The following is a 71,201-nucleotide window of genomic DNA, read 5'->3' as shown; positions in this document are numbered from 1 at the left end:
TTGATTGTGAAGCACCCTAAATAGCATTAGTTTCACAAAAAGAGAAAGAGTTTTAAAGGGAAAATATTGTATCAACTATGCAAAATTATCATTTAATCACAAACTACCATATACAATAAGTTAGTGTGTTTTTTCCTTTAAGAAGGTTAATTATCTTAAAAATTATATCAACAATAATTTATGAATAGATGATAATGTAAATGATATCTCTTTCTAATTCATTCTCAATCATATTCTCGGTGAATCTGCCTTCAATTATCACCTACTAATTGAGTTAAGAAAAATGTTACTTTGACAATTGTATATCGAAAGATACCAATTTACAACTTTGATTTAATCAATACAATTTAAAAATTGTTTTATTTCAATAAAAAGTTATTTTTTTAGTTATAATTTGATCGGTGCAAAGTTGTCAACATATCAACACTCATATAACCGTTAAAGAGTCATCTGAATTAACATTTTTTTTTTCATTTAAAAAAGAAATAAACTCTTACTCTTGCATCAATTCAACTATTTTACTTTAATAGCTTTGATTAAATTCTCTTTGCTATCACTCATTCCTTGTGATCTGTAAATACTAATGTTGGTGACATAATGAAGCCTCCATTTGGAGCAGTTTGGAGGCAAGAAAACAAGGAAGTTGAGACTGATTTGCAAGTTGGAGCAGTGAGATTTCTAGTGCTACCAAAAATATACCATGCTTCCAATGCCATTATTGATGACTGATTGGCTTTCAAATCATTATTATGGACATTTGGTGCATTTCTGTGACTCCATCAGTTGTGACACCAATATAATTATTGGCCAATGAATGCAGTTTAAGAGGCACAAACCTCTTTGTTAATGCCTTTTTCTCTGTCAAAAAGAGGAAGAAATATCTATGCAAGTGCACATGCCACATGGTAAGTGGTGTAACATACTCCTAGTCCTTTTTCTCTATGCTAGTGCTGTAATTTAACAAGTTTAAAATTTCTATTCTGTTTCCATGCCATTGGTTTCTAAAATAATTAATCAGTCACTAATAATTAAGCAATCAAACCAATGACATGAAATTATAGCATCAGTGTTGCATCTCTTTCCCATGCTTAATCAACTGATATGCATGATATCATCAACCACATCACAAAAGGACATGAAAAAATACACTACTAATCATGGTTTATTAAGAGGAAAGGAAATTACACTGATACCCCAAAATGTTCTTTTAGATATATTACATAACATTTTCTGCAAGCATTCTCTGTACATTGTATTGGGTCACTTGATTGTGTGAAAAATATTATTATATAACACATCTCTATATTAAGAAAGCCATAACCAACATCTAAATGAAGTAGAGAATTATATTCAACTAGGAAAAGAAATAAAAACTACTGGTGTTAAGGTAATTTACTTTAAACCAGAAAGATTAAACAGTGTTAAGGTAATATGAATGGAATATTACCCTACAAGTTAAAGAAGATTTGTTTGAGTGTAAGAGTAGATGTACCCATAGTAGGACCATTCCGAATTGTCCCCCCAAAGAAAATGCCCCCATTTTGCAGACCAAATCTAGTGTAATATGTCATGGTGCCTTTTGTCCACCCTTCCATGTTTAATCTTCCTTACTTTTTCTTCCCCCACATGTCTTCTAGTTGAGGTAGGCACCAATCACTATTTACAAATGAGTACCAAGAAACGTATAAGAACATCTTCACTATAGAAATTTTAATTACAATTTGTCTGATAGTTATGTTAACAAAATAATTGATGTCACATGATTTCTTTCTTTCTGCAACTATTTATGCAACTATAAGGTTCAAACACACATCTTAAATAGTATGTCTGTGTCGAATATACATAGTAAACACCGATACTTATACAACACTTCACTTATATGTCTATGTCGTAACAGTATTCGTGTGAGTGTGATTACTGTATAAAATTGCAATTGTTCCCTTGATAAGAATTGATGACACCTATACTTGCTTAACTGGGGGAATTTTAGTTGCAGACGTTTTCTTATGATGCCAATAATACAAAGAAAAACAAACAAAAGCTTGTAAGTGGACGCAGCCACTAAAGGATATATGCATACTACAGCATGCTACAGTATGTGTCTACTGAAATGGAAATATCCCCACAAAAAAGCAAGAACGTATTGGAATCATTGAAAAATTACACACAACAAAGAATCAATGGTGTTCTTACTTTTCCTCTATCTTAACCAGTTTTCTACAATATGGTACAAGTTCACCACAAACACACTAATGGAGGTTTGGTTGCTTTCTTTTTCAAGAGTAAAGTTACTAAAGTTCAAGGTTTAGGTTCAACAAAAGAAAACAATTATTATTAGTTCTTATAAAGTAAACAATCATATTTAGACAGTAAAGTTTAATACATTGTTATTTCAGATTTAAAATAAGTATCCTTATAAGATGAAATTAGTTTATGAATACACTAATTTGTAAAAATAATTTTACATCTTAAAAATTTAATTTACTTTTCACATTAAATAGTTTTATCATATAAGCTTTTATAAAAAAAAATATCTCCAACAGTGTTATCATTTTTATTAAATATTCCAAAAATATTGTCAATAATTCAGCTTTATAAAATTAACTCATAAAAAATTAATTCAAGTGCAATCTATAAAATGTTCTTAGTTTCAGTGAATTTTTAAGAATTATTTAAAAAAAAATTAGAGTGAATTTTCAAAAATTATTTAAAAAGTCCAGTATTTAAGTTGTATGCTTCTATGAAATATTAGTTTATTCTATTAGCACTTCACTTCTTACCTTTAATTTTGAAAATTAATTAAAACTATTTATATTTTTTATATTAAATCATTAAGCAAACTTGTTCATTTTGTCAAACAAACTAATTGTTTAGTAATGAATTTAGTGTCATCAAACTAACTGGAAAATTGTTTTTAGCAAAAATATAATTGCCAAAATTCTAGAAGATTTATTTTCACTTAAAAAATTAACTATAATATCAAAAACAATTTTTTAGAGTTCTCTACAATTTTTTATATTTATGTGTAAATTACCAAAATGTTAATGACTATTATGATAAATTTGAGTTCTATTTTTAATTTAATTTAAAAAAAATGTTAAATTTTTTGTCCCTGCCATTTTCATTCTTAAAAAGTTTCAAATTGTTTCATCATGACATGGACAAAACACATGAATGGCCATGATGATGTTGTACATTGTCAACAAAATTTAAAATAAATTGGTCCTATATGTATAAAAATAATTCACAAGTTATGGCTTGAAATTATTTTTATCATAATGCATTTTTTAATGAAAAAATGTGTAAGAAAATTGTGAAAAAAAAACATTAGTTTTTCAAATAATAATAACTTAATATAATCAAAACTAATACAAGTAATGAAAATAAGTAACACACGAGAAAATAACTTTTTCCTTTTTATGTGTATATGTTGATCTTTATGATTCTATGTCTAATTATGATTAGTGAATAAAAATTTCATTTTGCTTCTTGTCATGTCACTATGAGTCTTATGATTTGATAACTGCTTGTGTTGTCAAATGTCAGGGTTTGTTTGGGGAGTTTTGAATTTTTATCATATGAAAAATCACATCATCAAAATCAAATCATCATAAATCTTTACACAGTTTTAAAAGTTAAAAAAATAAAAAATAATTATTATAATAATTAAAATAGAGGCTATTTTAAAAATTTTAAAAAAAAATTAGTTTATATTATTATTAAATAAATTCTAAATTTATATTTAATTAATTATTAATATTTTAACTACCAATTATTTAGATTATAAATTTAATAGTAAAAATATTGGTAGTTAATTAAATATTAATTTAAAAATCATTTAACAATAATAAAAAAATTATTTAAAAATTATTTTTTTTTAATTTTTAAAATGATATCTAATTTAGTCATTATATCAACTAATTTTTTTTTTAACATAATTTCTATTTTATAATTTTTTTAATAATTATCCATTTTAAAAATTAATAAAATTTTAATTTTAAAAAACATCTCGATAAATTAAAAAAATATATATATATATATATATATATAAATTATAATTTAAACTCTATATTTCATATTATAATAATTATTATTACAATAAAATAAAACAACAAACAGAAAAAAAAATAATTATAATTTACTTATCCCCCACGTTACAAATTTTGGAAAATGGAAAGATTTTATTTGTGAAGTGAATAGATGTTTGAGGTGACAACTCTTACACACTTGATTCTAAGAATTTGTACATCAAAAGTAAATACTAAAAAAATAGTAATTGGGTTGTTCATTGGACATGGTGGGATATGAGTTTAACTTCATATTTATTCCTTCTGAATTTTTAATTTATTTGAGTCCAATTCAACTCAGTTAAAACATATAAAAAGTTTACTTAATTGTGATTGTTGATAAAGCATGCAACTTTCAACACTATTGGGTAGAATTAAAGGAACATAGAACTAAGAAAATTAAAAATCATTTTAACATAAGTTTCATATTTAATATTCTTATTCTTATTATTAATATATACATGATTGTTATTAAATATGCCTTATCATTATAAATATGGTCAAATTAAGAAAACTCTAAAATATAATACAAATTTGTCTTCTTAGTAGTAAGTAAATGTAATTCTTAAAATCTAAATATGTTATGATAAACTTTATTAAGAAATTTAAGTTGCGATACCAGAATCACTAAAAAAATTATTATACAACAATCAAAATAAAAAATAAAAAATAATTACTCATTATATTAATTAAATTAAATATTATTTTAAAAATTAAAAAATTATTTATATTTATAAAACAATTTTTATTATTAATAAATATTTCTAAATAATTTCTAAATTATATTTAAATTAGCTGAGTTTTAGTTACTAATATTTTATATTTTAAATTAGTCTCAACTAGCCTTTTAATACTAATTTAAAATCTAAAATATTAATAGATAAAATTATTATAGTTAATGAATTAAATATCAATATAAAAATTATTTTATAATTTTTTATTAATAATAAAAATTACTTTAAATATCAATATTTTTAATCTCTAAATGATCTTAAATTTAATTTAATAATAACTAATTAAAATTGTTAATTTTTTTAATGAATTATTCACCCATGAGAGATTAATTAGCTAAATTAAAAATAAATAAATGATTCTTAACCTCAGAAGTGGTTGTGGAATCTGTAAAGTTAAAACTTGAGTATTGAGACAATAAATAAAGCCTTTAGAATAGAATTGAGAAAAGACCTGAAGAAGATAATATTCAGTATCATTTTTTCAGAAATAAAATAGTGAAGTAAATGAAGTGAGAGATTCTTCATCAATTCTTTTACATAAAACTCATCTTTGAATTTTGTTTCTCTTTTACTCCATTTTTAAGGAATGTGAGCTTTTTGTTTGGTTTTATCCTAAAGAAATAAAATGATTTTGAAATGAATAGGTTTAGGTTGGAATCACTTAGCTTATTTTTAGCATTTTTAATTTGTAGGCACTACAAAGATTCTTTTGCAGGAAGAGTATTGTTCATAGGCCTAGACTATGGAAGCTTTAGCTTTAACAAAAGGTGATTCCTTATCTTATTATCTCTTCACAAAAACTCGATATGAAGACCCTCTTTGGATCAGGGAGGGGATTTGTGAGGATTAGAGAGGATATGTGAGGTTGTTTGGATTGAGGGATGATAGAGAGGATTTGTAAGGACGATTTATTGTAAGTTTACAAATTTGTCTTTATTATTAAAAAAGATTTGAATAATGAATTATGATTCTTTTTGTGTGTAGGTTTAAATTAATTAAATTTTTTAATATATAACATTCATAATTACTTATATTTTATAATAAAAAATTAAAAAATATAATAGAAAATATTTTTGTGTTAAATTGAAATAAAATTATTAAATATATTAAAATTTATGAAAATAATATTTATTATTATATTCATTTATTATTTTATATAACTATATATATTTTGTTAATATTATTATTTTTTTATTTTCATTATTTATAATTGTATGTTGTTATTAATAGTCTAATTAAATATTTTTGAAATTATAAATAAATTTATGTAATATTTAATTTTGATATTGCAATAAAATGCATGTATAAGGGTATTTTAGTAAAATACAACCATCTACATAAATCCTCACAAATCTCTTCATTTTGTGAAGAATGGAAAAAATCAGTCACCCTCTCCCCCATCCACTCCCCCACCCTCGAAACCCTTGAAACAAACACAAAAAAACATCTCCTCCCTCCTCCGCCATGGAAACAAACACACACTAAAGGAAATGTCTTGTTTACACCAAATTCCACAAGTTTATATGATATTCTCAAGTTAATGTTTCTCCATTTACAATTAAGATGGTAAAATAATCAATAAAATCAACTTTCCATTACTTAAAAAATCATTGAATAAAAATTAATTTTAAATACAAAAAATAATTAATTTTATATTAACTAAATTATATATTATTTTATAAACTATAAAATTTATTGGTACCTAAATTAGTTTTTATTACTGATAAATAGTTTTTGGAGATCCCACATCGATTAGAGATGAGGACAATCTATTGTATATAAGTGAGTGCAAACCTCAATCTCATGAGCCGGTTTTATGGGGTTGAGTTAGACTTAAAGTCCACTTTGTAACAATAATTTCTAAATTAATATTTGAATAATTCAAAGAGTTTTAGCTATCAATTATTTAGATTTTAAAGTCAGTTGGTAAAATCTTGGTAACTAATTATATATCAACTTATAAATTATTTTTTATCCAAACTTTGTTTTTATTTAATATATTTTTTAGTCTTAATTCACATCATGTTGAATAAAAAAATCTTTATTTATTTCCTAAAAAAATTGAAAAAAAGTTATCCACCTTTCTCTAGATATTAAAATTCTTCTTATTTATGAATTAAAAAATTCTATGGATGAACTTATTCATCTAAAAAATTGATAATACTTTGTTTAAAATTAAGTTAAAGATGATAGTATAAATGGTAAAAAATATCCAGATGATTAATCTAAAGATCTTTTTAGTCAAGTCTAATAAAAAATATCTTAACAAAATCTAATTCTATTAAGATTGAAGTGAAGATATATTTAGATTAAGGTTGTGAAAATTTTCTCTACATGAAGACTTTAAATTATATTGAGAATTATGCATTTGAGATCAAATAGATAAATACTTGATTATTAATCAAGAGCAAGTTAATAATATTAATTATGATAATCTGAAAGAACAACAGCAAGAGTATGAAACAACCAAAAACATGCATTAGGATATTAATTATCTATGAAAGCACAACATTAACACTCTTAAAGATAAACAACTATGTAGAAAAAATCATAGTATTGAGGAATATTGATATGTTACTTTCTTCTACAACAAAGCAGAAAGGAATATTGAGGAAAACTTAGATCAAAGCCATAAAATTTTCTTTCTTCTATTACACATGAGCTAACCAATTAACAAAAGAATAGACAACATTACTGGTATGAAATGTTCTTATCTTTAGTTTATGTGGGATCTTCAACATACATTTATCACGTTGACATCCTCCAACTCATGCATGTAACTATATACTTATGGATGGTCTGATAGCAGTCCGATAAATGACTTGATAAGTCAACAAACTCTCTCTATAATAGGTTTTAAGTAGTTCTGATGTCATATTAAGAAGTAGATTTTAAACCTAATTCAACCTTATAAAACTGATTTATAAGATAAGATTTACGACCACTTATATACTGTGAAATGTCCTTATTTATATTCTATGTGAAATCTCAAAAAAAATAAAAATAAATCTCTTTGTAAATTCAAAATTAGTTTGTACATTTTTAAAAGCTTTCTAATAATAGCTTCTTCTAATCAAATTTTTATTTATGCATAAACAAGGTTTATTTTATTATTTTCTTCTCTTAAAATTACTTATAGGACAAAATTATCTAAGATGCTTATGATTACTTGAGATATGTTTATAAAATCATTCACAAAGTTAGACATAAATCCAACAAATATTCTCACATTTAGTTTCTTGAAAGTGAAAAATGGATGTAGAAACATGGAACCAAACACACTTATTACAAGACGTACAAAAAGTTTTTGCCTAATGGAACTTATTTTCAATCTCAAATTATCTTATTTACTAAACCAATATTCAAAAACAAAGTTACATGCTACACCTATTAAGGGTCTCTTTGAACAAATTTATCTGTGAACACATACAAAAGAGAAAAATTAAAAAAAAAATCTATCTATGCACAAATTAATAATAAAAAATTTAAAAACCTAGAAGTAAAATATTTCTATAAATAAATTTATTAACTAATTTTAATTTATAGAAAAACTCATTATTTTTATTTATAAAATACTTATAAAGAATTATCATAACTTTACAAACATTACAACAACAAAAACTACACTGAATAAAACACACAATACACAATAGTAGTTAACCACTATCATTCATTAGCCTTGGTATGCCAGAGAAGAGTTAATATATGAAAAAAGACCATTGAATGTCATGATGCAAGATAGATCACAAAAGCTTGAATAGAGAGGAATTTTCAACATGTAATAGAATAGGAAAAAGTTTTTTTAACACCATTAACAATGCAAAACATATATTTGACAAAAACTTATATTAATATAATAATATTTTGAATTAAAAAATCAAATAAAAATAAATAAAATATTAATTTATTGAAATGTGAAAAATATATTTTCACTGTTGACACTGTCAACAAATGAATTTCAGATTAAACCATCATGAGTTGTCATTTTGACAGAAGAGATTTGACTTCTCAAGTAGTTGTTAAAATGAAAAATTTCAGTATCTCCAGTGATACTGTGTAGGGTACTTCTCCACTAACATGAAACAAAACTACATGAAATAAATTCTCACAGTAGTCAAAGTAGGAAAATCTTTCTGATGTAACTTGACAATGTCACTACTACCGGCTAATATTTCTCACAAGATGATGGCATGCACAGATTCAAATGACATCACAAATTGCTACAACTAACCAATGCTATATATATAAACAGTTAACCAGATCACAAATACTAACAGAAATGGAGCATAAAGCAAAGCATTGGAAATAGAAGTTAAAGCATTGCTTGTTAACACAAGGAAAGTTTCTGCATGGATTTGTATTCATTCAAAAATTTGATATGAAACATAAAAGGAGAGATTGTCATTAAGAATGGACCTATATAACTATATAAGTATTCAAAGCCATCAAAAATGGTTGCCTAACATAGCAGACTCTATATTCTTGTTCCTGGGGCTCCAGTTATGTTGTGGAGCAAAGAATGTAGCACTGAACTAACATAATATGATATTCATCTGGCATCTCTTGACAGCCAGGAATCCCTTCCCTCTTTCTAACCCATAAAATTTAAGGGTGTGTGTTATACCCTATCCACATTAAGAAAAACCTCAAATGAAAATTCTGTTACAAAATTTTCCAATCAATCACATTTTGTACAAATGTACACAAGGGTAACAGATCGCCTTCAACCTGCTGCCTTGGCAGGTTTCTAAGTGCTAGTCTTGGTAGGTATCTTTTAGCCTCTTCCTTCACAATGCCATCTCAGTAGAGAAGTAAAACCAAAAAGAAAAAATTAATTATTTACAGGATCAAGTTAATCTCTAGCACCACCAAGACCAGAGCGACTTATGGCTTTTGTTGCTGTCCAAACAAGACGTACAAGCTCATCCACATCCTGGAAGCTGAAATCAACAACACTCCGAATAGAAGCTATACACTCCTTATTCCTTGCTTCTTCCATGATGGCATTAGCAGCCGCAAAAGTGCTCTGACATTTGCTAGAAGCCTCCATTGCAAAATGTATGTCCTTAGTCTGCAAAAATCACCAAAACTTAAGACATAATTTTCCATAAAAAAAATGTACTCAATAACTACTCAAGCAAGAGGAAGAGCCCTGGCGGAGCAGTTAACATCACGCCTTGGTGGCTTATTGGTCATGGCTGTGAACCCAGAAACAATGTGTACAATAACCCTTCCCCATATCTTTGCATAGAGAGGAACCTTCTGGCACCCGAGTTCTTTAGTTTTTAGTATTTTTAATAATTACACAAGCTAACTGCTTAGATTGTTGAAATTTTGCCACCACCTGTCCACCAAAATCTAAAACAGGCATTGCATTATAAGTTTCCAATAGTAAAGTAACAGTTGCCCGTATGACAACACAACATACTTATTACATAACAGAACGACTCCAATTATGCAATGGAAAAGTGTCTATGGATTGAAATCTGAGCTACTCTAGCATGGCAAAAACAGCAGACATCCATCCTGATTTTCTGTCAAACAGAACCACATTTCCAACTACTATTTCTTACCAACAAACTGTTAGATCCCCCAACAACAATCCTTGGTAATTCATCATTAACATACCGAGATAAATTTCCAAGTAGAATATAAGGTTTGTCAACAATTAAAACTTACAAAATCAAGAAGCCTGATTAAATTTGGACGAGTTCGAGCAGATATGACTTGGTTGATAGCAATATGACTATTGGTACCCCTAGGCAAAGTAGCCCTATCTGCTGCTGCCTGATTGTTAAGGTTATCAACATCGGATGCAGAAGATGAAGGAGATTCACCTAAACAATAGAGTAAAAAAGCAGTGCTACATCATTGACTGGGATCCCTTAATACATTCATGCATTCATCAAACAAGGCTGTCAGGCTATCTGGACTGGGTCCATGAATGGTTTTTATGTGTAACACATTTCATCATAGAGAAAAATAACACCAGATTTTGACTTTTTAGTTCTGGATAAAATTTGTTTGTCTTTAAGAATATAAAACAACTACTACATCCCTAGTTAGCTTTCAGCTTTTCATCATGTGTAGATGTATCATTCTCTAATTTTGTTTATTTTCCGGTGGAAGAAGTATGCAAGTATAATATTGCGAAATCAACTTACAACAATACCTGACAAGCCTGAAGACTTAAACAGTTGTATGAAAACTATGTTCCAATACCTTGAGAAGCCATGTGAAGAGTTGATTGTAACTCTTGTCGATCTCTGTTAGTACTGGAATTCTTACAGTAGACCACTCTCATGTATGCCACCTCCATGCATTTATATGCCAAAGCAGCAGCAGCCATTTCTTGGCGAGCTTCATATTCATGGGCACAGCATCTGAAAACATTTAAGGCATTGTATGATTAAAGGTCAATTGCATAGCATAAGAGAAAGACACTAGTGAAACAAACTTCTAAATGTTATATAATGGATCTTAACTTTTTATTATAATGACATTGATTAACTTCTATAAAAGCATTACAAATTACAATTAAAATGTTGTTACAAGCAACTTCAATTATTAAAAAAAGGTCTGTATTATATGTCAGGCCCGCTAATGAGTTATCTGAAAGCCAAAGCTAGGCTTATTTATGAACCAGCCAAAATTTTCAGCTCATTAAGCTGTTAATGAACCAAGGAAGTCAGGAGCCCCACGGGCTGACACTCACTTCAGCCTTATTTATAGCCAACCAAGTTGCATGTTATCAAATCACTTTCCCTCAAAAAGTACTTCCGATCAATAACTGAATTAAGACCAAAACCTAAGATCTCATAAAACAATAACAACTTTCCTTAGAGCTTCAGAATTTTCACTTACTTGAAAAGTTTGGCAGCAGTAGCAAAAATTTGCATTTGACTAATTTCCCCAAGTTTGCTACTCTCATTGTGACAATTTTCTAAAATGGATGCTCCATGCAGAAACTTCAACCCAGCTTGAAAGTATGTCTCATTGCTTTCAAAGTCAAACCCAGAGTTCTATAGAATAACAGTATTTATACAATCAGTTAGAAAAGGAGAGATGCTAGATCAAACCAAATACATTTAAGTAAAATCTTGAAATAATCAACTAACCTTATAATTATCTGCTCTATCTTTTAGTTTTGTGGCTTCTTCCAGGGTGTCAACAGTAGTTTGGTTAAAATTTTCTCTCATAGGACTTGACACAGTGGGTTGCTGATCAGGCACGGAATTTCCAGAACCACAATTAACTCCAGCATTATTACTAATATCAGCAAAACTTCTCATTGACTTGACCAAATCACCATTGTCAGAAACATTGACAGGATGCTCATTAGCCATGCCTCCCTTTTGATACTGAGGTACAGTTCTAGAACCCATACTCAATGCTTCCCTTTTTACTTCACCAGTTGCAGATGAGAGAACTTTCGATTTCCCAACTCTTGATTCTGTGATTACATGATTAGCTTTGTTTTCTTGCTCAAAATCATTAGTCGAGTTTTGGTGGGAGATAGTCTTTCTCTCATTGCTACATTGAACATCCATCTTTGGAACTGATTTCTCAAAGTCTCTTGGTTTTATCTCAGTTTGCTTTCCAGTTTCTTTTGGGCCATGTCTTAAAGCACTTTTCTGACTACTACTGTCAATTTCTCTTTTAGGCTTGGGTAAAGTATATTTAACAACATTTTTTGTCTCAGCATCAGATGCATGGTTACTGGGATCAACTGCTGAATCATACCTCCCTCCTTTTTTTGAATAACCAACAGCCTCTGAAACTGACATCTTCATGTTATCAGTACAAACATGAGAACCAAAATTTCTGCCTTTCTCCTTGCTGTTCAATGATGTAATCTTACCAGATTTCTGCCAAGAAAGTTCACTTTCCTGGTTTTCCTTCTTTACTTTCTCCTCGTTATGTACACCATTAGCACAATAGCCAGGTTGTTCAACATGAATACCACCTTCAAGCAAATGATTATTCTTTAGTTCAGAAGGTTTTTTAGCTTGGAGCCTGGATGTGTCTTTAGCATCCTCAACCTGGTACTCTACAGAAGATAATTTGTGGGATGTAGGATGTAAATCATGCAGAATTCTACCCTCCTTCAATTTTACTGACAGCTTTCTCTCCCTGCTATCCCCATTTCTCTTGGAACCTACCGTAGAGTGGCCACCTTTTGTAACATTGTCTTTCACTGAAGCGTCTCCTGCTGCAAAATTATTCTTATCCAAGTTTAAGGCCCTCAAAGGTGACGATGTAACAGATTCAACAGGTGAACTTCTTCCATCTTCAAGCTTGGTTTTAGCTTTATGAGAACCTGAGACTTTAGAAGAGCTTGAAGTTGCTGCCAATGAATGTGGTCTAGAGTCCAAATCCTTGCGCAATTGATCAATACCATCTGAAGCATGAAGAGATGCAACATTTTTCCTATGCTTCCTTAGTTGGTTGCCTTTATCACCAAGACTGACTTCTGTGCCAACAGCCATATGGGCCCCATTGCCTGCCACACAGACTTGCCTTATCCCACCCTTGCTTAATTTATTGTCACCTTCAGTTACGGACATCAAAATTCTGTATTTCTTTTCCTTGCTAAATTCTATTGCATTACCCTCTTCACCATACTGCTTTTCATCATCAAGCCGATCCTTCAATTTCCTTTTCTTCATTAAACCCGATGAGACCACCTGAACTCCCTCTTTCTTAACAGTGACTGGTAATCTATCAGATACATCCTCAGATAAACAATATTCATCATACTTCCTCATATCCTTCCCACCAGCTTTTGTTGACAAGCCATTTCTTGAATATAGAGACGCCTTCTCAAGGTCCATGTCATGATTTGATTGCATATTAGCAGAGAAAACATTTTCAGTTTTTGATTTCTTGGGAGTTCCCAATTTATATTGGTCAGCATTCACCTTACGTTTCAACTTATCATGCTTTCTATCACCTGCTCAAGTGTGAAAATAACATTGAAATTATTAATTAAGAATACCTGTAATTTCTTATTAACAAAAATAAATAACAACATATCAACTCTGAAATGAATGAGGTACCTCCATTTTCTTGCTTTTCAGTCTCTTTAGGCACATGTTTCTCTGCTATCATGTTGTCAGGCCTGGTAAGATGTTTAGAAGAGCTCATCATCTTCTTCACTGGGTTTAAATCAGCAGGACGCTGATTCAAGCCGTTCAAGCTTCTATTTTTTCCAGATACTTGAACATTGGCCTTCACTGAATTTGAGAACCGATGCATGTCATTATTAATTCCTGGCATTGTCTTCTCCTTAATAACAAGTTTCTTCCTTCCTCGGTCAGACATATCAGAACTAGACATATTTTGATTTAGGCCATATTGTAAAGAATTTGGAGACCTAACTCCAATTGCAGTTTTACTGCCATGGCTTTGCATGTTATTTTGAACCTGGGAAATTGGCATTTGATATAAGGCATAAAGTGCTTTTGTTGTCTCATCCTCACTGAACTTACAAGAATTCATCCCAGGCCTAACAACAAATTTAGAGAATAATGATAAGGCAAATAACACAGAGCACACAACAAGATGCACACAGAGAAATTAAAAGAAAAAAAAAATAGTCCATATATAAATACCCATACTAAGCGTATATTCAGCGTAGTATGGTTATACATAACCGAAATGAGCAATCAACTTACAGCCAATCTAGCATGCTACACAGCCATTTCTCTGGAAGGTGGTCAGGCTTCGTACCAGTAGGTAGAAGCCTCCATGTCTGGCAACTGTCACAACATACCCAATCTTCTGCAATAAGTTGAGGTGCAGCTACTGCAGATGAAATCATCTCAGGTGCAAGGTTGTTTCCAGCTATAGGAATAGAAGCCGAAGTATCATTAATGCATGGTCCAGCTAGCACCTGGTTTATCACTTTATGACCACTCATTCTCTCATTTACTTTAATCCCAAATGCACTCTGTTTTCCGTTACTAATTTTTGCATTTTTCATTCTACCATTACCAGCAAGACTGTCAACTTTCCGTTCTGATCTTTTTTCTTTCATTGAATCCCTGTTACCACTGAACTTTTTGTCCAGTGAGCTTGACTTTATTTTACTACTACAAGTATTGTCATAGCCAGCACTCCCTTTCTCAATTGCCATTGCATTATCAGTACCACCAAAGCTTTTTTTTCTTGCAACTGCCCCTGCTTTTTCAGGACTCTGGTCACCTTTTGACTTCTTCTTCCGCTCAGACACAGCCTTTATTTTCTGATGAGTCTCAGACTTATGATCTGCCTTACATTTCAATGCCTCACGTTCAACCTTATTGAACCTAATGAAAGTATTACTCGTGTTATTATTCATAGGATCTGTAGAATTATCCTTGCGGGAACTTTCCAGTTTATGTTCTAGAGCATTTTTCAGAAAACCATTTCCTACATTTTGCATTGCAGTCTTCCCAAAATCTTGACCAGATATTGATTCTAATGACTCTTCCTTCAATGCTTCTTCAGAAACCATTCTGCCTAGCACCCCATTCCCATTAACCTCCTTGGAGGCTTCAGAAGCTTTAGCAGTGACTTCAGCAGTTTCACCAGCATCACAAATTGAGCTCGACGGAGGTGTCCATTTCAATTCATTAGGCAGGAAATCTTTACAATCAGGTGTTCTATTTCCTAATTTTTTCTTTTTATGCAATGTAATATCCTTCTCAGAAAAGGTACCATTTGGATGCTTCAATTCCAACTGTTTTTCACTTTGTTTCACTATTCTCACAGTGTTCTTCTTCAAATGTCCAGTCCCCACAAAAGAATCTGATTCGTCAGTGGACATAGAACAAGGATCTTGATGACCATTAAGAGAGGACGAAACCTTGGTGTCTCCAATAGCTTTATTATCATTTTTAATCAGGTTGAGCACACTTTTGTGTAGAGGAGATATCAGAACACCCCCAGGGATAGGAAAATAACTCATAACCTATGTCATTAAATAAGAAGTTAATACTTCAATATTTCTAATGATATTAAACAGTATAGGAATAGAAAAGGTCCTCTACCTGAATAATGCCAGTTGGAGAATTTTCCGCACTCTCTTGAGATACAGGTTGCGTGCCTTCACTTTCCGCAGGGCTGTTATCCATTGAGGATGAGGGAGAGTCATCAAGTCCAAGGCCACTATAGATTTCTGCATTCTTTTGTGACAAGATATTAGATTTCATTTTGATTCGAAACTTCAGTGTCCTTTGATCAGTTGAATTCGCTGTATTTTTTGTAGTATCATCTTTCAAAGTGCACCTCTCAGGTATATCACTGGAAGAATTTCCATGTTCTTTCTTCACTGAATCATTTACTAAAGCTTCTCTTAAATCACGAAATGGATGTGAACTATGAGAAGCATTTTCAGGCCTTGAAGGATGAGGCACATTTGTAGGTGCTTTTTGGTTATGAAACACAGCCTGTATAAAAACATAACGGACTGCACTCAATCAATCTGCATTATTTCTATGTTGGGATAAGTTGGTAGCATATATTGCCTTCCTATTAAATAGTAAAATAAACAAATAAAAACATTGATATATCCCTATACCTCCATGTGAGGATTGTTATTAAGCTTTGGTGAGCGATGGTTTCTTTGTGGAGTTCTTGGATGAGACCATAGACAAGGAGAGCGCTCTTGGGTGGGTAAAAAGGAACCATAGCCACCAAATTTTGCACCTGAAAAATATTATTCACATCAGAAAACATCACTTCATCCATGCAAAGATAGCTCTTTCATTTCTCAATACATGCTTCGACCTTTATTATTCCACAATTTCCACTTACCCAAATTCTCAGCAGATACACCACCTTCAAATTCCTTTTGAAGATGGCCAAGAACATGCTGAATCTTCTCATCCTTCAGGAAACAACTTATCAGTCCTAATATTTTTTAGATAAATTTACTAGAGGAATTTAAGAGCAAATGTCATTAATCAACAATAATCACCAGGAAGATGAAGCGAAAAATAGAAGGCACCACAACGATCAACAAACAATTAGGAATGATTTTTTCTTAATTGTAGGCAACACTAACATTGTATGAGGACAAAATATAATGCACATTAACATAGCATCAATACCACTTTCCACAAGAAAGAATAATGGCATAGCAAACCAATCCATTTCCTAGTACTTGATGATGGGTGTGGTGTTACTTGCTAAAATAGTAAACTAAGTTTTTCACGCACAATTTGGCGGAATTTTCATCTACATTAGCAAAACAAAATCAATAAGATATACTCTTATTGGCATTTATCAAGGATAGAGTTTCACTATGCTTATCAGCACATAAAAAAACTCAAGGCGGTCTATAATGTTTCTAAATCACTTCATTAATGCTAAATTTCTTCCCCATTAACAAACAATGTAGGTATAACTATGGAGCCCCACAGCCAACAGTTGTGTTCAGCTTTTATCATACTGATTTTGTACCTTCAGACAGCGGGTTTAATTAGAAATGTTATGACTCTTTCATTTCCTATTTCCCCCGAGCAACCAAATACATTAATACATTTGCAAATATAATTTCAAGTTTTGGTGATCATCCAAACCATCCATAAACCCAAGCAAATTAAAATGGAAATTTCAAAAAAAAAATATTGAATAATTCCTTACAATGTATGAGAAAGAATCAGGGTCAATGTTGTCTTCATCATCATCATCCTTGTAATAGAAAGCCTCTCCTTCCTCAAGCTCAGTATCCTCCTTCATCTCAACCACCCACCACAACTTTCTAGCCCTAGGCCTAACCCCATAACCCAAAAGACAATCTTTTCACATTGGAACCTTCCCTGAAGTCCAGCATCACTTCAATCAAACCCCAAAACAAGAGTGGCAAGAAAAACAAAAAACCCAAATGTTAAAAAAAATTAAAATTAAAAACCGACCCCACAGAGCAAACGCGAAGCCCTCAAAAACCCATAAGGGAAAAGCGATTATTTGCACAGTGATCATGCCATGTGACAACCCTTCATTGATGAAGATGCATATAAACCAGAATAAAAACCATTACTTGCATCAAAAAAATTGAATTTTTGGCTTCCACCCACAATCTGATCAAAAAGCAGAGACGGTGGAGATCAACGAAACCGATCAGTGGCTAGTGGAATGAAGTTTTGACGGCGAGTTCAAAACGGATTCCAAATCTTTCACTTCGCTCTCCCAATAATTTGATGTGTGCACACAATAGAGAGGAACAAAAAAGGTTGGGCTTTGGTATCTCAATGAATTTTAATTATTTGCCTCAATCTAATTTCATCACATATTTTTTTTAAAAATATATATTAATTAATGATTTAGGATTTTCTCAATACTTGTGAAGGTAATTAACCGTTAAATATTATATAATAATATAATAATAGTAATAAATAAGGAATATAGTAAAATATCAAGATTAATAATTATGATAACTTTCTTTCTTAATTATTTTCTATTTCATAATTTGAGAGAGTAAAACTTTCTTAATTATATATTTTTAACGCCATTTTAATTTACAAATGTGTTTAACTAAATATATTTTTAATTCCAGCATAGAAAAATCATAGAAAGGAAAATACTACCAAAAATTATTGAGTTATCCAAAATACTTCAACTAGAAAAAGCATTTAATTTTAGCCAAAATACTAAAAAAACTTAGGTGGTATAATATTTACTAGTACTAGTTTTAATATACGTGTGCAAAAAATATATTCACCACTTAGTTAATGTTTTTGTATTAAATAGTACTTCTAAAGTTTTTAAAATTATATTATATTTTTTAGTTGGCCTTTTAGTATTAAATCAATTATATATTAAGTGTTTTTTTTATTCTTAATTATTTTAAAATATTTTGATGTTTTAAAAGAATGTTAAAAGTTAACTAAAATTTGAAGAATATGAAATTAATTTTGTTATATGTACTATAGTATACATTAATGCTCTATTCCAATTATAATGATAATTAGTGTATTAGTAGAAATATAACGTAAAGAGTTGTCGGTTATAAGTAGATTTAATAACTTTGAGAAAAAAAATAAGAAACATTAGTTTGTGATACTTAAAATTTGTTAAGAAAAAACATAACAATTAATTATAACTTCTAAAGAAAATCATCTCATTCTAAAGAAATAGATAATTTTGGATGTTCTAGAAGTTTTTTTAAGTTGGATCATCAATGTATAAGTTACAGCCAAAAATAAAACTACACAAACATTTTTCGGAAAAAAAAAAAAGTGTGCTCACATTTCGTACAAGATAAAGTATATTACTATTTGTTATGAATAAAAAAATAAATCATAATGTGTACAAGTTGGAATGCATGTTTTATATAGGAAAACTTAAATTTTTTAAATTTTTTTTTAAAAGTTGTTTAATCTAATAAGATTGTTATTTACTTTGTTTTTTAATGAGATGTTTCTAAATTTTGCGGAGACTAATTCAATTTCCAAATTCTAAGAATAATTGGTACAGGAGAAGGTGGTAGAGTCTTTTAGTAGAAAGGAAATTCAGGATAAAGTTATTATTATACAAATGGTCCAATCGAGCATGAAACTTCGTCGACCTTGTAAAAAATCTACAAATAGATATGACTTGCATATCAACATTAGTCACAACTCTCTTTGTGGTATATTAATGTAATTGTTTCTTTGTATGGGATAATATGAATATTGTTCGTATTTAGGGTCCAACATCCTACATCACTCGTTAAACTCTTTGATCGGACATGTCCACTATGTAGTATAATCCTTGGTGTTTTTTTGGTGATTTTGGTGTTGTATTTTGCTCAAGTGAGATTAAAATAGGGGTTTCTCTTAATAGATTGTAATGATTTGATTTCCATGATTGAGTAAACTCTAATGAATTTATTTATATTTGGACCTCTAATAAGTCTTTTATTTTCAGGCATGATAGACTTGACAACCAACAAGTTAGAGGAAGCTTGAAAAAGTTTTGTGTAACTTTCACGGTTGATCATTAGACCAACTTCAAATTTCAAGTTCTTCCCAAAAATTACTCTAATCACCATATATTTATTAGTTTCTTTTTATTACCAATAGGCATCCCTCCTTCAAGTTCTTTTAAGATATGGTTGGAGAATCCTAAGTGTAAATTTGTGATTCAAAAGTATTGGACAATTGTTGTGATTGGTTGTGCTTTGTTAGTTTTATAAAAAAAAAAAGTTGCAAAGATTGAAATCAACTCTTGAAAATCAAAATACGAGTGTATTGGTAATGTTCACACTATTGTGGTTGTGAAATAAAAGGTTTTAGATGGAATACAAGTCCAAATTGTTGCAACAAACATAGAACAACAAAATTTGCTTTCGAGTGAGGGAAAATAATCTATTAAGAATCTTAATACTGCTTAAACACTCAAGCTTTGTTTTGGAAGGAGAAAGTTAGAATGAACTACATTGTAGATGGTGATAGAAATACTATATTCTTTCATGTTATTGTTAAGAAATGTAACAATGTTAATTTAGTACAAAGGCCAATTGAAGGAGATTATGTTTTGGAAGATCCCAAGTGGATTGAAGATTCCATTTTTTAAACATAATTATTATTTTGCAAATGTTACAAGATAATTGACACATATTCTATTCATACTTTAGTTTTCTAATAATGATAATTCTCGTATATTGTTCTTTTAGTGAGGAGGTTAAAAAATATATTTTTTATCCCCAACGATAATAATACTCATGAGCCTGACAGTTTTGATAGGTGTTATCATATTTATCGGGATGTTATTGGTTCTAATGTTTGTATTATCGTCAAACAATTCTTTATCCAAATTTGGATTCTTCCCATGATGAATTCTAATATTATTTTCCTTATTCATAATATTTTTATAGTAGAATTCACCAAGTACTTTATATTATTATTGTTTTATTGTTGTTAATTTATATATATATATATATATTTATATTTATTGTGTTTGAGGTTATCAGATCAAACAATTCTATCTCATAATAAAATACTATTTATTAACATTTATTGAAATGCATAACAACAACGCCTAATAAAAGTAAGACAAATATTGTGCAGATAGATTTACTATAATTATAAATGGTGTATAACTTAATGTTTATCTAAATATAATATTATCGAACTACAGTATTTATATACAAACAATTTTTCATTAAACATTTCCAAAAGTGCAATGAGTGACGAAATCTAATATTTAAAATGTTAAACCTAAAATTATGCATTCAAAATTCATTCATCCTCATATTTAGTTTTTAAGACATTACATTATTACATAATTAATAAAATATTAGTTCAACATTAGAAAAAATTCATAATAAACAATAAAAAATTACGATACTATTAATATTTAAATATTTATTAGTTATATAATTTAGTTGCGAATAAATTAGTAAAAAATAGGATCGTAATTTCCCAATGTCACCAAATAAATTAATGAAAGTTTGCAAAAAATAGTCTTCTAAATCACCAATGTATCAATGTTATGTTGTTATATTTTTCGAGAAGAGTTATCATCTCCATATGAGATCACTAATTAATTTCCATTAATTGTACATTTATAATCTATTAATTTGGTGCATACGGTGGTTTTTTTTTATAAATAATGTCTAAACCAATATTTAACATATAAAACTAAATAAATAGTATACAAACAAATTAATAAAAATGATTCTTAACAAGTGAATATATTGAATTGACTTTAATCAAAATTAATTATAAAAAGCACTTTTTAAATTTTGTTTCCTTTGGATTTTGAAGTAACAAATTATGACTTTATGGTATAGATTCAAATAAAAGGAATAGATTAATTCAGTAATATCAAAATAAAAGATAACGCTAACTATTTTCATAATCAATTAAGAAAAAATAAATAAATCCTACCACAGTAACATATAAATAAATACAAATTATTAAAGTAGTCATTTCACAAGTATTTTCTTACTTTTTTTAATATTTGTTAACCACAAATTTACCACGTGTTTATGTTGATTCTAAATATCTTGTTCACAAATCATAACATGTTTTATTTACAAATGATGTGTAGGTTCATCCACAAATCTTTTATATTTGAGCAAGATATCACATGAGTGTGATTTTTTAATTAAAATGAGGGTTTCATTTTGAATTCTCAATTTTTTCTATTGTTTTATACAAAATGTCAAAAATAGACTAAGATAAAATTGTATCATAAAAGTACAACATAAAGAGTTATATGTATAGTTAGTTTTTGAGATAATTTTAATCATTTTAATATGGATAATGCTAAATTGATATTCACATTTACTTAAAACTTGCATAAGGGTGCATTGGGGAATTCAATTATGTTTGACTTAGCACAAATACACTTAGCTTTCACATTAGGTTTTGCTACATTGTTTGTAAAACTCAATTTTTATATGTCTAACACACGTGTATTGCATCTTAGCATGATCATGATTAGACCGACACAAATGTGTTGACATCACTTTAAGACATGATACATTTTTTTTTGGAAGTAACAATACAACCATGTTAATTTATGATCATCATTATGTAACCATAACGAGTATGTTGTTGGTCATGCTGAGTTGAAAATAAATTTGTTGGTTGTCTTGATTGGATGACTATTATTTCTTATTTATTTGATATTTTCTTTTCTTTTTTGAGAAAAAAAAATAATAATAAATTTTTTCATTTTTTTTTTGTAAAATAATTTAAACTTTATTTATTTTTATTTTCTAATAGTTTGTTTGAACTGGGGTGTGAGTGAAAAAGAAAAAAACAATAGAAAATAAGATTTTTTTAGATTGAGGTAAAATAATTGGAAAATTTGTAGTAAATATGTCTTTGAATTATTTCTAACAATAATGTGTTATATAATAAATTACCAATACGTCATTGATTGTTTTTTTTTTTTTGAGAATGAGTATAAAATAAATTTAAATTATAGGTAATTTTTGAAGTAATTTGTTTATGTAATTTTTTCAAAGATAACTTTATTTAATTAATATATTTATATAAATTCAAGTTTAATTTACGAACATCATTAATATAAATTTAACATATTTCACTTTTATTCAGTAACTCTTTTCATAATTTAAAAACAGAATCCATCAATATATATTTTATTTAATAGTATATAGTTTTTGTAGTCATACTAATATTATTAGTACAGATTATTTATCATTAAAAATAATAATTAACCATATGGGAAACCTTTAATGCATAGAGGGATTATAAATATTGTCATTAATTTTTCTTTCTTGAATATTTAATGCAGTAGTAGTATTTTTAAAAATTTGAATTAAAAATGGGTGATTAGGTTGATGAATTTTGTAAGAATTGAATTAAGTATTTTACAATTCAATGTATGTTTTTTATAATACTATAAAAATGATATATAAAAGGTAACCATAAATAACTAAAAATTCTTTAAAGTTGAACTATAAACTAGAATATAGTGATTTAATTTTTTTTATTCCTTTCTTCGACAAACTTCACATGTTCCTTGAATTAAATAACCACTCATATGAATCATAATCAATTATAGTTTAAATAGGTGAAGAAAATAATAGTTTTTCATAATACATTGAATATTTTGTTATTATTAATATTAAACAATAAAAAGTAATGATTATTTACGAAAACAATATCAAAATTGTTGGGTATGACATATTAAAAAAAGTAAAAAAATAAGAAATTATTTTTATCAAACACTTGTCAAAGGTATAGAAATAAAAAGACAAGTGTTTGATGAAATAAATAAATAATAAAGAGTTTCATGAAATCAAAATCTAATATCAGAACCGCACGTGCACTTTCTATGTGACACGTTTCACAGTTTAACTGCCACTTTTATTATTCTATTATTCCAATTTCAGAAATTCACTCACATAATTTTTCCCACCTTCATAAGAATAATAATTATATTTTTTAATTTAAATTTCCATTTTATTTTTTTGTTATTTTTTGTTTTCCCCTTCAGGGATAAATCTCTCGGTTTTCTCAACTAGTTTCTTCTAATGTTTCAATAGGGTTTCGAATTATTCTGTGTTTTCCCTTTGAGAGTCTCTCTGCTTTGGTTTTCTCACATTTTTTTTTCCAAATTCGTGGCTCTCCCAGGTTGAATTTGATAGGTTTTTTCAATTTAGGGTTAGGGTTTTGTGAATGGTTTGTTGCGTGCAAATTTAATTGGGAGTGTTTTTATTTCCATACCCGCTTCAGTTTCTTCGTTGGTTCTGTTGCAGAGAGAAATGGGCACTTTCCCCTTTTGATTTTCCCGTTGTATCAAGTATCAAAATCTGAGCTTTTTCTTTTGTTCTCCCGCTGGTTTTTTGATTTGGGGTGGATTTTTTTATTCTTTCTATTTTGGGCACCCTAGTACATTGAATTGGCGCGGCATTCTCTTGAATTTGCAACGTGAGAGCTGGAGAAGCTGCGATGAAGTGGGTATTCTCAAAGTAGCATTCAGTTCGAGGTCGAATATTCAGTCCGAGCATGGATTCTTCAAGGGATGCGGGTGTTGTAGCAGGGACAGTGCTAATTCCCATGCGTTTTGTGTGGCCATATGGAGGAAGGAGTGTGTTTCTCTGCGGTTCTTTCACACGGTGCATATTTTGTTGATTGTTGCATGGACATCTTAATTTTTTGCTTAGAATGTTCTGGTTTAGTCTTGCTTATCTCTCCTTTTGTTGTAAATTTTATCTAAAAGGTGGTCTGAGCTTCTACCGATGTCGCCAGTGGAAGGTTGTCCAACAGTGTTTCAAGTTATTTATAATTTGCCACCCGGTTACCATCAGGTCAGTTCATGGTTGTGTTACTAGCTTAATGGTGCGTGTGTTGCGTTTGATGTTTTGTGGATTTGATAATTTGTTTTTGCAATTAATTAAAGAGATGTCTTGGTAGCAAAGCATTGCTTTCGCTTGTGAGGGTATATCACTGACTGTACTCTACATTACTCCCATGTAACCAAATTATAAAATTCATGGAAGTGTAATAGGACATGGCGCTTGAGGTTTTTTGCAAAGGTTTAGAATGCTAGTTCCTGTTTCATGATACTTATTTAATTTTTTTTGAATGCTATCTGGTGTTGTCAATATTCTTATCCGAGTTTGAGGTGTGATGTGAGGCTCAAACTTGGGATTTCAAGTAGCTGATTATGATAAGCACTGGTGGATTTGAAAGATGTTATTTTGAGGAAAATGTTTGACCATAATTCATGGTGGTTTGATACTTATTATTATGAAATTATTTGAATACAGTACAAGTTTTTTGTTGATGGAGAATGGCGGCATGATGAACATCAAGCTTACGTACCAGGAGAGTATGGGATGGTCAACACTGCCTTCTTGCCAACTGATTCCAACTACATGCCTGTTTTGAATCCAGATGCACCTGGAAATAGCATGGATGTGGATAATGAGGCTTTTCGCCGAGTGGTGAGAGTTAGTCATACCCTGACATTTGTGTTTGTTTTTATTGACTGGACTGCTTTATGTATTGTGGCTATGTTGTACTTGGAAATGGAATTTCAAAACACAGATCAATCAATACTCAATTCTATGAACTGACTGGATTCTAGAGAATGTTTTGTAACTCATTTTGAAGTCAAGGTCTTTATCCAGCAATATTGATCTATGTAGGCCTATCGAGTCTTCTATCTGGAATGAAATTATATAAAATCATCCTGATTCCTTATTTGTTATAACTCAACCCTGGTAACATACAATATCTTGTTGTCCATGTTGTTCTGTTGTCTCTTATAATTCGATTTCTGCTCATGTTTGAAATTGTATCTATGGAAGAGGAAGAAATATAGGCATAACATTAATTATACATAAATAGAAGAAATTCTGTTTTCTCTAAGTTAAATATTATATGCCTATGGCTATGCGAACTGCTATAGTTACAATAAATAAATAAATACAGAATTTTTATTCTGTTTTTCACCAGTATCTTATTTATTCGCACAAGACATGTAATGGTTCAGAGTTCAGACTTTAAGTATATTATGTTGTTCACTTAAAAAACAGGTCCGGGTGACTGATGGTACCTTCAGTGAGGGGCTGCCAAGAATATCAGATGCAGATGTACAAATATCCCGTCAGCGTATTTCTGCATTTCTGTCTTCCCACACTGCTTATGAATTACTTCCCGAGTCAGGCAAGGTTTGGAAGTTTTTACCGTGACCCTTTATTTTGGATGTTATGAATTGACGACATTGCAAACCTCAAACTTGAATTATAAAATTACTAATTTAGTGACTCCTGGCCACAGGTTGTTGCTTTGGATGTTGATCTACCAGTAAAGCAGGCATTTCATATACTGCATGAGCAGGTAACTCTTTTTCCGTTTCAGATGAATTGAAGGTTTCCAGGGTCCCTTTAGCCTATATTGAGTATTTTTGCTAAACAAGTGTGCATTTAAGTACCTTTATACTGATAAATAGCTGAGAATGAACTCATGCATTTTGAATTATTCTATGGAATTTGACCAGTTATTTAGAATCTTTGCTTTGACAATGATTTTAAGTCTTTTCCTTATTCCTTCTTATGCATTAGTTTTATTAGGTTTAGTGTGAATTGCTGTAGAGATTTACATATGCATTTTTCTGATCTGGATAACTTACAGGGAATTTTCATGGCTCCTCTTTGGGACTTGTGCAAGGGGCAATTTGTTGGTGTTCTTAGTGCTTTGGATTTTATTTTAATTTTAAGAGAGGTATTTCTTTTATATTTTATTTTAATTTAATTAATTTAGAGGTATCATATGTTTAGGATCATTATTTTTTTGTATTGTCAAGTTTTTAAATGCTGCAATGCAATGCTTTGTGTGGTGATGTATTGTGATGCTGTGAAGCCAGAGTCTGAACTCCACTGATAGAATTACTGTATAGAGTTTTTTTTTCTTATGTAGCTGCGAAAAGTGGTGACCTGAAACAGGGATGCTTATTAAGCTATCATATGGACCACTTTTTATTTTTATTTTTATCTTCTCTTAATTATAAAATGTGAAGCTGGGCCAAAGACATTTTCAGAGAAGCTCCAATAAGTAAAAGGAGTTCTTTTTATTGAAGAAAAAGCTATAAACAGAGCTTTTGCAGAAGCTAATTTGAGGAGCTTCTTCTTTATGGAGAAGAAAGGACAAACAAAGTCCAATGCTGCCTAAGTCTCCTAATTTGAGAGTGCTTTTAAATTTTTTCATGAGAGTCAACTTACTCCTTTTTGCTACATGTGACCATTTTCCCCCAACCTGGGAGGAGCTATTCTACTGGGTTCTTTATATCAGATCATGAAGACCTGGTTTTATCATGGGAAGAAAGAGTTACCTAGAGCATTTTTTTATTTTTTTTTGCGTTTTCTTGTCAGAGATGTCTAATGAACCTGATAAAAAATTTATATTTTTTATGTTAAACGTGGAAGGAAAAGGTCTGATCCATGGGTATTGAATTTTTTCCAAACACGCTCTTAATGATTCAATGTAATCATTCTCATTTTCCAGCATTATTAGTAAGAAGAAAAATTTGTTTGATAACTTATTACTCTTCATGTTGATGACCAGTGGAATATATAGCTTTGGTTCTTTTGCTACTATTGTGTATCACTTATTATTCTTAAATTTTTGCACAGATACCCTAAAGTTTGTTTGTGTGTGCATGTTTGCATAGCTTGTTGAAACTTTTAATTTCCTATTTTCAGCTGGGGAATCGTGGGTCCAATCTGACAGAGGAAGAGCTTGAAACACATTCCATATCAGCTTGGAAAGAAGGAAAGTCTTATCTAAATAGGCAGAACAATGGAAATGGAACTGTGTTTTCCACACGTTTTATCCATGTATGTTTTTTATGGTTTTTGTATGCATAACTCTCATCTTTTATTGCATATTATGTTTGTAAAATCTATAACAATTAATAATGAGGATTAATTTCTATAACTGTTTTTTTGTGTACATATTTTTTTTTACCATTTTTATCTTTTGTATGGTCTTACCATCTTTTACTCTTATCTTCATTAACTAACCTTTTTGTTTCTATAATTTGCAAGAAACTACCCACAATGATTGTTTTTATTTTGTTTTTTATTTTGATAATTATTATAATAATTAAAAATTCTTAATTGTATTCTTTGTCTTTTATTAAAAATGTGGACACACATGTGCGATAATGTTTGTGTTTCCACTGGTATATATAAAGATCATGGTGTATAATGAGCAGCTTGAGTTACTTACTGCTGTGTTTTTCTTTTTGTTGTTAATTCTATCTGAGTAAAAGGCTGATGAAGTTAAATGTAGTTAGTGTTTACAATAAGCCTAATTTAATTAAAGTGAATTGATAACATAGTTGATGAATGATGGTTATGGCACCACCATAATGGAATAGTGGGGCGCATTTTATGCTCACCTCACCACCATTTGCCTCCTTCTTTGTGCTGCTTTCTATTATTTTTTTTTATGTGGTTGTCATTGCACTGGCAACATAGTGCTATATAGCGATCATTGCAGAAATGGACTGTTTTTACAAAACATTTTTTGAAGAGTTTCAAATAGGACTTTTAGAATCTTTCTTCACTCTTTGCTCTCTCCTGGGCATATTGCAACTCATTACCTTCTACCACCTTCTGATGATTATGGACTCGGTGACTCAAACCCTGGTCATCCGAACTTCCCTAAATCCTGTCTGAGTTAAATATCTTTTTTTCTTTTTTTAGTTTTTGTCAACATATTTTCTTTTGTCCTTTTTTCTGTTTTTATAATAGTATTTCTTACAGTCCAAACTTCACTGTATTGTTTATAAACTTATTAGGGCCTAAAATATTGAAGTGTTATCATTACTACGACTATTTACTGTCCTTCTAGTTTTCATTTGCTGTTATTTCAGGTTGATAAGAAATTGGCCCTTGTCTACTTAGATTTGATCTTTCCTTATAAAAAAAAGAGACAATAAATACTGTTGCTCCTTCATTATTCTTATTTATCTTTTGTTCATTTTTAGTTTTGATTCATTAGATTAAATTCAGTCTGTTTTTGAGTAGGTAGTGTCCTTGACAGTCAAGGCATGGATGGAACATAAGACAAGGATTTTGAATTTAAACCTTTCTTGGCCTAGACTTGTATGTGTTTCCAATCATGAAACAATGGAGCGGTTTTAGTAATTATCATTGTATGCTTTAATTTAAGGCACTTGTCTATTGCATTGCACCACTGTAGTTCTATTAGTTTAATATGTTTGACATTCTTATGTATTATTCTATTATGGTGCAGTCAGGTCCATATGACAATCTGAAAGATATTGCTGTGAAAATCCTCCAAAAGGAGGTTTCAACTGTTCCTATTATCCATTATTCTTCTGAACAGGCTTCATTTCTGCAGTTACTACATCTTGCTTCACTTTCAGGAATACTTAAATGTAAGTTTTGTTGAATGATTTCTTTAATAATGTAGTTAGTTATGATCCTTACCAAATTGATTTTTCAGGCCTTTGTAGGTATTTTAGGCACTGCTCTAGTTCCTTGCCTGTACTTCAATTTCCAATCTCTGCAATACCTGTGGGCACGTGGGTACCCAAAATCGGGGAATCAAATCGGCAGCCTCTAGCAATGTTGAGACCAACCGCTTCTCTTGCTTCAGCCCTAAATTTATTAGTTCAAGGTGTGAACTTTTTGTCTGACCTTGAACATAGTGTATCAAAAAGAAAAGCAACAGAGGGAAAGAATGAAGATATTGGTATCCTATTATGCTTTTGAGGTATTAGGCTGATGATAGAGAGAGCATTGTCTCCCACTATGAGACAAATTTTAACGTATGACTAATCATCAAAAGAAAACATAAATTTTATGGGGTGATATCATTTTTTTTATGCAAGCATTAAAATGTAAAAGAAACACATTCTTTGAGAAAAAGCTCAATTTTAGTTACATTAATTCTCGCCCTTTGCTTTTGCAGCCCAAGTAAGCTCAATACCTATAGTTGATGATAATGACTCATTACTGGATATATATTGTCGGAGGTCTGTTGTGTTTTATATCCTTATTATTGTTACACTTCATGATGCCTTGTTTGATGTACTATGTCTAAGTCTATGGTTCAAACATTACTTCTCCTAGCATTTTGATCATTGCGTGGTTTGTATATTCTAACTTCCACCCCATCCTTCTTTATTAGCAGTGACATAACAGCTTTGGCGAAGAACAGAGCATATACACATATTAATCTTGATGAAATGACTGTTCATCAGGCAAGTTCGTTTTCAATTTGCATACCTATAAACTGCTGACAATGTATGTTTTGGAAATTAAAAAATAACATGTTCTGATTTCATCTTTTCCTCATTAATTTAGTTAGGATGTGTATTTAGCCTACTGGCCCAGGGACGTGGATGATGATGATCTTAAGAATTTGTAGATTTATTTAGCACCCTTTCTCTAATTATTTTTCTTTAAAAAAATCTGTTTAGTTGACATCATATAGCTCAAGGTTAAGAAGAAGGCTTTGAGTTAGAGGTTTGGTCTTGTTGAAATATTTAATTTCCTTTATTCTTAAGCTAATGTAACCTCATATCATGAGTAAACACGCATGTTTATTTTTCTTGACTATTTGCTGTTGAGTAGATCCAGTGGATCTCAATAAACTCGATGAATAAATAGATTCTTAAGTAATATCTAGTATGATATGGAATTTTATTATTTCTTTCCTTCAAACATCAAGGTCAAGAAGGCTTTGATATAGGTGTCTGGTTTTGATGAAATATACAATTTCCTTTATTCTTAAAATAATGTAGCCTCATATCTTGAATAACATTTGATTATATGTTTATTTTTCTTGACTATTTGCTGTTGAGTAGATACAATGGATGACATCAATAAACATTGATCACTGAATAGATTCTTAAGTAATATTAAGGAAGCTGTGTAATTTGATATATATTTTTTTTCAAATATTAATGTTGATGCCAAGTTTAGGCTTTCTACTTTTTCATGTCAAAAGTCAATGTGCATTATACACGGGAACAAATTCACTTATGCTGAGGGCAAGTCTTGCAAATTACTTTACTTAATAACTTATTCTATAATATAAATTTCATAAATCCAACCATTGAATATAGACAAATTGAAATTCTTGTATGTATATAATCTTATAATCAACACTTGCTTATATTTTAGAAGTATATTAAGTTAAAATAAAGTTGATTGATGAAGTATCCAATACCTTTTAAATTATATCTTCTAAATTATATGAAAATTTGTAGAAGTTATCTATTTAACATGAATTCTCTATCCAGCAGTTGGATGAAATAAATTCAATATATATGAATAGTAAATTTGATGGACTAAGTTAGACAAGCAACACTTTTGGAATAAGTAAATTCCTCCTCCTAGCATCCCTGTATGATCTATTTTGTGAAATGATCTAATTTCCACAGAAGGCAGTCTATTTGTTAGTAGTGCTGTTATTTATCTGTATTAATTTCCTGATGGCTATTCCTATTATTTAGATATTTTTAATTTCCACATTTTTAAGATTACGGTTGGAATTTTGTTGCTTTGATTGGTTGCATTTTATAGCTTATTGTTGTAACTTAGTTGCACTACTGCACAAGGGCCAATATTTGTCAGATTTTGTCTTGGATGTTAATTGAGATTTCTTTTTTCCATTTTAAAAAAATAAAATTATTTCAAATGAAAATATAAATGTTAGCATCCCTGTCTGCTCATTTTCTAAGCTAAGGTTGCATACTTTATATATTGATATGAAGTCATTTTAGTGTTTTTCTTCTTGTGACATTATCTTTTGCGTGGTTTTTTGTCCAGGCTTTGCAGTTGGGCCAGGACGCATATAGTCCCTATGAGCTTAGAAGTCAAAGATGTCAGATGTGTTTGCGTTCTGATTCTCTGCATAAAGTGATGGAACGCTTGGCAAATCCAGGTGTTCTTGTTTTCCCTTTCTGATAAGCATGGCTTTCAGTATCATTTTCTACACAATTATGTGATTGGTTTACTATTAATTCAAAGGTTACCTTTGGAATTTTCTTTTGGTAATTTCGGGTTTGCTTTCAGTTGCTATCAACCTTCATTTGTATATTCTAAGCTTGGTAAAATCTAATATCTTATTTTGTAGACATGTAACCCCAAATTTCATTAACATGGAGGACAAAACTAATAATTATATAGATTATTACTTAGCATTTAACATATTCTACCAAGCTTAGAAGGTTGTAACATTTAACATATTCTGATGGTAGTGGACTGACAAAAACTGAAGGGAAATTGACTAGAAAACTCTTATTTAAAATAGTTAGTTGCTTAATATTAGAAAGTGGAAGTAAGTTGGGGCCTAGTCATAAAGCTGTAACAAGACCTTTCTGATATTTTTTCATGGCATAAGCTTTCTGAGATTTTATTAATAGGGTTAGGTACCAAATGGATGAAATGAAAACGTAAAAAATGAAGTGTTGTACTGTATCCATTTTATTGCCTAAATTTCGTAGTATATGCTATTTCTCAGGATTTTGTTGATGGAATTGCATACCAGATGTCAATATAAACGATTGTGTCCAAGTTACAACAATGTGCAACATTCATTTTGTTTGTTTTTGTTTAAGTTGATATAGAAGTTAAGTTTTAATTTACCCAGATACACATTGATTTCATTTTGGAGTCGGGTGTGAGGCGGCTAGTGATTGTGGAAGCTGGAAGCAAGCGTGTAGAAGGCATTGTTTCATTGAGAGACATATTCAAGTTCTTCCTTGGTGGTTAGTTTGATTGGTGAATGGAGAAGTGAAAGGGTATTTGTTGTGTAGTGCTTATGCCATACAATTAGCCGCCATGACTTGTCCAGCCATTGAAAGTGCTTTCTACACTGTGATTTGATCACATTTCATTGTAATACAATTGGATTGGCCTCTTTCTTTATTGCCTCTTTTTAAGATTTTAGGCTGAGAAAGAGGCCTGTAAATTCACAGTATACTTGATTGCCCCAAATTTATTCATCTCTCCCCATTCCTATTATCTTCAAATGTATTGTGCTCCTGACAATAGATACCAGCAAGGTGGGGGAGCACAACATCTGTAATCATTCCATGCTGTGAAGATATCAAGTTTGAAGAAAGAAAAAAATGAGGTTGAAGATTGAGATACTGTTGTTTTATATTTGTTGATTAATAATCCTTACTTTGGGTTTGTTTGTTTACCTTACTTAAGAATAACTTTAGCCTAAGTAGCTTATCAATAAGGGACCTTTGCATATGAAGTTGTATCATTAGAGAACCTATAAGCAACAATTGTTTGTACTAGTTTATCTAATAGTAGGACATATGTTTAAGCAACTCTCTTCTGTTGCATCAGGTGCTGCTAAATGTAATGATGTTCTAAGGGCATTAGATTGCCCAAAATTTCTTCTTTATTATACAAGTCATTTTTAAAAAAATATATGAAGCATTAGTTATAATTTTTTTAACCACATTCATATTCCAGTGATCATATTCATTAGTAAATAAGTTTTGATACATGTATGGATAAGATGACTTAAAAAGTAAGGAAGTTTCATTTATGAAAGTGCAAACATATTTAATTGATACATTTAAGACATTAATACAAATAGATATTAATTTAGAAATTTTTTAATAATAAAATTAGTTATAAAAAAATTAATCTTTCAAATAATATTTAATTTAGTTTATATAATAACTAATTATTTTTTATTTTTAAAATAATATCTAATTTAGTTAATATAATTAATATATTTTGAACAAGATTATAATATATTAGTAAAAAATACGGATGCACTGCATCTATTTTTTATGATAATAATAAATAAAAAAGTAAATATTATAATAATTAAAAAAATAAAAATATTTTATTAATTTTTATAATATTATATTTATATATTTAAAATGAAATATTACTTATTGCAGGTAACGTTTATAAATAATAAAGTTAATAATAAATACACTAAAAGTAATTAGAAAATAACTGGTAAAAATATGAGGGAATATGCATTCACATTTTTTACTACATTAAAATGTATAATTTTGTTATCATTATAAATAATTAATTGAAAATAAAAAAACAATACATTTTAATATATATATATATATATATATATATATTAATTTTGTAAAAATAGTATTAAAAGATTATCTAGCTGTTATGTTTTAAAAGGGGAATTATTTAGTTATTTTAAAATAAAAAAATTCAATTATTTATTTATTAGATAAATAAATAAATTCTTTATTAAATATTTTTCAGATAACATATTTTTTTTTACCAAATAATATATTTTCTTTATATAATGATCTAGATACTTAATAAAATAAATATATTATTACATTATAAATATTGTTATAAAAATAATTATAACAAGAAATACTTTTTATAATTTTATTTTAAGTAGTTTTTATTTATTCTGTAGGTAATTTTTTTATTATAACTATTTATTTTAGTTTGAAAAAACAGCTAATAAAAAAATAAAATGACCAGAATTTGTATAAATTAGAAAGAAGAACATCTATCAATAAAATTCTCTTTATTAATAGTTAATAATTATACTCGTATATTATAGATGTTTTTTAAATTCTCTAAATTTTAAATAAAATATTATCTAACTCAACTTCCTTTCCAAATAATAAAACTTTTTGTTATTTTTGTGTACAGAAGATTAGATTGATTTCAAACTACAAAGAAGAAAGAATAACTAGGATTTGAACAGAGAATCTGAAACAGCAGATTTTCCTCAAAATCCAAATGGTGAAAGACATTGAAACTCTGACAGAAGATGAAAGAAGGGCACTTCGTGGCAGCAAATTCGCCCCTCTTCCTAGTAGTTCCAGTTCTAAACCTAGGTTTGTTTGTTCTTCTTTTTAGGGTTTTTGCTCCCTTTTCAATTTTACACTTCATTGTCAACCCCATGATCAAATTTTTTATTTTGAATCCACAGTTTCAATTCTCTTCCCTTCAATTTTAGTGGGTCTGACGTGAATTTTCGATTGGTGGATTTTTGTGACAGGTTGGCTCATCCCGGTGGACCCTTGGCGACAAATAAAGCAGCGGCATTGGCGAAGTTTCTTGAGAGAAAGTTGAAGGACCCGAATGGATTGGCATCTATTAATCCTGATCTCCTTGAACTGGCCGTAAATAATGCCAAACAAACTGTCCATGCAAGTAACACTTCTAACTCTATCTCTCCTCTCTTGTAAGGCCTTTGTCTTGAATTTAATACTCTTACTGTTTTTATACAATCATTTACTCATAGAATGTGATGTAGGATAAGTTTGCAGAGTTTTGCAATAATCCCTTTCAAACTCATATATGATGTTTTTTTTTATTAGTTGATAATGTAGATTTGTTTTTAGGTCAGAACTTTTTTGAAGTTGTACTCCTTTTTGTGTATTAGATTAGTTGTCTATGTTTCATTGATTAATTATTAATATATTATTTGGTATTTATACTTGTTGATACTTTGCTGTTTTGACCTTATAAGTAAAGATTGTAAGTTTTAGACTGTGCACACAAACATATTTGATGTGTTTTGGACTCTACCGGTTGTCTTTAACTCTGATAACTTTGACAGTTGTAGCACTGCTGCAAAAATTTTCTGGCGGCTTAAAATTGTCTAAAATTTTCTATCGATGTAAAATTGTCAGAAAATTTTCAATCGTGGAGGAAGAATATGACAGTTTTACGCAGTAAAAACGAATTTTGTAGGGGTCTTAACAGCGACACCAACACCATAAGCCACTATAGCATGTGCATTACAAGGACCAAGACCAAACAAATTAAATTTACTTGTTTAGAGACTAAAGTTTGCAATTTTTACATATGGGACCAAAACAACAAAGTGTGGATTATGGACTGAATTAATGATACAAATTATTTTATTTGTTTGGCTATTAAGTTGTTGTATGAGAAATTCAAATTTCATCAGACTGAGTGTGGTTTTGCTGTGACTATTGTGGGGATTCTGGGCTTGGCTTGGCATCACCCGGGCAATCATGATTAATGTTTATACTATATCCTGTTCTGTGATATTTATTTTTTCATATCAAGTACACAGAGGCAGATTAGAGCTACAATACAACTCACATTCTATTTTATTTCCCCCTTTTGCAATGTTAGGCATAATCTTTTCTGTTTGGATTTTGGTTTCTAGTTTCTTTATCCGATGTCTTTAATTTAATTTATGTTATATTCATTAAGTATAATCTTTTATGATTCCCTGCAACATTAGGTGGTACTTCCAATTTACAAAGAACTATTCGGCATGTGGACTCCTTTGGTGACTCTGATCCTAAGGTTCTTGCTTCATTAGTGTTAATGGTTTCTGAACAGTTGTTGAGTTGAGATATCAGCCTTTTTCACTTTCTCAGTTTGTCATTGATGTTGACAGGATTCTAGCGAAGAAGAACTGAACAAACTATCTGAGGTAAAGGAATCCAAGAAGAAGAAAAAGAAGAAAGAAAAAAAGAAAAACAAAAAGCGAAAGGTCTCTACTTGTTAATGTGATTGGTTATTTACCTTGAGACTTTTACCATTCACATAATTAGGTTTGTTTTGCTGCAGAATGTTGAGGACCTTGGATGTGCAGTGATGAAAAAGCCTAAACAGAAGTTTAAATTCTGATCTTACTTGTACTAGCAGATTTTTGAAATAGAGGATTGGTGCCAAAATATTTTAGTCATGGTTTTCTTTCCTCGCCCGAATTTGTTAGCTAGAAGTAAATACGGAGCAGTGGATGCAATGTTGTGCCAGAGCTTTTGATTCTATCGATATTCCCAGCAAGATACAATATAGACTACAAACTTTTTTTTTACCTGATTCTTTCAAGGTGTGCTCCTGGAAGGAATTTGGTTGGAAACAACTCTAATATCCAAAGGCTATGGATGGTGAAAATGCACATAGGGTGGTGTTATTTAGATCTTCCATGTGATACTCTAATTCAGCAGAGGGATATGCACTTCCTTTTAGCCATCCTCTCTTTCAATATTTTTGTATCTTTTTTCGTCTTTATTTTATCTCTTGTTCGTTTTGTTGTTAGTCATCATCTCTTTTTTCTATTTAATTTAGTTTTGCAAAAAGAATTAACTCTAGTTTTTATTTTAGTTGATCCCACTTTATTTTTTGCTGTTTGCACACATACACACATTAGTTCTGTTATATATGCCTCAGATACAAGGAGGGTTGTTTATTATGGGATGTGGAAGAAGCATTTTTTTACTATAAATATGCAAACAGAATCTGGTTCAATGATGTAAATGGTTGAAGTAATTCTACAGTCAGGGACTTCTCTGATAGTTCTGAGAGTATATGGGAAGGCTTCTATTGCAGAGAATTATGTGCTTTATAGTAACTTGCAATTAGGATTTTTATTAGCAGATATGAACATCATGATTGCTACTTGATTGTAGTTGAGCACACTTTTTGTTATGATAGAAATATCAGTCAATTACATCATTAAAAAATCATCTTACATGTTGATAAATTGAGATGCGTCATCACTGTTTAACCTATTGTGTTGGCAATAGGTTGTGTAGAAACCCTTTTTCACCAAGTTGACAAAAACGCTTTTAAGCTCAATTCAACTTCTCTTCTATATCTAATATGTTATTTTAAATTCCATAACCCAAATGACCATTCACTTATTTACTACCTACTTGAGCATGAATTTTTCTGATAAAACATAAATATTCATCCTCATCTCATCCAGTAGGCAATGCACATTGCCTTAAGAATCACACATAGTGGAGAGAAATATTCAATGTGGAATAAGTCTAGACATTATCAATTATGTAACTTATCCAATATGATCAATTATGCAAGCCATATAATCAATTACCAAAACCATTCAATCGACTATCGAAATGCTCCAAGCAATGGTGAAATGACAGAAGCCAGTGGGTGGAGTCATTCTGATACATATAAGCACTTTAATGGAGTTTGTGCCCTTTTTCTTAGGTTTTTCATTAAAGCCTGCATCTTAAGAAAATGATAAAGATTCACCTGTTGGTAAAAGAAACTGTCTCAATAATTTTCAAACAAAAAAATCTGTTTGAATATCTTGAAGTTGTCTCTATAATCACTGTATCCGACAACATTGTAAGCATGTCGAACAGTTCAAGTTTATTGAGCATCCCGCTTGATCAAAGCTAAGATAATGCCTTGTGTACTGCACAAGTGAATCACAAAGTCGATGGCTTTTCAATTCTTTTACATTGATCTCTTCGGCAAAAGAATCACAATTTCCTCCTTTTGTTGGTGTTTTTCTTTTCCTCAAAGTTAGCATTGTGATGAACAGTTATCTCCTCAGCAGCATTTCTGTCCTGTTCTTCCAGTGCTTTTTTGACAAAAACGTTTAGTTTCCATACTGTGTAGTCGGTCTGCATAAAGTAGTCAAATTGGTTAATAGCACCAAAGCACTTTCTATACAAAACAACTTAGGATAGTTAGGACAGAATCAACCAAAAATGAATGAGAACAAACTTTATTAGCTATAGAGTAACATTGTAAACCTGATTATCAAGGTCAAGGTTCACTTCTAGATCATTAGGTTTGAAGGTTGGGTCATTCTCACAAATTATCTGCAATGCCTTGTTGAGATTGTCAAAATTCAGTCTGTTGAAAGACTTCACAAGTTCCAGTCTCTCACGAATCGATATTTTCCTGCAGTATTGCCAACAAAATAACAATGCAAAATACACATAATCAACACAATGCCACAACATGGACAAACAAATAACATAGTGAACTCAAAGTCACGTATTTTGAGGATCAAATTATGAAAAAACAAATATTTATGGACCATATATATCTGCATTAATCCTTGTGAACAGTGACTTTCTAAATAAAACTAACCAATTCATGCAAGGGTAAAAGGGTTAAATTACAATCCAATGTTGAATTGTTGTTCATGAGTGGCTCATACTTCAATGTCACATCATCAGTATAGAACAATTCGTTGAAAAGTAACTTTAAAGCAGAAAGTATCCAAGGGTTAAATGAAATGATTGTGTATTCCATAACAACGAAAATCTATTGCACCTTCATGAATATGCACACCCCTCTAAACAATGCATACAAAAATGACTTAATAACTTCAAAAGCAATTAAAAGTTCCTAAAGATACTCTACTCAAATCTGGAAGATTATCAGAACTTGATCACTTCATTTCAATGAAGAATGTCAACTAGATTAGTTAATTTAAAACTGAAAAACTAATTCAAAATCATTTATTTCCCAAGCATTGAACCACGAAGAACACCAAAATGACACTCTTAATACAAACAACGACAAAAGCCTTACCAGACTAGCTGAGATCGACTATATGCAGCACACAATTACATTTGGCTCTGAATACTAAATCTTCAGAGATATCTCTCATCATATTTGACAATGTTGTTCTGTTTGGTTGGGTTGGGTGGGAAAAGCAAAGTTTTTCCATGCTTCAAAGAATCATTTCTGGTCAAATCTAGGAATGGCACTAGGAAAGGAACACAAGAACAGCTGGAGACTTATTTTACTTTGCATATTATTATCTATATGGATACACAGGAACCATATTTCTTTCAGGCTTCTCAACTAAATCAAAAAGAGGGGGCGGGAATCGGTCAAAGTTAGAAGTTGGTTGTGGAGAAAAGGAAAACAAGAAAAAGCATCAATGTCTAATTAAGAATGGTGGTCAAATCCTGTGTTATGTCTATCTTCTTATTGTAAAACTAGGACTGAATCTTGATTTAAAAGGTCCATTGGACTCCCATCTTTTAATAAATTTGTCTTTATGTAGAAAAGACCAAATCATCAAAGATATTATTTGTCATGATATTCCTTTTAATGAACAGCATGAGTAGGTAGAGAAGTTAGTGATACCTTTCCACCAAATGTACTTGTAACTAGGTGCTGGTATACCTTTATAAATTCAAGTACCATTTTGTATTTAATATCCTTCATAGTCTCAAGATTTTAAAAACACTTTAACTTCATTGTCAAAAAGACAGGACAGTAAACACAGATGACTAATAACACTCATTTATTGCAATTTGACCTTCATCCCCAATGTAATATTAACTATTAAGGGACGACTATTTCACGAACCTGCACTTTTCAATAACCATTTCTTTGAGATTCTTTAACTGCACCTCAACCTCGCATAGCTGAAACAACATGTAAGCAAACTCATTAATCATCTGATAAGTAATGCACTAAATTTACACACAACTTAACAAGGAAATAGTATATCAACCGAAAGGCTTATATCCTTTGCCATATTGGCATAAGTAGCTTCTTGAACAAGCTGCTTTTCCAACTGGGCATTTGCTTCTTCCTTTAATTGTTCACTTTCCTGATATAATCACATGAACAGGTATGAATATTTGGTAAAATGTTCATAGAATGACTAAAAATCACTACGATTTTGACTATTTCGTATCTGCAGCCTACAGAATTATATATAAGAAAGTTCCATTCATCCAAAGAAAAAAAAATATTTGGGGAAAAGAGATTACCGCCTGAGCAACTTTAGGCAACAGTTGCAGCCATTTCTTCTCAAATTTTTCCAGCAATGACTTTGCCATAATGTGGATATCATGTTTTTCGTTGTTGTATTTCATTGCATTCTTAAAAATCAACCTGACATCAGAATATATCTCACGCACATTCTTATAACCAGAACCATCCTTTGCATTCATTTTCTTTTCTATCGTACTGAAATCCATAGGCTTTGCAATAATCTAAGAGAAGAAAATTAAACAAAATATTTCAATAAAGCATTAAACAAAGAACCCTGTTAAGACAGTATTTTAGCATGAAGTTGGCAACCAGTAACAGTGATAAAGCAATTATTTGAACACGTTGACTTTTCTGTTAGCCAATTTTGCAAGGATTCTAGTTGCAATATGAAATTCTTGGTAATATTAGTTCTTCCACAGATGGTAGAAACACAATTTGACACAAAAGTATTCATTTTGAGAAGTGACAACGACACTAGATACTTCAATAAGGACTACAAAAAATTCTTTCAGAATAAAGGTATTTGTTAGCAACCTAAGGTTAAATCATAGTATATAAATGAGTGCAAATTTCACTTTACTAAGTTGGTTTTGTACAGTTGAGTTAGATAGACTTAAATTTTACTTTCTTAAGATGGTATCAAAGTTTATCTTAACAAAGTTTGTTGGGACACGTGTCACCCATTATCAGGTTTCGCTACAGTCCCACATTTGAGATGTTCAAATTCTTAGTATAGGAAGTGTGTTGGAGATCATATCGACTAAAGATATGACTAAATTATAATATATACATGTTTGATAGGAATGTTACAAAGTGGATGTTGTCCTAACAACAACCTATCTCAAAAATAAAATTCCAATTTCTGTTAAATTGTCCCAACTTTGGACACTTCTTTGTAAAAATAAAAAAAATCATCGTGTTGATTGCATTTTGATTTACCTTTAAAATTGTTTAATTGAATTGTTCTTTTGCATACATCTTCTACCTCTTTCTAAATTAGACCCAAAAGATGCATCAACATTGGTTATTCACCAACTAAAAAAAGGTTATATATGTTTTAATCCCGTCACAAAAAAACTTCATGTTAGCATGAATATTACCTTCTTGGGGTAGTTAATTTGTTTCCCTGTATAACTAGTAATTATACTATTTTCTGTATGATTACTCTGTTATCGTTTTTGTTTAACGTACTTTTGGGTAGTTCATTATTGTCATATTTTCTTTCCTCTTTAAGATTTAATTTCCTTATTTCATCTAATGTAATTCTCTCCTCTGTAAAAAGGAGGAAACCCAGGATTAATCATCAACAATATTTCATATTTTCAACTCATAAATAATATATCTATAGCTTTTCTTGCCTAGATATTTACAGTTTAAATCATGAAAAAAGCTTTATAAAGAAAAGAAAAATTAAATACCTCATGATAGTCATGCAACTCAAGACCTTCAACATCTACAGGATCCAAGAAGGGCCAGGCCCATTTATGCTCAGCTATCTGAGAAGAAAAACAAATGTATCACTATTGATTTTCTGCAGGAAACTTGGTAGATCAAAACAAGCTAACACTTTTTCGCAATATATTTTTTCTGGTGCAAATTGCACCAAATAGTGTATGACTATATTTACCTAGTCTTAGAACTTGGAAATCTAAGAGAAATACAGTGACAATGAAGCAAAGAAGAAAAGAAATTCAATAAACAAGCAAACTTTATAACCAAAAGTTACATCTGTGAAAGACAAATTGCATAACATTCTAGAGTTGAAATGCAAAAATATTAAAACTGATGAACAAAACCTAAAATATATATCTGTACATTAATGACATGAAGAGAAGAAACCAAAGTAAAACTATATACTAGAAAAGCAAGGTTAACTTAAGTAGAAATTTGGTTGAATAGTCAGGGTGCAAGGAAGGCAAATGGATGGTATATGCAACAAAGAAAATGAGTAAAATACTGAGGCAAGAACACTTTTTTTTTTATCAGCAACTGAGTCAAGAACACTAAACCTTAAACCCTAACTTTAAACTAGACAAGAACACTGTCACATGAAGCCTCATAGAGTCACATAGGCAAGCTGACAAAAATGTTTGTGGATGTATGCTCAGAACATAGTGGTAAAGGGATTATATGGAATTTCAATGCAGGTCCCATTTGGATAACAAGCACAACCAATTCATGGCAAAACAATTAATGATGTCTGTCATTGAAAGCTGAGCAAATGGTTTTGATTGATCAATGGTTCAAGTTCAATTCATGTAGGTCCAGCAGAAAGAATATTTACTCAAGTGGGGTGCGACCAATTTTTCATGTAGGTCCCTGATTGAAATCTCAAATAACAAAAATAGTTGCAAGGTATTTGCACTTGCCTGATGAAAAATTGTGGAAAACTGCTGCATAACCTCTTGCATTGCGTTTGAAGAATTAGGTTCCTTACTTGATGCACCTTGCTGTGACCTTCTACTGCCAATAACAAGCTTCTCCCTGCCTTTGTCTTTCACATTATTAACTTGAGCTTTTGAGGAACGGTAGAACTTTTCAACCTCAGCAACTTGTTCTTCAAGCTGTAGACATGACACATTTTTTTTCAACTCATTGCCAATTTCAAAATAAATAGTTCAAAGAAAACCAGCAGTAAAATAACTTGAATACTTATTCAATAACTTCTTATTACATGAAGAATTGCATTATAAATATGATTCTCAATCTTGTTGGAATAAGCTAAAAGGAACTTATATTAATAAGTCATAGAAATTCATTGAAATACACCAACAGTTTATGAAAATCATAAATATTTTCCTAAGTTCACATAGATTCTCGGTAAACTCTAAATATCCTCCCATAATCTGAAACAAGAACCATGACACATACAGCAGTTTCATAAAAAAACATTAGCATTAGAAAAAAGGTTTCCAAGAACTTGCACTAATACCAGTATTTGCTAGGTTGGTATTCCACGAATTTGGGTATAAAACATGATTGCTGAAGTGCCAAAACTATTTCCGTGTGATGACAGATAATTGTTATTACTTGAAATATCAGTATAACTGAGATGTCAAGTTACATATTAATGTTGAAACATGAAACCTTTATAAAAAAAAAAGAGTGTCAAAACTATTTAGCTTTCAAAGCAAATTTTCTGAATTGAAATCAAATTTGTAGGTCCCAAAACAAAATCTCATCCAACAAAACTTTCAAATGTAACTCTTGTGCAAGACAAAGCAAACAGACAACCTACTACTATTTTTTTGTAACTTAAAAGTAATTTGCACCTCCAATTGAACCAAAATAAATAAATTAGCTTTGAATTCAGACTTAACTCCCTCAAGTGAATGAATTGCAAAAAAAAAAATGGCTATTGACAAGTGACATAGAAAAAAAGTACCAATTATTCTAGCATCAATTAACTTCATATTGTAACCCTAGAAATAATAGTTAGGTAAAAAAAGTTACATCATACATTGATCGAATTGTGGATTAAATGTTTCAGTGGGTTCATGCAAGGAGTCTTATTTAGTCCAACATGATAAAGAATCTCAGTAGCAATACTGTATGGTAGTGGGAAAATATTGATTTGTCTCACACGTGACTAGTACGACAAGACATGTTAGATCTATACCAGAATAACAAATGTTTCATGTGTGACAAGAAACAGAGGTAAAAGAAAACAATGAATTAACATAAGAAGTCAAGAAATTGGAAAGCGAAATGCAACATCAACCACACTTGCAAGTGATATTCCAAAATTAATGGGGTCCAATTGAAAAACAAAGAAATGGTTATGAATTACGAAATGAGAAATCACCTTTTGAACTTTGTTGAAATTTTCAGAGACAGAATGCCTAAATCGGTTCAAATCCTCCTTAATTGTGTCAGGATTTGGATCCATTTCCTCAGAATTGTTTTTGGTGTGGTGCCACTTTTCAATCTGAGATTATATAGGTATGAATGAATCCCTAAACTTTTTTCCACGTGTGAATAACGTCACAATTTCTAACACCCAAACATCGATCTGATCTCGTTTGCTGGTTCATTCCATGTTTTTGATTCAATAAATAATACGCATTAATTGTGATGTTTTGAACCATCTGATTAAATTCATGGATCGAACACAGAACAAAGATTGGAATGAATCCTTAAATGAATCATGTGTTGAAGTTCTCAAACACAAACTCACAATTAATAGCGTTACAACGTTATCAAACCTTTGCAACAATTCCCTATGAATGAAACTGCCATCACACTCTCTGCATGTTTCAATCTTTTTTCTACTTTCAAACCTACTACTCTCTCTATTTCTCTTTTTTTTATAAAGATTGGAATGAGATTTTTTTTTTTTAAATAATTACTTAGTAGTCCCGTATCGGAGTTGAGTCTCTAATGACACTTTATATATTCTTTCCTCTTTTAACTCACAAAACGTTTTTAACAACAAAATAGTCTCACATCGATATTTAAAACGGACAATATCTCTTGAATGTGGTGATTAACCTAATAATGTTATCTTTTAGATTTAAAATTGAAATAATTACAATTTTATTTAATATTAAATATTTAAATTGATATAAATTCCTTTATTGTTAATCATAAATCAATTAGAAGAGAAAATATTACTCCATGATCATTCATGCATTGTCAACAAATAAAAGAAGTGAATGAACAATTTTTTTTTTATAAATGAACAACGAGAAAGATTAACATAAATGTAGGTAAAGGATACCTAAACTTTTTTACACATAAATGAGAAAATTATAATGTTGTCACTCAAACAATGAAAAGGAAAAGTTCATAATTTTTTCAAAATAGTTAAGAGTGTGATTTAAAAACTAGACTAGAGATGAGAATATAAGATGGCTTGCATTTTCTTCATCTTGGTTAAAAAAATAGTAATTTAAAACATTTGAGTGTAGGTCAATGTACCTCTTAGTCAAATTATTTTTTGTGGTTAATAATAATTCAAAGTAAAAAAAAAATACATTAGATGGTAATACTCCAAAATGTATTGAAGAAGGTATTGTCATTCACTTCTTATTATTGATGTATCAATACATATGCATATTTTACTAAGTTTTGTACTTGTACCATTTCCATATCTAATGTCTATTACACATTTCTTTGGTTGTTTTATGGTGGAGATATTATGCCTAAATGTTGTAGAAGTTGTCTTTCCCAATTAAATCATTCTTTCGTTCCAATCCCTAGTTTTGTACCCAAAGTTTCATATATGTCATAATATTTAAATTTTCTCCTCAATTTGTATACAATATACAAAGGTTGAATCCTAAGGAATGATTCTGATATACAATAAAGTTTTCTTACTGATAGCTATCGTTTTGCTGTCAAATTAATATGATTCTAGCGTAGACTTGTCTAACACTAGAGAGATGATAGTATAATTGTGGACAAATGTCTCGAAGTCATCTCTCAACGAATCCAATAGTAAAATCAGTTGATCAGGGTTTAAAATCTATCTGCAAACAATAAAAGTTAGCAATAACAATAAAGATGAAAAGGGAGTTTGAGATAGTTGTGTAGAAAATATAAAAGATATTAAAATAGCAAATAAAAAGCGGTTGATCCCAAGTTCTTCCACCATTTAATTCTTCATAGGTTCTCTAAAGATTAATCTTTTCTCAATCCTCCAACAGAGCTAAACCAGATTGAATATGCACCAATCTGATTCAACTGAAACTCACCAGTAAAGCATGCGTCTATTGTTTTAATCCATAACCACTTTGTTCCATGCGTATACTCCATGGGAATGCTTACCTCCTCTCTCTTGAATCATGCGCCCAAGAAATTAATTAGAAAAAGCGCGAACTAACTAAGAAACCAAAGTTTAAGATAAGGAAGACTTTCAATCATGCGTTCAAGTACAACCTCTCACAAAAACCAGTTTTCCAGGAGATTAGACTATAAAAACAATTGCTATATAGAATTGAAAAATGAAACTTTTATTGAATGAAACCTCAGAACTCAATGGGGAATTACAAAAGAATCAATCAAAAAGGTTTAGCCTTCCATGCGAAAGGCAAAACAAAAGAATTACAAAGAAGAAAATAAACTAAGAAAACCCTATGAAGCTCTCCTTTTTCTCCTTGATGCTTGTGTCCTTTTATAGGCTTTTCTGATCCAAGGATCTTGGGAAAATATTGCAGTTTAGATTTTGTAAACAGTTTCCACTTTCCATAATTCTTTTTATTTTGCAGAAGATTTGCTTCCAATTCTGTTTCTGAAATCTTGTAGCTTTTATTTTCTCTTTCTTCTCCTCAAAATTTGTTTTCTATTTTGGTTCAAGAAGCAACTTGGACTTTTGCATATTTGGCCCATTCACAAAGGTAGATTCTTCCTCCAGATAATTTACTCTAAAAACACAAAATTAACAATAATAATAGTTAAGGCCCAAATAAACCCAATTATAAGAATATTAATTAAAACAATGGATTTATTTATTATTATAGTCCAATAATCTATGATTAAGGCTATTGTGTGTGAATAAATATATGCTCATCACTTACAATGATGTTTACTTCACTAGATGAAGAATATTACATATTTCACACTCACTCATATAACATTAAGATACAAATTATATAGGCTAGCAAAAATTTAATTTAGATAATGATTGTAGTGTTGTTGTTTTGTTTATGTGTCTACATCTTATATTTATATATGCTAAAATTTTGACTTTTGTAAAACAATCTTCTTATTGATTTCTTCTTTGTAGTTATGATAATGTAATCCTTTAAACTCGATATATCATGTTATTGGATTTTGCTTGGACGAACATGCTTGATTCTTCTTATAGAAGGTTGTGTTTGTTGGAAATATTAGTATAATCTAATCTCATTATTATTGTTACTTTTAAAGATAAATGTTGCTTTATTGAGTGAGTGCTTTGAATGTTACTTTTATGAGTTAATGAGTCAAAGTTACTTTAGTTATCTTGTTTTAATCCTATTTATTACTATTGTCGCAAATGGTTTCACGAGAGGACGATGAAAAAAAACTTTGAAAAATAAAAGAGTTGTTACCATAATTTATTATGGAAAACTAAGAAAAAACCAAAAAGAAAGATCTACAAAACAAGATTTAGGATCCAAGAGTCAATACATAGGGAAGGTGTTAACATCTTACCATGTTCGTTCTTAGATTATACATTTAATTAAATGTGCAAAAAAATGTAGTTTTTTTAAAATGTTTATTTTTTTTGAAAAAAAAAAACAAAAATACATGTAAAAATAAAGAAAATATTTATGAAATGTTTTATTTTGGGTATGACAATGATTTACTTTACTCCTACATATTTTCAATCATAATGAAAAATCAAGAATTACATAATTCTAAGAGTGAAAATGACATTTTTGAAAGAACTGAGTTTTTGTCGGTGTGAGTTAGGTTTTTGAAAAAGTGAACCCAACAAGGATTAATTTTGCTCTTACATATTTTCATTCATAATAATTATTAAGGTCAAAGCTATTTATTTATATTGATATATTTTAATTTATTTATTTTTTTATATTTTTTGAGATTTTATGTCTTTTATTATTCACGCTGATTGGAGTATAAGATAATACTAACGACTATGTTTAATACCCTTTAAAAATTATACAATAAATGAAAACAGTGTAATCTAATCATTGATATGGTTGACTGTTTGCATGAATTTTATTTGAAAAAAAACATATTTTTTAATTTTTCAAAAAAATAGTGTAAGGTACTCAAACAATTGTATTAAATATCAAATAACACATCGTCATACAAATATTTAATTTTTTTTTGAACTGAGGTGCTAAAATTATATATATATTTTATTTTACTTTTGGAAAAAGAAACTGTTGTTGACTGTATATGTAAAAAAACAGGTGGCAAATAGTAGAAATACTGGGCTAAACGTGTGAGCCCAGATTTAAGAAAACTTGTGGTTGAAATATAAAAAAAAGATATAATAAAACATTGGGGAAATACATGGACCCAAATTTAAGAAATTGATGAGTGTATATATAGAAAAAGCTAGTGGCAAATAAATTTTTTGGGCTCAGACTTTTGGTTTAAGAAAAACTTATGGTGTGAAGGAATAAAATGAAGGATCCCGCTGTCTTTTAGGCTTTGTTTGGATTAGGGAGTGGAAATGATGGAGCGAATTTGAGATGATTTGAAGAGAAAGTGTAAAGAAAGTTAGAATATTTGGATTAAAGTAAATAGAGGAGAAAATGTAGGGAAAGTTTGTAAAAGTTTGTGAGTGATGTGATGGATGTGATTGAAATTATATTTTTTTTAATTGATAAAAATGTAACTTTACACATTTGTCCTTATATTTAAAAGTTGATAAAAAAATTAATTTGATTGATTATTTGTGAAGTTTTTATAAATTTTTTTACTTGATTTTAGAAAAATTTAAAAATTTTGTATACTTATAATTATTTTATAAATTTAAACTGATATTTATAAAGCTTTTTACTTTATTTTTAGAAAAAAAATATTATACATAAAAATATCAGAAAAAATTTAAATATTAATAAGTTTTTTTTTAACTACCAAAAAACTCATTCAAACTTTCATTAATGCTATTAATATACTCATGTGATTAAGGAAAACCTTTGAAAAATTAAAAGGCAGCAACATTCTATTAACATAAATAAAATAAATTACAAAATTTTTTTCTCCAAATTTCATTCTCATAATATTACACTGCATGACACGGGCATGCTGCTGTGACAAAAAGGTAGTAGGTGAGGTATGAGTAATATGGTAAAATCAAAGAGTTTTTCACCTAATCTTCTCAATCCAGCAGAGAAGCCTATTTCACATTCTTCGCTTTTCTTCGTTCTCTATTACCCACAAATTCCCAAATACAAACAAGCTATTTCTTTCCTTTTCAATCCGGGTGAACAATAATCACCCGGATACAAACACAGCTTAAGATGCAAATCCCATCTTCATCCATGATTCATGATTCATATGCTGCCCTAATTCCAATTGTATATTAAACATTTCATTTCCATCATCTAATTAATTCAACAACTCAAAATTACTAACATTCTTAAAGAAAAAAATTTATTATTCCTTTTATTGCAAAAGTTAGAGATAATATTTTATCATATGTGTCATGAAATGTTCAAGTCATTCAAAAAATTTCCTTCTTAAATAGTGAAGAAGAAATGTGTGATTTTTTGGAACTTGTGACATTATTATGAAGTAATACCTGCCTATATTCTTCAATCCAATAGTTGAAAGAGAAAAATAAAAATTAATTGGTTAACATACCTCTTAATAAAAAAAGAAAAATAAGAAATAAAATAATTGAAAGTATCTTTATAGGTTATTCTTTACATAATTCTACTTGCTTATTAATTCCGAAGTGATTGAAATTTCGAACAATACTAGCATGAATCTAAGATGTTTTTGCTTTGAAAAAAATTCCTTTAAAATAAATTGACCAAAATTATTTGTTACATTTAGTTCTGTCTTGGTTTCTAGTGATAATGTTACTTGTGATGCATTTAGTTTTGTTTTGCCTTTTGGTGATAGTGCTAATAAATTTTTTCTAATGAATTTATGAATTTAGGATGAGTAAAAGAAAAAGAAAGGCTAAAGTTTTTGGTGCTTATTTATGTTACAAAAAAATTAATGAAAAAAAAGACATCAAAGAGAGTGAGACACAAATTTATTAGAAACTTTATTATTTCCTATATTATTTTTCATTTCTATCTTGACTTTGACATATTAGAGAGAAAAATTGGAAATCTGCTTATAAAAAAAAAAATAATAACAAAGTTGTTGACTAAAGCACAATAACTTATTTGAATAAATGGTGTGTCACATTCCTACGAAGAAGAGGTATGTGCATTATTGTGTTTAATTTTTTAAATATTTTTTAATAAACCCAATAATTATTGTACGGTTGTGAGTATGAATATGGATGACAAAGCGGGTCGGGCCATGCGGGTCGGGCCGCGGCCCGCTGGTAAAACACGTGGGGTGGGTTGACCTTTTCAACCTGCTAATCCGCATTAGCCTACGGTCCGCACGGGCCAGCAGCGGGGCGGGACGGGCTGACCCGCTAACTCGCAAGAAAAAAAATTGCCATTGTTTTAATGTGTGCAGATGACGGATAATATTATAATTATGAAAAAATGGATGAAAGTTCTTCTAAGGCGGGATCCAATGTTATTGAAATGGAAGAATGTCAATAATGTTTATGTTTAATGTGATTAAATTAATGTTTATATTTATGTTTAATGTTTTGGAATTAGGTATTTTTAATGTTTTGAAAGTGGAAGAATAATGATATTTGATATTTATCTTAATGTTTAATGTTTTGATGTTTGACTATGTTTGAAAAGAAAGAAAAAAATAATTTTGGTTTGATTGTAACAAATATATAAGTTTAATTTGACAATTTTTAAAAAACAAAATGTAAAAAAAAAAGAAAAAGTAAAAAGAACGCGAACTGACCCGCAAACCTGCATACCAGCTCTTATGCGGGGCGGGTCGGGAATTCTAGCCTGCAATAACTTTGTGGAGCAGGCCAACCCGACCTGCATTTTTACGAGCAAAGCGCGGGGCGGGCTGACCTGTTTTGCCACCCCTAAGTACGAAGTCACCTTTAAGAGTTTACGTGACAAAGGAATAAAATCTAAATGAGGTGAAAGATTCTTGTAAATCTTAGATTATTAACTTGAAAGAAAAGTGTTAAGATAAAATAAAATATTTCTAAAAGAAAACAATATAGAGGAACTAATTTTAATTTTTATGTTTTAAATTTCATGTGTGTGGTGAGTTTGTTAAGATTATTAGAGGTAGAAGCTATATATTCTCTAGTATTTATATTGCAATGTATGAAACAAAATCACCTTAGTTCTTTTATTTTTTATTTTTTCTGTTTATTGATATGAAAAAAGGAATGTTATTAATATATATAAATAAATGCTGATAAAAAATTGTATAATATTTTATACAATATTATAGAGAACAAATATTTAATTATAATGTAGTGAATAAAACTATTCATCATAATATAATATTATATCGTTATATTGAATGCATGTACAAAAGAAATTCTATAATAAAAAAAAACTGATCCAAATCAAACTGAAAAAATTGGTTTGGTTTGATTTTTTTTTATTTTTATATTTAAACCAAATCGAACTGAATCAAAAGCACATAATTTTATATTTGGTTCAGTTATATTTAAAAAAAACAAATCAAACCTCATTGTTATGCCCCTAAAAAAATATTATAAATTTTGATATGACGTTTTTTTTTATTTCGACAATTTCATAATTCATAAAATAAAAATTTGCAACAATTTTTTTACCATAAAATATTGTTTTTTTATTATAAGCGGAATATTTGAAATCTCTTTTCACTTCTCACTAATATAAAAAATTGAAATGTTTTCTTGCTATTATACCTATATCTAATATTCAATATCAAAGAATTTATTGCATAACGATGAATTTTAGATATAGGATTATATATATATGTTTGACCCCGTTTTTCAACTAAACTTAATTTTTCACTTTTTATAATATATAATATATTTCTTCAAATTATTTATTACATAATTTAAATAAAACTTAGAATTTGATTTGAAAACAATTGAAAGCATTTCTAAATGGAAAATGAATCGTTGACAATCAATTTTTTTTGTAGACAACTAGTTAACTACTCCTTTTTAATAATAAAATATTATTCTCAAATTATAATAATATATATAAATATAAATTAATTAAATAATATATGACATAATAAAAATGTAAAAATGTAGTCACTCTTTTTAAAGTAGAAGCCGGTAGGGCTTGATCGTTATTTTAAAAAAAAAAAAAAACAAAAGTATGGAGAATAAATTTACTTGAATTTTAGAAAATATTTTCAGAAAAACATGTTCATAATTGAAAATAAAATAATATTTGTATTGGTCGGACCGGACGACCGGGTAACTAACCACCCGAGACAAATATCATTTACAACATAGTAAATAAGCATTTACAAATACTGTTGAATGAGTCAAATGCACACTCCGAAATATCAAGGAAACATCAATATAACGATAGAAACTGATAAACTCGAAAGATACACTCTCATGATATCATGGAACCATTAAGCATGTAAGTTGTTAACTAACTATCCAGCCCAGCTCATGAGTCAACATTATAAATAGAACTCTTTATGAGAAAATGATGTACGTTTTTTATATTATTGGAGAACACACCTAAATCATAGCACTGACTTATCGCACACCCCAACCAACAAAGCATCTACAATTAGAAAAGAAAGCTTGAAGAAACTCAAGAACAACCGACACATCGACAATTGTCTACCCAACCTCCAATATTACCTGAACCCTCTACTCCCCACAGGTACAATATTAAAATAATGGTACAATATTAAAATAATTTTTTAATCAAATTTTAGTTTAAATTCGGTAAGAAAAATAAAAATATATGTTTTCTCGAAGTAAACATATCCCTTTTTTTCATGTTTTCAAATCTTAAAGCAGTGTCACAGCATACATTCTATTCTGGGTAGAGAAATAACTGTTTGACAATGATATTTATCCATCTTTTAATAAACACTTATTTAACATATTCTTCTTTACATATCTTGAGATTTAATTTTTTATATATCCACATTACAATTTTTAATATCATTATTTTAATGTTTTTTACATTATTTATTTTTAAATTTACTTTTTATTACACATATTTATTTTTAAACTCATTTATATTAAGAATTGTATACATCTCCTGTCAGCATCATTTTGGTCTCATCTCATCTATAAACTTGTTCTCTTTAAACTCTTTATCTCTTAAAATATGCATTAATATTTTTTGTGTATCAAATATTATCCATATATATATATATATATGTGTGTAACTTATAGATACAGATATTACAGAAAGAAAAAAAACCTGCAGAGAGCCAAATTCATCCTTTAGGGGTAAAGTTGCTGACAAGAATCTACCAACCATGATAATAAGGAAGCATGAGCATGAGCAGTGAATGAACACAGCAAAAGAATAAATGTAAACTCAGCCAAACAGAACTTTCCATCATAGAGGAACTGATAACTGTTAAATGAAAGAACAGATAGCTGTAAGAATGGTTCAATAAACCAAATTAATCTCACAGTTACTTGAGTGAAAAATGAAAATAAAAAATTACAAAACAATTTCACCATAAAACATTCACATATATTAATCACCAAATCTGCAACAACAATATCAAACTAAGCAGCACAAAACCGATTTTACACAGGAATAAAAGAATAAGGAAATGATATGTGACAATTTTGAGTATATGCAAACTAAGAGTACACGTATATCTGCTGCATCATCTTCAAGAAGCAGCTACATCAAGGTTTTGGTGGTTCTCCTTTCTCAGCTTCAGCAGGTTTCTCTTCCTCTTTTGCAGCAGGCTCAGATGGTTCACCAGGTTTCTCTTCCTCTTTTGCAGCAGCCTCAGATGGCTCTTCTTCCACCTTTTTCTCCTCTTCAACCACTATCTCTCTCTCTTGGACAGTACCACTACTTGTTTCTTCTGCTTTAGTTTCTGCAGTTCCATCTTTCTCTGCTTTCTCTTCTGTAACAACGAAAGTTGACACCTTCTCAAAAACAAAGAAAATCGAGCTCGAAGCCAAGGCTGGTCCGAACTTAGAAGATACTTCAGATGCTGCCTTTGATCCAGGGAAATCTGAAATTTTATCAGGGCATCTCAGTTAAGAACAGTCGAATCATTAATAGGGATCATAGTTGCAACTTGAGGTAATAGCCAATAAATAAAACTTATAAAATGACCATAATCACTTTACCAATTTTAACAAGCTCTTCTAGGAACTTGTCAACTTCTGTGGAGTGCTTCTTTAGCCCAACTTCTTTGCGTTCTTTAACCAAACTCTACAAGATGATAAAAAGTTTTAACCCATCAATCATGGTTTGGCTCTTCTCCTTTTATTTCTTTTATTATATATATATATATATATATATATATATATACACACATGTGTATGTGTGTGTGTTCTCAGTTCTCACCTTGATTTCAGTTGATGAACTGTCATATATTTCAACTACTTTAGTTTGAAGTTCAGTCTTCTTTTCTTCAAAGGCTTTGCTGTATTCCTCCTACAAACCAAACACCAAATTAACCACACATAACATAGCTAGGTTGTTTCAAATCCAACACATGTATAAAAAGAAGTTGAATTGAAACAAAAAAAGTATGATGAAACCTTAGAGTCATCAAAGGACTTGGTGGCCTCAGCAGCTGCAGCTTTCTTAGAGCTGTTCTTCTCAAAAACCTTTTTGATCTTGGGAAGAACCTTGGACTTCCAATAACCCATCTTGTGTTTTCCAAATGTTCTCTCTCTCTCTAGTCCTTAACCTTAACTAATCAAAGTATAGGTATGAGAGCAAGTGTTGCAGCCACTTGTCCTTCCAAATCAACACACATATATAAATTAAAAGTATGTATTAGTGTGAAGGCAGTGACTGAGCAATCCAGCACACACATCATGCATACTTCCAAGTTACAACGAAACAAAGGAACCTTAAAATTGGAAGGTAATTACATGCATGACCTATTGGCCATTCATGCCAGCAAAAGTGTGCTGCTCAAATGACTTGTGTCGGTCCATGCAGCAAATATGAGACGTTAACGTCAAAGATGAAGGAAGGGCAAAGAGGTAAAGACAGGATATATTTTACAAGAGTTAGGTGTTACAGATAGGATTAACAAGGGTGATGGAGAAGGTGGCGATGGTAATTAAGTGGGGTGGGAGAGGGGTATAAAAGGGAAGGAAGGTTTTGTAGGGGAAGTGACAGTTGGCAGTAAACTTATTCCATAGGTGGCAGATATGAGAAGGGGGTCCCTTCCATTTTGTAATTATGTTATCTATCATTTTATTCATTTTATGGATTTTAATACCTCTCATGTTGATCTGTAACTCATAATCATCTGCGTTGGGTATTGTTGAGGACAAAAATGCGTTTCTGTTTAATTGCCTTCTCAAGTGAAACTTGGCACATGGCTTAGCTGGTATGCTGCTGCTGCTGCAACTCTACAATCACACTCTCAATCACTTCCCTTTTCTTATGTTCAAACGCTTTTCCGTTTACAATATATACAAATTGATGCTAATAACGTTCTTTGACTGGCTAACCAATTATAATTTATAAATCTCTGCCTTGTGTGTGGATAAACTCAAATTCTGAACTTATTTTCAACCAAATCTGGAGTTGAAGGCCCCTATCACTTGTAGGGTCTACAAACCCTCCATCTATATATACCCTATCTTCTTCTATTGGAAAAGAGAAACATCAATAAAATACTCTTTCATATATATACTTGTAATTTGATAAGTTTGGTTTCAGTAAAAATTTCTATAGGTGAATTTATTCTTTGAAAATAATTTTGGTGTTAAGGGGTACTTTTAGTTTGAAGTTGTATTAAGACATTGTCAACAATATACATAATGAGTGGTTTGAAACAATCATAGTAGTATGATTGTATTATAAAATGTATTTAATAATTGTACAGCTTTCGTAATCTGAGACCTTATTTTTATAATTGATACAAGGCTTCTAAAATAGATATGAGATAAATGATTAGGTAAGGCATGATGATATAAGTGGTTGGCAACAAGTATGTATATCATGAAATTAGTTATACTAAATAATTTATTTATTTTAGGTTAAAAATGGTTTTTAAACTAATTAAAACGTTTTAATCAGTTGAGAATATAAATACGCTAAGTGAAAATTAAATTCTATAGTTATTAACTTTCTATTAATCATGTATATGCTTCAAAAGTTTACAACGTTTAACATAAATTTTGATTTCCTTTTGGTGTATTTTCATGTCTACTGCCTTAAATTAAGACTCTGACATTAAAAATTATATTAATTAACAAGTAGTGAATGAAATGTGTAATTTGGGAAGATAGTTGAATATAAAATAAAAAGATGATGAGAAGGAGCAATAGATAAATACATACAATTTCTAGATACAAATATATTATAAAGGCCTATCATCATCTACCAAGTCATCAGATAACGAACAAATTTGCAGCAGAAGACAAATAGAAGTATTTGTGAAAAGTGTGATTTGTAATTGACTCAGTCAACGACATAATTGGGAGCCACCGCTAAAATTCGGTTATTTCTAGGTGCGCCTCCTCCTTCAGCAGCCGCTTCTTGCCCATCATCTACCACTATTAAATGACCTTCTCTGCGAATTAAACTCTGCACCACCAAGTGCATTTTTAAAATGCTCATCAATAATATTTTAATTCTTCAAAATATGTAAGACTAAAATAAAATCCTATCAACATATTCTTTTCCACCGGATTAAAAAAAATGAAAATTGTTAAAAAACAATGATCGTGGTTATACTTTCAATAAATTTCGTTCATAATTTCACAATTTTTAACAAATTTTAATAAGAAAAGTCTGCTAAAAAGCTCTGGACAAAAAGATACCTCTATAATAGCTTTAATTTTAGAAATTTCAGCTGTCACTTCCTCCATCGAACTGTAGTTATTTCTCTCGTTTTGTTGGTCTACGTACCATTGAATCAGATCTTTTTGTCTCATTCCAGCCAAACCATTTCCTGTAAAGTTCATAGAAATTTCCGTTTTAAAATAATAATTAACATTTGACACATCTAGTATTGCTAACAAAAAAATTAATAAAAATATCTTTATGTACACCAGACAACATGATAAAGTATACATTTAACCAAAAGCTAATTTGATTGAACATAAATAACTTTTCTGGTGTTTCAGATGGTTTAAGACGTAACGAGTGATGGTTTAAGTGACCACCTTGCACAGCAGCCTCTTCATGCTGCCTAAGACGCATGATAAGGGCGCCGGTTACTCTTTGAAAATATTCATCACTTATAACGAGTTTTTTCGCTTGGGGTTTAGACCCATCTGCTGGATTTCCTGCAAGATAATTAAACCGATGCATAATTAAGCTTGCTGCTTCATCGATGGATAATTTCAAGGTAAAAGGGGATTGAGACACCTCCTTACCATCTTTTCCATCAGCTTGTTTCATCCCCTGTGAGTTAGATCCATCTGCTGGATTTCCTGCAGAATAATTAACCAATGCATAACTAAGCTTAATCAAGTAATGATTGTCAAGGGAAAATGGGTGAGCAGCAGCTTACCATCATTAGCATCTCTATTGTCATTTGCATCACCACCTCCACCATTAGCATCTCCACCTCCGCCATTAGCATCTCCGTTATTATCATTTCCATCACCACCAACTGCCCCGGCATTCTGATTTTCTTCTTGAAACTCAGACAGATCGATCTCACTGGACTCCACACTGCAGGAAAACAGTAAAATGCAATTATCACCAAAAGCTAGGTTCCAAATAAAAACTGCAAAAGGTAAGCGTGAAATAAAAACCTTACCTTATAATGGAAGTTTTCAGCAGTTTTACTGCTAGACGAACATGGCGAGGTTGTACCTGATACCAAAGCTTCTTTAGACCAAAAAGAAAATATGAAATCAATGAATATTGATAATAAGCCACTGAAACTAACCTGATTTTCCAAATGACACCGCGCGATGGCCTCTGACAACCTGATTAATGCTTCCAACTGCCTAACTGTCATACGATAAGCAACCCTACTCCCTGGATTTGTATCACCTCTACGAAGCGCAACATAAGAGTCTACCAGTAGTTTTCTGGAATCTGACGTGAGCTGCATTAATAAGGCTAACTAATAAGATAGGTGCACAAGGCAAAAGTTATCCTCATTAATAGAAGCACTCCATCTAAAGGAGACGTTAACCTTTGGTTTAAGAGTTTTTGCATATGCTATATAACGCTTCAGTTCTGCTGTACTGAATGCTGGAGCAAGAGCAGCTTCCCGCTTTTGATGAACTCTCACAATATGATGGGCAATGTGATAATCTGTCTGATCATCTGGATCATCGATCATAACGTATACGAGATCAAACCTCGAAAGTATAGCCGGTGGAAGAGCCACATTGTACTGAAAAAAGAAAAGGGAAAAAAGAAAACAGTTAGGCCAAGTTGTATTTAACGGCACGATGACCCATAACTGGGTACTGGAACATCTTACCTTAAGTGGTTTAGATTTATCATAGCGTCCCCCAGCAGGATTGGCAGCGGCAAGAATGGACGTCCGAGCATTAAGCGTTGCTTGTATTCCTGCTTTTGTGATACTAATAGTCTGCTGTTCCATGGCTTCGTGAATGGCAACCTGCAATCCAATCAAATGAGACACCAGCCACTCCACGACCACGGCATGTAATGCAAGTAAAAAAGAATATGCCTTACCTGATCTCTGATGTCCATCTTGTCAAATTCATCAATGCAGCAGATGCCATTGTCAGCAAGCATCAAAGCACCAGCCTGAAACAAGAATTTATCGATGTAAAAATCAAGTAGACAGGTAAATATCGTGCAAATCAGATAATGATGATTATGCAACACCCAAGCATGTCGAAACCCTCCCTTCTGTTCTGTCCCACTCGATTTCATACAGTACCTTCTAGTCACGTTTCACAAATAGTTCTATGCTATATACTGAGTTGTAAAACTGAAAAATTATAGTTTCATAAACAGTTTCTAAGCTACTCTATATATTAGTTGTCATTTTTTGAATGCAAAATTCTCATTGCAACATCATGCAAACAATTTCGAATTACTAGAACTCACAATCCATGATGGATAAGAATTTATTAATGAGACAAGAGGACCAAAATACATGCTCTGACTTAGTTCTTTGAGTTTATGTAACATTTTATCATTTCTTGATTACCTTTTTCCAGGGAGTAATTCAGTCTAAAGAAGTTTCTATTACTGCTAATATGCTTTAACAAGTAATGTAAACGAATAGACACTCTTGCTTAATGTAACTCAAAGTAGGAAATGCATTGCATATTTTAAAATTAAATTTCACGAAATCATAGAAAAACATGTCAGTTAAACACATACAACAACAAAAGGTTAACAAATTTTTAGGAACTTAGAAATAATCTAGATGCCCCAATTGATAGTGCAACTAAATTTTACACTTCCAATAATTACAAAAGGGGAAGATTTTTTACCTCAATACAAAACTCCCCAGTTTCTGGTTCCTTCGCAACAGTTGCCGTCAAGCCAGCAGCAGATGAGGATTTCCCAGATGTATACACAGATCTTGGCACTATGCCTGAAGTATACCTACAACGATAAACTAGCATTCATAACCATTCACTTTGCACAAACCAGTATAAAGTAACCAACAAAAAGAAAAAAAAAAAAGAGGATTACTTAAGAAATTGAGATTTTGCACAGCTGGGATCTCCGACAACGCAAACATTTATGTCTCCTCTGAGGTTGATGCCTTCATGAGTAAATTTGTGAACACCACCCAGGAGCATAAGAAGGATAGCTCTCTTTATATCTGGATGACCAAAAACAGTTGGAGCAACGCTTTCAACTAGTTTGGTGAAAAAATCGGGAGTATTTCTCATTCTTTGAATTTCATCCAGTTCTTGTGTCTGTCAAATCACCCAGGCAAATAAATATAGCGTTAATTATGCTTTTTCAAATAAACATAGGCAGAATAGCAATCAACCTAAAATTCTTAAATTGAATAAAGCAAATGACAACAGCAGTGATATCCAGTTAATGATTAAAGCAAAGTTACCGCTCTTAGATCAACATGAATTATTTACAGCTCTTAGATAAACATGAATTAATACCCAACAAGTTTCATAATAGAAGTAACACCGGTCACAAAAGCTTACAATATAGAATCTGAACCAAAAGATTACATTATTAAAGGATATAGATGTAGTGCATCAAGAAACTTACAGTAAACAGTTGGTCATCGTCATCGGCATCCTTCTTTCTATTCCTGATGTCTATTTCTCTTCTTCCATCACAAATCTGAATGAAGTCATTCAAAAACAACATCCGTTACAAAATCAATCAGATCACATGAACATATGACATGAACATTCGCTAATAACCAACCTGAACAGAGTTAGCAATAAACGCTAGACGATAGGAGAGGTCTCTGACTCCCAGGGCCTTAAGGCCACTGACACCTTCATTTCCAGCGGTTGAGCCCTTGCGTTGAGAAGCATCCCGACGACACTCTGATCTTTCTCCAGGAGATGCCAATGCCATTATGTCAGGTATAACAACTACAGTACCTGTGAAGATCACCCTACAGATAGCCAGAATGTTATCGATTATTGTTATTCAAATTCAGGCAATCGAAAGAGCCACTATAATTTGACTAGTTCAAGGAAATTTAAGGCAAGAGAAATCTCACGTGTCACCAGCCCTGGCCTGTTCCACGATCTCATGACGAAGAATAACATCCAATGACCTAGGAAGAGAGCCAGCAGGAATCTCTTTGGATGTCTCCTGCATTCTGACCCTCTGCCAATCAGCAAATTTGCTCTCATGGCGAAGCAGTACCCACCTTGCTCGATTGCTACAGGTGGCATTTGTACAGATTGTTGGCTGCAGTGTGGCATAACATCAGAATGGAAATAGTAAAATAGAAACCAATACACCCAGCAAATGACAAATAACCTAATAAAATCCATACATGAGCATTACATGATATTGATCAAACACGACAAGAATCAAAATTAAAACATAATATTGTTTTAACCACCTCGGTATACTTGAATTGCTGTTCAACATTCTTTATAACACTACCGCATTCCAAGCACTTGAAAGTCCCTTGGAGAAGTTCAGGTCGAACCTCACTTGTCCTCGTCACCACTCCTGTAACGGATACAAGTCTCCCAATTTCCGATGTACCCAATTCCCTTAGCCTGCAAAAGGGCAAGTTTAGCAGTGAACAAAATGCACAATATTAATTCCATATGAGCTCACTCAAACTCTGGCAATTGAAACACCAAAGCCTTCAATATGTCAAAATTCGACACAACCAACAAATTAAAAAACAATTAACAGTAAAAAGTAAAAAGTAGAGCAAAAATGTACATACCGCTTAATAACGGCAATATTATAGAAAGCAACGTTGATGTCCTTGTTAGGGCCATCGTCGGATACAATTGATGGCTTGAGTTCCATAACAAACCTCTTGCAAGCATTCCTCAAATAAGGTTCATATCTACAAAAACCAAATCTTAGTGCGGCGAAATATTAAAAAAAACTCTTGTGGCTTCTAACCTCAGCGTTCGAAATCATAAAAAAAATTCAAAGTTTCAAGACAGAAATAAAAACCTCAAATACTCATCAGAGATAGTCTGCTGGAGGAGGTCGCTGAATCTGACGACATGGGAGAAATCGATGAACATAGTGTTGGATTCGCTGACTCTCATCACTTCAATCTCCGGTTCGTATTGAAGCTCGTTCCGTTGGCTAGATTTAAAACTGTCGATTCCGCCCATACAAAGAGGAGACTTAGTAATTTTCAATTCGAAATGAAAAGAAAGAATTAGAAGACGAAAGCGAAGAAGAAGGGAACCTTTTGAGAAAATCCAAAAAAGCGTTCTCGACAGTAACGGCTTTCTCGTCCACCACGAACCCACCGAACGCTTCCATTGTCGATTGTTCTGCTTTCTCTGCTTCTTACTCGGAACTTCGAACCCTAAACACTTCTGCTTTTGGAATCTCAGTTCTCTTGTACCGTTACTTACTAATGGCTCTGTGCTGTGGCGGGAAATAAATGACGGAGAACAACGCCTTCCCGCCAAAACGTCACCTTAATGGGCCTCTTTGGGCTTATCTATTACGGCCCATTTTCGGTTTTCGTTGTTTCTTTATGCACTTCTATAGTTTTTTTATGGAAGTCCATACTTCTTAAAATATATAAAAAAAACATTTATTTTATTGATATTTTTATTTTAGAATTAGTGATCTAGAAAAATTTAAGATTCTATAATTTAAAATGAGCTTCTTTAAAAATCTACATTCCAAATTATAGATTTTAAAAATTATTTCTAGATTATAGAATTCAGTAAGTCTTTTTAGATTATTTCTAGATTTGAAAAATTTTGTAATCCAAAATGTACCTTTTTAAAGAAGAAAAAGATTTAGATTGGATAATCCGAAAGGTATTTTCAGATCTAGATATAGATTCCAGATTATACAATCTGGAAGGTGTAAATAGAAAAAAAAAATCATTTCCAGATTAAAAACTTCAGAATGTATTTTTTAAGGATAAAATGGTCTTTTGCCAGATCTATTGGGTGTCAGTAAAAATTATGGAGGTGCAGAATGAATAAACAGCCTTCAGTTTCTGTGTACATAAGCCCATATCTTCATGATCGGGCTCGGCTATACAAATTGAACTGTTTCTTCCTGCACCTCCATATCTTCTTCTGGCACCTCCATACACAATATGAAAATACATTTTTATCCTTTTTTGTCACCCCATAAACTAGTTTCCGGATTATATAATCCAGAACACATTTGAAAAAAGACTTTCGGATTACATAATCCAGAAGCTAAATAAGACTTCTGGATTATGTAATCCGGAAAGTAATAATACATCTGAAAAAAGGCTTCTGGATTACATTATCCGGAAGCTAATTATAAATTTAAAAAATGACTTTCAGATTACATAATCCGAAATATTATAGAGGGACATTTTTGGAAATTCAAAAATATATGGAGGTGAGAGAAGAAGGTATGGAGGTGCAGGAAGAAACAGTCTGCAAATTGTGTAGAAATAAGACATCACATTTCATAAGAAAAAAACATTTTTTCTTTCCATGTATTTAATGTTATTATATATATTTTGATTAAAAATAATAATTAGTATATATAAATATTTTTTGTATAGATACCAATCTAGATTTATCTAATATATAAATAGATAAAAAAATATTTATTTAATAATGTATCTTAATCATTACTAATAATAAGTTAATACTAAAAATTTCCACTTATCTCAGTTGATTTCAATGACAAAAAATGTGAACCATTAAAATTTGTAATGGTATAACATTTTCCACGTTTTGAGAACATTTTGAACGGTGTAATTTTTATTTTTTTAAAAAAATACATTTTAGATTTTTTAATCCATAAGTTTTTTCAAATTAGTAAGATTAGTGTATGAATTATATAATTCATAATTATTTTAAAAAAAATTAGATTACATAATTCATAATTTTTTTTTTCAAATTCAAAATTAACGTTGAACTATGTAATTTAAATTTATTTTTTAAAATACACATTCTACATTATATAATCTATAAACTAATCTCAGATTTGAAAAAAACTTTCAGAGTGGAGAACATTTCAAACTTTGGACATAGACATGTTTTTGGAATTACAAAATTTATGGGTGCTGCACGAATTAGGGGGTGCAGGAAGAAGTAGCCCAAATTGTTAGAAATAAGACATCACATTTCATAAAAAATAGCATTTTTTCTTTCCATCGTAATTAAGGTTATTATATATGAATTAAAAAATTACTTAGTAGATGTAAATATTTTTTGATAGATACCAATCTAGATTTATCTAATATATAAATAGATAAAAAAAATCTTTACTTAATAATACGTGTCTTAATCATTACTGATAATAAGTTAATACTAAAAATTTCTACTTATCTCAGTTGATTTCAATGACAATAAATGTGAACCATTAAAATTTATACTGCTATAATATTTTTCACACAACTTATTTTTTATCAGTGTATTTAATTTGAACTAGATGAAGTAGTTTTTTTTCATGCATTTACTAACTCGTAAACATGAGATAATAATTAATCTAAAATAGTGAAAATTAATTGAGTGAGTCCATTATTTTTGCTACATGGATTGAACATAGTTTTTAGGAACCAAATATTGCTTGTGATCTTATGAGATGGAGTATTTACATTCACCCAAGAGATTTTTTTTTTTATTAAAATCTCAAATGTCAATGTTCTTGGTTGGGTAAAGGAACTGTGATCGAAAAATATGTAATGAATATTAGATTCTGAATCAGGCCTAAAGATCACATAACCTATAAAATAATGACACCAATATGAAAGAAATAATAGAAACATCAATTTTCATAATTTATATCTTCAATTTATAATATTGTCTTATAAAGCCATTAAATCTTCACTAGTTTTTAGTTTATAAATTGTTTTATTTCCTAAATTATGCATAAAAACTATATATATAACTAAAAGTTGAAGATTTGTAGTAAAAAAAAATTGTACATTTTATTTAATTCTGAAATTAATAAGCATGATTGATTAAGAAAAACTAAAACCTAAATCACACTATCCAAATAAAGGGTAGCATTAAAATATAAAATAAGTAAGATTTTATCCCATTGCAATTAAGTCAATTAAGTTTCGGGTTTATTTATTAACATTAGTGCATTTAATCATTAAATCATTTCTATTAAGACTAAATTTGATGTTTAGATTTAGTAGATAAAATAAAACATGATTATATATATATATATATGATTGAAAGAAATTGATTAAGTATAATGAATCTGTCAATTATTGACATAAATTAATATAAATTTTATAAGTTTGGTAAAATAAATAACTTAATTATTAATTTATTTAATTATTTATATTTTTAAAAATAAATAAAAAATGTGATTTAATCAAGCAACATTTTTTAGTTTTTGACTAAACATGTACTTTTGATGATAGAATAATGAGGTTTTGTTGGAAGTCTAAATAAATTTTAATTGTGACGAATGAATAGGAAGCGTGATTATCCAAAATGTTGTTTTAAATTACATATTTGCACCAAACTGTGATACAGTAAGATTTGATGATTAAACTATACACATTTCAAATATTTACCTCTTGATATCCACAAACAAACAGTGTTTGGATAATTAGTAATGAATTAAACCATAAACAAGACTAAGCATAGTAGAAGCTTACTTTTAAACAGAAATAATATAATTATTAATTAAGTTTTTTTATGAGTTAAATATTATTTTTTTAATTTTACGTTTTACTTTTATGTTTTATGTTTGGTCTAAATTTTAGATTTTTTAAATCAATTTTCAACTTCGACTATAATGTTAAGATATTTTATGTCGATTCATCATTGATATGTTATGTTTGGTCTAAATTTTAGATTTTTCAAATGAATTTTCAACCTATTATAATGTTAAAATATTTTATGTTGATTCATCGTTGATATAAATATTATAATATAGTCTAGATTGAAAATTTGTTTGTCATGTAAGAAGAATGATTAAAGACTCGTTTCAATAGTTTTTTTTATTTTAAATACCTAAAAATCACTACAAGAAAATCATGAAATAAAAACTAGTTTTATAGATAAAAAATAATTAGTTTTTATAGTGACTAAACTAGAAACCATTTTAGAAACTACAAAAAAATTTAGTTTCTAAATTAATTTATATTATTGTTAAATGGTTTATAAATTGGTATCTAATTAACAACCAAGATTTTTGCTACCAAATTTGGAATCTAAATATTTGGTAGTTAAAATCTTGGTTGCTAATTAGATAACAATTTAGAAACCAAACATTTTGTTAGTATCTAAAATGATTTTTAATTTAGTCACTATAACAACTAATTATTTGTTATCTCTAAAATTAGTTTATATTTCATGATTTTTTTTAGTGAACCTAATATTTTTATATGATAAAAATCAATTTCATGTTATTATAAAAAAACCATTTTTAACTATTTCTTTTTTATCAGATCATATTAATTTAAGATAATGTTTTATGCTAAATGTGAACACAAAAGTAAGAAACAAAGTTAGGGAATAATGCATAAAAGAGGAATCTATAGAGAAAGAAAGAGTGTCATATTTGTGTATAGTGAGAGAAGTGTCTTGCAAAGGTTGGAAGTTGGAATGCATCTAAAAGAAACAAAATTTGCTCTCATATATAGCTGCACAGATTATACCCGTGAACAATTTGAAAATATCATAGACATCTTTAATCTCACATAAAATCACAAATTAAGTTTTAAATCTTCTTTAGAAAACTATCTCCTTATATCTAACACTTCCTCAAATAAGCTTCTCTTCCATAAATATGTGTCAAAAAATAGCAATTCCTTCAATAAGTTTAACTTTGTCTATATCAACTTAAATGCCATGCTGCAATTCTTAAAAAAAAAACAAGTTTTTTTAATCATTTTAAATAATTGCTAGTGGTCATAAAATTATTCTCTAGTTCAAGATCTTCTTGTAATTCTAAAATTATTCTCTAGTTTAAGAACTTATTGTAATTCTAGTACGTGCCAAATATATTTATAGATTATTTGATAATATTTATAAATCTTCTTGTAATTCTAAAATTATTCTCTAGTTTAAGAACTTATTGTAATTCTAGTACGTGTCAAATATATTTATAGATTATTTAATAATATATATTTATAGATTATTCGATAATATTTATAAATGATTTAATAATGATTCGAGAGTGAATTTATATAAATTATTCGATAATATTTATAAATGATTAGATGATTTAATAATGATTCGAAAGTAAATGAGTTGATAAACTTACTTATATAAACCTATGACCTCAAAAACCTAATAAATATCGTTAAAATAAATTTTAAATAACATACTATAATAAAAAGGAGACTTTAATGGTAACTAAACCTTCAAGAGATTTTTAATAATTTTCAATTCTTTCCTCTACTTTTATTTTTTTTTCTAATAATGATGATAACATTGTCATTTTTCTATAAAAAATTTATTAAATAGAAACTAATTTTATAGATAAAAATTAATTAAGATTAAACAAATTTTTAGTTTTTAAATTACTTTATATTATTGATAAATAATTTATTAATATCTAATTAGAAACATGGTTTTAACTATCAACTTGATATAAAGTACACCGATTATTTAATACAAAACTTGATATTAAGTTTCTATTTAATGATTATTGTTATAGTTTCTATTTAGTGCTTAGGTAATGCGAAGATTAATTAATATTCCTAGAAATTTCAGAGACCATAAGTGGCATGAGTAAAACTCCAGTTATTTAGAACAAAGAGAAGTAAAACTCCAGTTATTTAGAACAAAGAGAAAATTGAACAAATCCTTCACAACATTCATGAATGCAAGAACACTTTTGCTAATATATTAGAAACACTCATTGACTGAAGAGTAAAATTACACATGCAACAACGTTCTGAATAGACGAAACTGAGAATACTTATACACTGATACTTAAAAAACACTGGTGGAAGATGACATGACAAAATAAACTACATCACACAAAACAAAACAAAAGCAAATACATTTTTTTTAGCAAAACATAAAAGCAAACACATAGTTCAGTAAGCCACAACGTTGATGATGTCGGTGGATGAGTCACTGCTGTTCTTGTTTCCGGTGAGAGCTTTGTGGTGCTCCTTTCTGTTGACTTTGTGGACGCCATAGACATAAGAGAGGAACCCCCAAATGCAGAGAATGGTGGACACAGCTTTGAAACCACCAAATGCATCTTTGTAAACCAGAACTCCTCCTAACACATTCATGGACAACAATGCTGTCATGCAAATCCCCCCTGTCAGTGAAGATGTCAAGAACACCATTCCTGCAGTTCCCATGAAACAGAGCTGCCAAGTCACCACATTTGCCACCACTGTCACCCAATAAACCATGCATCCCTTGTCAAACACCATTGTACTCTCGGAGATCATTTTGGCAAATCCACCCCCACTTGCCATGCCAATTGTGGCCATTGTTGTTGCTGAAAACTCCATCACAAGCTGCATTTCCATCACCATTTCGTAGCAGTTCACCCTCTTGTAGATCTTCTCCATCAGAGGCAAGTAGAATGCAAACAACAGCCCTGCGGCTATGGTGCAGAAGAATCCAAAGAAGTAGTTCCTCTGCGTGAGCCCCTCTGGCCTCTCGTTGCTGGAGTCCAAGGCTAGGAGGATGGAGCTCAGGGTGAGAAGGATCACACAGTTAACGTTTGAAAAGGTCATTTTTTGGTTCACAATGATGACAGAGAAGAGAAGGTTGAACACAAGTTGGGAAGACAGCAAAAGGGCAGAGGTTGAAATGGGAAGATACGAATTTCCCCATGAGAAGAAAAGGTTGTTGAATCCCAACATGATACCAACTGAAACTGAGAGAATTAACATTGTTGGAGTGAAATCAGTGAAGGGCACCCTCTTGGTGAATTTAAAGAGATAAGGGACACAAATTGGGATCATCAAGAGAGGAAAGCCAGCGGTTTGAACCCAAGTTGAAACCCAAATGCTTGAACCTTTGTGGATGAAGTAATACTTAGAGAGCAAGCTAGCAGAAAGAGAACCCACAAAGAGCATGGCATAGTTAATCACCAAAAGGGGTAGGTACCTCTTGTTAGTGGTAGACTTTTGGTCTGCATGCAGCTGCATTTTTGTGTTGGTGTTGTTTTCCATAGGAGGAGCTGAATTTGCATGCAAATGTGGTAGCTCTTCTCCACCTTGACGATGATGAGTGAATTGAATTTCAGTTGTGTGGTTTTTGACAGAAGGGGTCATGATGAGAGGAGAGAAGATGACGGTGAAGATGTGTTGGGAAGAGTGATGATGTAACCTCTTTGGAAGAAAGTGATCAAGTTTTGAAACCGATCAATTGATGTTATTCAACTTTTTTCCTTGCATGTCACCTTCACGGAGATCCATCTGTCACCTCTGTTTGTATGTACTTGTGTGTGTAGTGTTGCTTATTTTTATGACTTTCGATTATTAAAATAGTCACTTATTTACAACAACTTATACAATCAATTTAACTATTATTTAATAACTTATTAAAATTTCGTTAATTAAATCCAATATTATTATCAGATTACTATAAAAAAAACTTATTAATTAATTTTTATATATAACAAATAAGTTGTTAAAACATTATTTCTTTTATTAAAAACATATGAACTCTAAAATGAATTCCATTCACACCAACTTTTTATTCTGATTCGATATACCCTCCATGTTTCTCTATCACACTTTTTATATCATGTTGGCATTTTCTATAAGTTATTTTATTTTAATGAATTAAAATTTAACTTTTATATATTATAAAATATATAGTAAGGTGTGTAGATTTTCTTTTATTTTTCAGTTTATTTAATTTGTTTACATTATTAGTTACCAGTGTGTTTTATGTGTTCGAGAGATATTAAGACTGATTCTGGGGAAATGTTTTTATTTCTACGTATTTTACTACATACAATTTTGTAGTTTTTTTTTATTATGTATAATTGCATAATCAAATATGCAGTATAGATTAATTAAAAAGTTAAGATATTTTGAATTTAAAAAAGGTAAAATAAAAAAATTATACACAAAGAAGCAAGTACAAAAAAAAATCATTTATTAACTGTTATGAATAAAAAATAGACATCGAAACAAACTCAACATTTCAATTGAATGTGTATCTTACATTTTTCAAGTGAAAGAATAGAAAAACATGTTTTAAATGTACAAAATTTAGAAAAGGTAATTTGTTAGATATTTATTCATATCGTTGTGGGATGAAGTTTTATCTCGATTATCCATGTAATAAATATCTACATTAAATATTAATTTTTGTCAGATAAAATGGTAATTCCAATAAAAATAACACTGAAAAAGAAGCAACTATTTATATTATAAGTCTTGTTGAATGAGTAATTATAGCCACTCGAAAGTGTATGCTTTTTTAAATAATATTTTTGTGTGTAAAACTAAAAATAGTTACTTTAAGCTTCTTAGAATATATATTTACAGAAAATAATGTAGAATTAAAATCAATACTTTTTAATTATAGATTTCTCTCTCACATAGTAAATATAAAAAACTATTAAAAAATAATATTATTAAAAAAAATATAAATAAATAATAAATAAATATAAATCAATTCAGAGATAATACAACTCTTATACAATAGTTAAGAAGAGAGATAAAGTAAAAATAATACAACTCTTATACAATAGTTAAGAAGAGAGATAAAATAAAAGTAATACAACATTTATACAATAGTTAAGAAGAGAGATAAAATAATATGATAAAAATAGAATAAAAATAATATCTGACACTCTCAATTATTTCAAGTTCCCAACAAAAACTACGAGCTATTACTTACCAAAACCAGCCCACCCACAGATACACACAGAAAATTTGTTTGTTTGATAAAAAGCATTTTTATAAAAATTTGAAAAGTTGTCAGTTTGAACCTCTAAAATTCTTGCAGTTCTTAGCATTCTGGGTGACTTATAGCATTGCATGCAAAGTGTGGGAAATGACAAACTCATAACTTTGATATTTACAAAAGTGGGACGAGGCACAGCAATTTAAGCCTATGGTTTGAAGCATCTTCAGATTTATATCAGTTGAAAACATGTGACCCTCAACTTTCTGGTGAACCAATGCATGCATTCTCCTTCATCGATATTATCACCCTTTTGCTCTCAAACAACAAAGAGAAAAACAAAACCTTAACCAAAATATGTATAAAACAAAATCAATGGAATCCTATATTTTTTTTAACCTTTTTAACCTGAAATTATTCATAAAATAATTTAACCTTTTTTATGAAATACAATATAATATAATAAAATGAACCACCAAAGAAAATATAAACAAATTTATAAAGTTTTTGAATGAGAGAAAATGAAAAGAAAATCACTAAACAATTTCATAACAATTATCTACTTTAATAAACCACTTCAAGTTTTCAAAAGATTGTGAAAATAAAAAATAAAAAAAGTGAAACAATGGAAATAATTTAAAGTTAAAACATTGGATTCTCTGAAATATTAATGATATGCTCAATTATTTTCTTAATTATTAACAGTGTTGGTTACGTATTTTTTTTAATATTTTTCAATTTGATTGTCATTTATATATTTTAATATAACGCTTATAATTTTATGCTATATTATGTTAAATAAATGTTCACACTCAATGGTAACAAATTGTTCAACCATTTCTTATGCATTACAAGTTAGCAAAAATGTGAAATATTAGACATGTTTATAAAAAAAATATAAT

The 71,201-nt window shown here is 30.1% G+C and overlaps 8 protein-coding genes across 19 annotated transcripts in view; 2 read left to right on the top strand and 6 right to left on the bottom strand.

The window, feature by feature from the left end:
- LOC137822588 (protein LATERAL BRANCHING OXIDOREDUCTASE 1) overlaps positions 1 to 81 on the bottom strand; it is a 2,163-nt gene extending 2,082 nt beyond the window's left edge. The window contains exon 1 of the mRNA XM_068627498.1: positions 1 to 81. This exon is cut by the window's left edge and continues 530 nt beyond it. The gene's annotated coding sequence lies outside the window, so the exon portion shown is untranslated.
- A 9,044-nt stretch (positions 82 to 9,125) lies between these two features.
- On the bottom strand, positions 9,126 to 18,072 carry LOC137820766 (cysteine-tryptophan domain-containing zinc finger protein 3-like). Of its 2 annotated transcripts, XM_068625008.1 has the most exons (12): positions 17,704 to 17,987; positions 17,432 to 17,607; positions 16,601 to 16,673; positions 16,365 to 16,492; positions 15,835 to 16,233; positions 14,479 to 15,755; positions 13,861 to 14,309; positions 11,920 to 13,754; positions 11,666 to 11,823; positions 11,024 to 11,184; positions 10,481 to 10,638; positions 9,126 to 9,872 (listed from the first exon to the last, which is right to left on the bottom strand). In XM_068625008.1, the coding sequence occupies exons 2-12, from the start codon at positions 17,525 to 17,527 to the stop codon at positions 9,654 to 9,656; spliced, it is 4,953 nt and encodes a 1,650-aa protein (XP_068481109.1). In that variant the 5' UTR covers positions 17,528 to 17,607; positions 17,704 to 17,987; the 3' UTR covers positions 9,126 to 9,653. The 2 variants fall into 2 exon arrangements, with proteins under 2 accessions (XP_068481109.1, XP_068481108.1); XM_068625007.1 differs by having other exon boundaries at positions 17,432 to 18,072.
- A 5,573-nt stretch (positions 18,073 to 23,645) lies between these two features.
- Positions 23,646 to 33,076, top strand: LOC137820696 (sucrose nonfermenting 4-like protein). Of its 10 annotated transcripts, none has more exons than XM_068624892.1 (13): positions 23,780 to 24,365; positions 24,470 to 24,557; positions 25,020 to 25,196; positions 25,791 to 25,925; positions 26,035 to 26,094; positions 26,389 to 26,478; positions 27,456 to 27,590; positions 29,017 to 29,161; positions 29,230 to 29,403; positions 29,698 to 29,761; positions 29,920 to 29,989; positions 31,563 to 31,677; positions 32,386 to 33,076. In XM_068624892.1, exons 1-13 carry the CDS (start codon positions 24,256 to 24,258, stop codon positions 32,394 to 32,396), a joined length of 1,374 nt encoding a protein of 457 aa, XP_068480993.1. In that variant the 5' UTR covers positions 23,780 to 24,255; the 3' UTR covers positions 32,397 to 33,076. The 10 variants fall into 10 exon arrangements, 8 of the variants coding, with proteins under 8 accessions (XP_068480993.1, XP_068480992.1, XP_068480990.1 ...); XM_068624891.1 differs by having other exon boundaries at positions 32,257 to 33,076; XM_068624889.1 differs by having other exon boundaries at positions 29,917 to 29,989.
- Positions 33,077 to 34,374: 1,298 nt separating this feature from the next.
- LOC137821574 (nucleolar protein 58) lies at positions 34,375 to 36,782 on the top strand. Its single transcript, XM_068626232.1, has 5 exons — positions 34,375 to 34,591; positions 34,756 to 34,910; positions 35,977 to 36,041; positions 36,136 to 36,231; positions 36,309 to 36,782. The coding sequence occupies exons 1-5, from the start codon at positions 34,494 to 34,496 to the stop codon at positions 36,366 to 36,368; spliced, it is 474 nt and encodes a 157-aa protein (XP_068482333.1). The 5' UTR covers positions 34,375 to 34,493; the 3' UTR covers positions 36,369 to 36,782.
- Positions 36,783 to 37,658: 876 nt separating this feature from the next.
- LOC137822936 (transcription factor GTE1-like) lies at positions 37,659 to 44,401 on the bottom strand. Of its 2 annotated transcripts, none has more exons than XM_068627962.1 (8): positions 44,053 to 44,401; positions 42,617 to 42,811; positions 41,666 to 41,743; positions 40,244 to 40,468; positions 39,982 to 40,080; positions 39,834 to 39,892; positions 38,255 to 38,405; positions 37,659 to 38,122 (listed from the first exon to the last, which is right to left on the bottom strand). In XM_068627962.1, exons 1-8 carry the CDS (start codon positions 44,134 to 44,136, stop codon positions 37,979 to 37,981), a joined length of 1,035 nt encoding a protein of 344 aa, XP_068484063.1. In that variant the 5' UTR covers positions 44,137 to 44,401; the 3' UTR covers positions 37,659 to 37,978. The 2 variants fall into 2 exon arrangements, with proteins under 2 accessions (XP_068484063.1, XP_068484064.1); XM_068627963.1 differs by lacking the exon at positions 44,053 to 44,401 and adding an exon at positions 43,180 to 43,619.
- A 9,023-nt stretch (positions 44,402 to 53,424) lies between these two features.
- Positions 53,425 to 55,072, bottom strand: LOC137820031 (plasma membrane-associated cation-binding protein 1-like). The gene is made up of 4 exons (XM_068623805.1): positions 54,481 to 55,072; positions 54,284 to 54,373; positions 54,064 to 54,148; positions 53,425 to 53,945 (listed from the first exon to the last, which is right to left on the bottom strand). The coding sequence occupies exons 1-4, from the start codon at positions 54,589 to 54,591 to the stop codon at positions 53,608 to 53,610; spliced, it is 624 nt and encodes a 207-aa protein (XP_068479906.1). The 5' UTR covers positions 54,592 to 55,072; the 3' UTR covers positions 53,425 to 53,607.
- A 1,165-nt stretch (positions 55,073 to 56,237) lies between these two features.
- On the bottom strand, positions 56,238 to 61,946 carry LOC137821067 (DNA replication licensing factor MCM6). Its single transcript, XM_068625486.1, has 19 exons — positions 61,734 to 61,946; positions 61,490 to 61,639; positions 61,251 to 61,376; positions 60,912 to 61,074; positions 60,561 to 60,754; positions 60,257 to 60,452; positions 60,095 to 60,169; positions 59,549 to 59,778; positions 59,344 to 59,458; positions 58,571 to 58,645; positions 58,353 to 58,493; positions 58,059 to 58,262; positions 57,807 to 57,968; positions 57,675 to 57,730; positions 57,423 to 57,586; positions 57,286 to 57,342; positions 57,073 to 57,195; positions 56,728 to 56,858; positions 56,238 to 56,491 (listed from the first exon to the last, which is right to left on the bottom strand). The coding sequence occupies exons 1-19, from the start codon at positions 61,808 to 61,810 to the stop codon at positions 56,366 to 56,368; spliced, it is 2,565 nt and encodes an 854-aa protein (XP_068481587.1). The 5' UTR covers positions 61,811 to 61,946; the 3' UTR covers positions 56,238 to 56,365.
- Positions 61,947 to 67,261: 5,315 nt separating this feature from the next.
- On the bottom strand, positions 67,262 to 68,838 carry LOC137822793 (probable purine permease 4). The gene has a single exon (XM_068627792.1). The coding sequence runs from the start codon at positions 68,709 to 68,711 to the stop codon at positions 67,509 to 67,511; it is 1,203 nt and encodes a 400-aa protein (XP_068483893.1). The 5' UTR covers positions 68,712 to 68,838; the 3' UTR covers positions 67,262 to 67,508.
- Between the last annotated feature and the right edge of the window lie 2,363 nt (positions 68,839 to 71,201).

The sequence above is a fragment of the Phaseolus vulgaris genome, chromosome 9 (genome assembly GCF_000499845.2).
Source record: "Phaseolus vulgaris cultivar G19833 chromosome 9, P. vulgaris v2.0, whole genome shotgun sequence".
Taxonomy (NCBI): domain Eukaryota; kingdom Viridiplantae; phylum Streptophyta; class Magnoliopsida; order Fabales; family Fabaceae; genus Phaseolus; species Phaseolus vulgaris.
This window is presented reverse-complemented; position numbering and strand designations above follow the sequence as displayed.

Bases quoted from the DNA above. Each gene is read 5' to 3' on its own strand.
- LOC137820766 (XM_068625007.1), bottom strand. From the start codon at position 17,527: ATGAAGGAGGATACTGAGCTTGAGGAAGGAGAGGCTTTCTATTACAAG. The intron at 16,674-17,431 runs GTAAGGAATTAT...TGTTTCCTGAAG, and splicing joins CTGATTCTTTCTCATACATT to GATGAGAAGATTCAGCATGT. The intron at 11,824-11,919 runs GTTAGTTGATTA...GTTATTCTATAG, and splicing joins ATAGAGCAGATAATTATAAG to AACTCTGGGTTTGACTTTGA.
- LOC137820696 (XM_068624887.1), top strand. From the start codon at position 24,256: ATGGATTCTTCAAGGGATGCGGGTGTTGTAGCAGGGACAGTGCTAATT. The intron at 24,558-25,019 runs GTCAGTTCATGG...ATTTGAATACAG, and splicing joins TGCCACCCGGTTACCATCAG to TACAAGTTTTTTGTTGATGG. The intron at 29,162-29,229 runs GTAAGTTTTGTT...TTGATTTTTCAG, and splicing joins ACTTTCAGGAATACTTAAAT to GCCTTTGTAGGTATTTTAGG.
- LOC137821574 (XM_068626232.1), top strand. From the start codon at position 34,494: ATGGTGAAAGACATTGAAACTCTGACAGAAGATGAAAGAAGGGCACTT. The intron at 34,911-35,976 runs GTAACACTTCTA...CTGCAACATTAG, and splicing joins CAAACAAACTGTCCATGCAA to GTGGTACTTCCAATTTACAA. The intron at 36,042-36,135 runs GTTCTTGCTTCA...TGATGTTGACAG, and splicing joins TTGGTGACTCTGATCCTAAG to GATTCTAGCGAAGAAGAACT.
- LOC137822936 (XM_068627962.1), bottom strand. From the start codon at position 44,136: ATGGATCCAAATCCTGACACAATTAAGGAGGATTTGAACCGATTTAGG. The intron at 42,812-44,052 runs GTGATTTCTCAT...TCATGTCTACAG, and splicing joins ATTTCAACAAAGTTCAAAAG to CTTGAAGAACAAGTTGCTGA. The intron at 38,123-38,254 runs GTTTACAATGTT...TACTTTATGCAG, and splicing joins ACCTTGACCTTGATAATCAG to ACCGACTACACAGTATGGAA.
- LOC137820031 (XM_068623805.1), bottom strand. From the start codon at position 54,591: ATGGGTTATTGGAAGTCCAAGGTTCTTCCCAAGATCAAAAAGGTTTTT. The intron at 54,374-54,480 runs GTTTCATCATAC...TTTGGTTTGTAG, and splicing joins AGTCCTTTGATGACTCTAAG to GAGGAATACAGCAAAGCCTT. The intron at 53,946-54,063 runs GTAAAGTGATTA...ATAAAATTTCAG, and splicing joins AGAAGAGCTTGTTAAAATTG to ATTTCCCTGGATCAAAGGCA.
- LOC137821067 (XM_068625486.1), bottom strand. From the start codon at position 61,810: ATGGAAGCGTTCGGTGGGTTCGTGGTGGACGAGAAAGCCGTTACTGTC. The intron at 61,075-61,250 runs GTATGTACATTT...GCCCTTTTGCAG, and splicing joins AATATTGCCGTTATTAAGCG to GCTAAGGGAATTGGGTACAT. The intron at 57,196-57,285 runs GTAAGGAGGTGT...ATTATCTTGCAG, and splicing joins ACAAGCTGATGGAAAAGATG to GAAATCCAGCAGATGGGTCT.
- LOC137822793 (XM_068627792.1), bottom strand. From the start codon at position 68,711: ATGACCCCTTCTGTCAAAAACCACACAACTGAAATTCAATTCACTCAT.